Raw genomic sequence first — 63,577 nt, forward strand, 5'->3', positions numbered from 1 at the left:
AACAACAACAATAAAGAACATTCCCAGAAACCCTGTTCACCGTAGCACGAAGACTGGGAACAACCCAAATGTCTATCCACAGAGATCTATTAAATAAACTCGTATGACCATCAGTGGGTAAACATGGAGATGTTAAAAAGAATGAGGTGTAAAAATTTTTTAAAAGGTGGGGGGAACGCCGGTGGCTCAGTTGGTTGTGTGTCCAACTTTGGCTCAGGTCATGATCTTACAGTTCGTGGGTTCGAGCCCTGCGACAGGCTCTGTGCTGACAGCTTAGAGCCTGGAGCCTGCATCGGATCGGATTCTGTGTCTCCCTCTCTCTGCCACTCATATTCTGTCTCTCTCTCTCTCTCTCTCTCTCTCTAGAATTAACATTAAAAAAATTAAAAAGAATGATGTGTGTCTGCATTTGCAGAAACAGAGAAAGCTCTCTGTGATGTACTAAGTTTTTAAAAATTAAGTTGAGGAATGCCTGGGTGGCTCAGCTGGTTAAGCGTCCAACTCTTGGTTTCAGCTCAGGTCATGATCTCATGGTTCGTGGGACTGAGCCCTACATCGGGCTCCATGGTGACAGTGCAGAGCCTGCTTGGGATTCTCTCTCCCTCCCCCTCTGCCCTTCCCCTGCTGTCCAAATAAATAAATAAATAAATAAACTTAAAGAAAAAAAGGATTACTGCTAATATTGGTCTACCTCCAGCACTGACTGCTTGGGTTGCCTATTTAATAGTAAGAATATAATTAATCTCACACTTATATAGAGAGTCAGGCATGGCTGGTCTGATCATGTCCATTTTATACATAAGTACAATGAGGCACAAAGATGAAAAGGGCTTACAAAATTAGTGAAAAATTCAAGACAGGCAGAGTTTAGGGACGTACAGAATACGATTTTCAATCCCTGCTTTGCAGGCTATTTGCTTTGAGACTTTAGGCCAGTTAACCTCTCTGAGCTCGAGGGACAAGGCTTCAGACCTCACAGGGCTTCAGGGATTAAGAGCTGCTGGAAAAGAAAAAGGCCTCCTATAGTGCTTGGAGCATGGCAGCTGTCCAGGAAATAGCTGCTATTAGGGTAATTATTCTGTAAATGTTCTGAATGATTATAATATTTATGGACTGAGGCATCGCCTGTGTTAGGTGCTGAGGTCAGATGAGAAACCAGGTCTTTGCGGTCACTCTTTCCCTAATACCAGTTCCTCGCCCTCCCGAGCCCCACTGTGAATGAGGAGGAGAGGCCCTCAGTGATGCAAATGAATGTTGACTTTTCATTAACAAAACAATGAGCCCGCTGACACAGACGAGGGAAATGTTTAAAACTTTGAAAGGAGAAAAATCAGTTCGCAAGTGTGTGTTGATATACTCACACCCTGCTCTACTCCTCAATAAACATTTCCCAAGACCTGCTGAGACAACCCCAGGTTGGTCTCCGGTTGAGGTCTCTAAAATGCTCTATGAACTGGGGCCTCGCAGTGTCTCAGGCTAATGACGCTAACCCCTCAGGTTCGCTGGGCTGGTGGGGGGCTTTGAACTGTGTAGGAAGAGCCTGGGACCTCTTAGAAACAAAGCAATTTTTCTCGTCTAAGGAAATCAGTTTATTTTACCCCAAACCTCCCCATCCCACCGTTAATTTCAGGAGAAGCGACTGTAGAGTCCCTGGAGGATGCTGACCTCAACACCTGGGGGTCACAGAGCCGCTGTCAGTCTCCTGGGGAAGACATGGGGGAGGAACATGGGGAGGAACAAGGAATGAGGACACCTACAAGCCATAGTGCGGGGGCGCAGGCCAGGCTGGTTAGGTAAGCCACAGAGAGATACTAAAACAACCCCACAACAAACCAAATACTGTTTTTCATATACGTGAAGATATTCACTACAAGTGTATCCACTAAAGTATTGTTTCTAGAACCTAGAGAATGAAAACAATTCCACTGTCCAAAATGGGAGATTGATTAAACACATCATTTGACATTCACAGAATGAAAGGACCAATATGGCTTAAAATTTTTTTTTAATTTTTAAAATTTTATGTGAGAGACACAGAGAGACAGAGAGAGACAGAGACAGAGACAGAGACAGACCATGAACAGGAGACAGGGGCAGAGGTCGAGAGAGAGAGAACCTCAAGCAGGCTTCATGCTCAATGGGGAGCCTGACACGGGGCTCCATCCCACGACACTGGGATCACAACCTGAGCCAAAATCAAGTCAGACCCTCAACCGACTGAGCCACCCAGGCACCCCTGGCTTTTAAAAATGTAACATAGATCTGGGGCGCCTGGATGGTTCAGTCGCTTGAGCGTCCAGCTCTTGATTTCAGCTCAGGTTGTGATCCCAAAGTTGTGGGATTGAGCCCTGCATCAGGCTCCATACTGAGCTTGGAGCCTGCTTGGGATTCTCTCTCTGCCTCGCCACCCCCCCCATCCCTTTCTCCTGCTCATGTACTCTCTCTCTCTAATAAACAAACAAACAAACAAACAAACGAAGAAATAAAGAGTTTTAAATATATGGTAGATCCTAACATGAAGATCTGGACTAATCTTCAAGATTTATTATTTAGGAAGTGGAGATATCTTGTGTTCATGGAGAGGAAAACTCAGGATTGTAAAGATACCATTTTCTCCAAATTGATTTGTAAGAGTCAATACAATGCTACTAAACTTAAAACAGAATTTTTTTATGAAACTCAACAAGTCAGTTAAAAAATATATAGGCAGTGGGGTGCCTGGCTGGCTTAGAAGAGCATGCGACTCTTGATCTGTAGGTCATGAGTTCAAGTCCCATGCTGGGTATAGAGATTACTTTAAATAAATAAATAAATAAATAAGAGAGAGGGAGAGAGAGAGGAGTAAAGGGCTAAGAACAGGAAGATGTTTCTAAAGAAGAATAGAGAAGGCTTGTTCTCCCAGGATTGTTAAAAAGCTATAGTAATGAAGACAAGTTGGTGTTGGTAGCAATAGGAATTCACCAAAATCGACTAATGAATGTAAGAAGCTCTGATAAGTGATGGGGGGTGGCATAGCACATCAAAGAAGGGACTATTTGGGGCGCCTGGGTGGCTCAGTCAGTTGAGTGTCCGACTTCGGCTCAGGTCATGATCTCACGGTCTGTGAGTTCCAGCGCCGCATCAGGCTCTGTGCTGACAGCTCGGAGCCTGGAGCCTGGAACCTGCTTCCGATTCTGTGTCTCCCTCTCTCTCTCTCTGCCCCTCCCCTGTTCGTGCTCTGTCTCTCTCTGTCTCAAAAATAAACATTAAAAATTTTTTTTAAAAAGGAGGGATTGTTTGGTAAGTGGAATTTCTAAAGGGAATTTCTTTCCAGACTTGGGGTAACAAAGAATCTCTTAATTAAAACACAAAAGAGTAATCATAAAAGAAAATATTAATAAATAAAAATATATTAAAATTAAAAGAATTAAATTATAAGCTACAGATTTGAAGAAGATATGTGCAAACACATGTAATCACTCAAGGATACATATCGAGATACTCTGAACACCTTCTGCAAATCAATAAAGAGCATTAAGCCCGTGAAAAACAATGGGTAAAAAGCTTGAATATGCACGTGAGAGAAGAGGAAACATGGTTGAAAATCGCACGAAGAGATCCATGCTCAGCATCACTAGTAGTCAAGAAAATACAAGGCACAACAAGCTGCTTTACTGGTTTATATGCAGTCTATGGCACAAATTAAGAAGTCAAATAACACCAGGCGTTGGAGAAGAGAAATACGTCTTCTGTACATAGGTGGTGGGAATGTATATCCATTCAGCCATTTTGGAAAGGCAGTTTATCATTTTCTTGTCAAATTGAATACTTACATACTTGAAACCCAGCAATTCCACTCTTGGGCAAATATCCAGGGGCAAGTGTTGCACCTATGCTCCATGAGACATACATATGAATAATCATAACAGCAGCGAATAAATAGCAAAAAAAAAAACCCCAAAAAAACAACAACACACTACCAACAAAAGAAAGAATTCAACCGCCCTTCAACAGAAGAATGGATAAATACAGGGGTGCCTGGGTGGCTCAGTTGGTTAAGCGTCCCACTTCAGCTCAGGTCATGATCTCATGGTTCATGAGTTCAAGCCCCGCATCAGGCTCTGTGCTGACAGCTCAGAACCTGGAGTCTGCTTCAGATTCTGTGTCTCCCTCTCTCTCTGCTCATGCCCGGCTCACACTCTGTCTCTCAAAAAGTGAATAAACATTAAAAAATATTTAAAAATTAAAATAAAAACAAGTTTTTTAATTCAGCACAGCTGATGTTTTCCAGCAGATGTTTGTTTTAAGAGCTTGCTAATTAGTGGTATTGATGAGGGAGGGGCAAGCAGGCACCCTTCATACCCTGTTGGTGGCAGAAAAGTGCAGCTACTTTGGAGGACAATATTTAGTAGTGTCTATGGAAATCTTAGATGCACATATTCTGATCTGGCAAGTCTCTTCCACTTTAAGAATTTTCTTTATAGGGGCGCTTGACTGGCTCAGTCAGTAGAGCACGAGACTCTCAATCTCAGGGTCATGAGTTCAAGCGCTATGGTGGGCATAGAGATTACTTTAAAAAAAAAAGAATTTACAGATTCACTTGTGCAGCTCAAGATCAAGTGTACAAGGTTGCTCATCATAGCGCAGTACAAAGTTAGCTACACACATGGTGTATCCACCTATATTCAGCACCTATTTAAAAGTAAGAGATAAGTCTGTATGCATCAACCTGGAGAGACATTACACCTATTGAGTGTAAAAAGGCAAAATGTAGAACAATATATATAGTATGACATCATTTGCAGGCAGAAAGACACAGATACTCATGGAAAATTGCTAAGCAAATGCAAACAACTGTTAACACCGGTGCCTTCTGGGGAGTGGAATTGAAAAGGTGAAGGGAAGGACATACTTTCTGTTTTATATTTAATACTGGATTTTATTTTTTATGAAGAGCATACACTTATTACTGCTACAATAAAAAAAATTTAGGGGCGCCTGGGTGGCTCAGTTGGTTAAGCGTCCAACTCTTTGTTTCGGCTCAGGTCATGATCTCACAGTTCGTGAGTTCCAGCCCCGAGTCGGATTCTGTCCTGACAGTGTGGAGCCTGCTCCGGATTCTATCTCTCTCCCTCTCTCTGCCCCTCCCCTGCTCATGCGTACATGCTCCCTCTCTCTCTCTCTCTCTAAACAAATAAACTTAAAAAATCTAATTTAGAAGTTCAAAACAAAATATTATATGTCAATTATATCTCAGTAAAGCTGGGGCTAGTTCATAAATTATAAAGAAGCAATGTGGTACACCTGGCTGGCTCAGTCAGTGGAGCATGTGACTTGATCTTGGTCTTGGGGCTGTGAGTTCAAGCCCCATGTTGGGTGTAGAGATTACTTAAAATCTTTAAAGAAGAAGAAGAAGAAGAAGAAGAAGAAGAAGAAGAAGAAGAGTAAAGAGAAGCAATTGTTTTGTTAAGGAAAAAAAATTTTAAAGAAAATACAGAAGCATATGAGGAAGAAAAGATGAGTTTTTGCCTTCTTATCCTCAACAAGATGTCACATTTAACAGTTTGGGGTATAATCTTTTAAAATTTTTGTCTGCTTGTGTGTGTATTTATATCTACATATATATATGTATATATATTTTTTTTCAAAATGAATCATCTAGGGGATACCTGGGTGGCTCATTCAGTTGAGCATCGACTTTAGCTCAGGTCATTATCTCATGGTTTGTAAGTTTGAGCCCCCGCATCAGGCTCGCTGCTGTCAGTGCAGAGCCTGCTTCTGATCCTCTGTCTCTCTCTCTCTCTCTCTCTCTCTGCCCCTCCCCCACTCGAACCCTCTCTCTTAAAAATAAATAAAACATTTAAAAAAATGGAATCATCTATGTTGTTAGTTTTTTTTTACATTTTACCATGTCCACAGTTTACCTCTACAATATCATTTATTTCCAAAACCAGAAATAATTGTACATTTTTCTGATTAGACAAGTGTGATTCACAAAGAAAATATCTCTATAACTGTGTTGCTAAATAAGAAATGCAAGTTGTAGGACAATACGTACAGTATTATCTCATTTTTGTTTAAAAAAAGGAAGAAAACAGAACGTGTGTGTGTGTGTGTGTGTGTGTGTGTGTGTGTGTGTGTGAGGTCTGAAAAACCAGTCTATGAGGATAGCCATTAAACTCTGTTCAGAGTATTTAAGTGTGGGGGAGATTGCAATGAGGTGGCTTGGGATATTTATAGTGCATTGCTTTCATAATAATGATGCATGTATGTGATCACAATTGTTTTAAAACTTCAGACAAGCATACAAAAATCTGAAATTATCTCTAAATCCTACCACTCAGAGATACCCCCAGTCAATATACTAGTGCACATGCTTTCTTCTTTTCTTCTTTCCCTATAGAAACATATTCATCCTCTCAATTTATAAACTGGAATCCTACAAAATATACTACTCAGGAGGCTCCTGGGTGGCTCAGTGGGTTAGGTGTCTGACTTCAGCTCAGGTCATGATCTCACAGTTTGTGAGTTCGAGCCCTGTCCTGACAGCTCAGAGCCTGGAGCCTGCTTCAGATTCTGTGTCTCCTTCTCTCTCTGCCCCTCACCCCTTATGCTCTGTCTCTGTCTCTTTTTCTTTCTCTCAAAAATAAACATTAAAAAAAACCCCACACAACTCGGTGCCCTGCTGTTTTCAATATGTTCCATGTCAGTACCTCATTGTAATGACTACACATTATGCCATCATAACAACCATCCCATAATTTAATCATTCGATCCCTTGCTTTTGACGTTTTGTAAACTTTTTAATTGTAAAGTGTAACACACATTAGAAGAATGTATAAAATACATGTATTTTTAAAAAAGAGTAATAATTATAAAGCAAACATTTATGTTACCTCTTCACCAGAAAATCTATTTATTTATTTATTTATTTATTTGAGAGAGCTCGAGGGAGGGAGAGGGGCAGAGGGAGAGACAGAGAGAGAGAGAGAGAGAGAGAAAGAGTGAGGGAATCTTAAGCAGACTCCATGCTCATTGTGGCACCCGACTCAGGGTTCAATCTCACAACCATGAGATCACCAGCCAAACTCAAGAGTCAAATGCTTAAACGACTGTGCCACCCAGGTGCCTCTAGAAACATTTTAAAATTGTTTTTGGGGCACCTAGGTGGCTTGGTCTGTTGAGTGGTTGACTCTTGATTTCCACTCAGGTCATGATCTCACAGTTCATGGGATAGAGCCCTGTGTGGAGCTCTGTGCTGACAGCAGGAAACCTGCTTGGGATTCTCTCCGCCCTGCTCCTTCCCTGCTTGCGCGTGCTCTCTCTCTCTCTCTCTCTCTCTCAAAATAAATAAATAAATAAACATTTTTAAAAAATTAAAAAAAAATTTTTTTAACCTTTATTTATTTTTGAGACAGAGGGAGACAGAGCATGAATGGGGGAGGGTCAGAGAGAGGGAGACACAGAATCTGAAACAGGCTCCAGGCTCTGAGCTGTCAGCACAGAGCCCAACGCGGGGCTCGAACCCACGAACCGTGAGATCACGACCTGAGCCGAAGTCGGATGCTCAACCGACTGAGCCACCCAGGCGCCCCTAAAATTTTTTTTTAACTTAGAATGCAAAGTATTTTATTTTTAAACTTCTGGGGCGCCTGGGTGGCTCAGTTGGTTAAGCGTCTGACTTCGGCTTAGGTCATGATCTCACGGTTCGTGGGTTCGAGCCCCGCGTCGGGCTCTGTGCTGACAGCTCGGAGCCCGCTTCTGATTCTGATTCTGTGTCTCCGTCTCTCTCTGCCCCTCTCCTGCTCATGCTGTCTCTCTCTGTTTCTCAAAAATAAATAAATGTAGAAAAAAATTTAAAAAAAAACTTCTAAATTTGAAAACAAAACAGCCTCGGTTAAATAATAGTTTTTCCAAAGCTCAATGTGCTCATTTGGAGTTCCATTTTTCTGCTTGCTGCACAAAACAACTTCCTACAACTCCTAGGCAGGAACACTACTGGTTTTGATGATCTGTGATTGGATGAAGGGATCGATCTCAGTTGGTAATATACTTTTTCCCCCCTTGGTAAGGGCTTAAAAAATTTCCAGAACAGATGCATTTTTCTAGTCTTGCACACAGACACTCTGATTCCAAATGTCTCCTGAGAGGCGTATACCATATACAGAAACCCATGTTCGTTTCTCACCTTCACATACTTCAGAAATCGGCGTGGACACACTCACCGTGCTGTGTCCATTCACTAACAGGAAGAACGCCTGATGAGCGTTGAGCTATAAAAGCCTCCTAATGATCTTGAGGAGCTCACGTAGGTTGACGTGATCACGTACAAGGAACTTGGTTCTGTCCAGTACAGGAAGTTGCTTCTCACCCTTGAATCGGGTCTATTATCACCCGGATGTTCGTAGGATGCGGCTCTCGGGTAAGTCGAACGTGTACTCTTTGTTGGAAGGTGCTGCGCTGCTTGAAGGTCTTCTCCGACGGCACTGCGCGGGAGGTGAGGTGGAGGGTCCCGGCTCTTCCACGCGGCGGCGGTGGCGCAGACTCGAACTGTTAGAAATTGTTTTTAAGTTTAGGGGCGCCTGGGTGGTGCACTGCTCAGGGTGGAGGGATCGAGCCCTGCAACAGGTTCCGTGCTGAGTGTGGAGCCTGCTTAGGATTCTGTCTCTCCCTTTCTCTCTCTCTGCCTACCCCCACTGCTCGTGAGCTCTCTCTCTCTCTCAAAACAAACAAAAAAACTACAATATTTTTAAAGTTTATTTACTTTGAGAGAGAGAGTGCGAGAGAGTGCAACGGGGGAGGGGCAGGGGGGGAGAGAGAGAGAGAGAGAGAGAGAGAGAATCCCAAGCAGGCTCTGCACAGCCACCACAGTGCCCAATGCAGGGCTGGAGCCTACAGACCACAAGATCATGACCTGAGCTAAGATGGACTCTCAACTGACTGAGCCACCCAGCACCCCCCTCCCCAATTGTCTTTTTAAAACATTTTTAATGTTTTTTTTTTAATTTTTTTTAACGTTTATTTATTTTTGAGACAGAGAGAGACAGAGCATGAATGGGGGAGGGTCAGAGAGAGGGAGACACAGAATCTGGAACAGGCTCCAGGCTCTGAGCTGTCAGCACAGAGCCCGTCGCGGGGCTCGACCTCACGGACCGCGAGATCATGACCTGAGCCACCCAGGCGCCCCCCAAAATTTTTAATGTTTTTAATGTTTATTTTTGAGAGAAAGACAGACAGACAGTGAGTGGGGGAGGGGCAGAGAGAGAGGGAGACACAGAATCTGAAGCAGGCTCTAGGCTCCAGAGCTGTCAGCACAGGGCCGGCAGTGGGCTCCAACTCAGGAGCGTGAGATCATGACCTGAGCTGTAATTGGATGCTTAACCAACTGAGCCACCTAGGTGCTCAAAAATTAAGTTTAAAAAAATAAGAAAAGCACAATGAACACCTGTGTACTTTTCTCCTAGAATTAACAAACATGAATTCTGTTATTTTTTACTTCCTTTTTTTAAATTAACAAGACAACAAAATATAATGTATTTTATTCTTTTAAAAATTGAACAATTTGTTTTTATTTTTATAAGTAATCTCTACACCATATGTGGGACTTGAACTCACAACCAAGAGATCAAGAGCCACATGCTCCACTGACTTAGCCAGCCAGGCACCACAGAATTTATTTTATTCTAACACCTTTAAAATTTATTTTTATTTTTTATTTTACAGAGAGGGGAGGGGCAGAAGGAGAGAGAGAGAGAGAGAGAGAGAGAGAGAGAGAGAGAATCCTAAGGAGGCTCCACAGTCAGCTGTGTGTTGGGCTCAATCCCTTGACCCAGTATCACGACTGGAACAGAAATCAAGAGTGGGATGCTTAACCGACAGAGCCACCCAGGTGCCCCATTCTGACACCTTTTTTAGAATAAAGTACTTGATGTTCACTCTTTTGTGAATAGTTCAATGGACCAAGCCCAGTATTGACCTCAGCTCAATAGTCTCCTTTGGTCCTTTTAGTGAAGGGTCTTGTGTCTTTCCAAAAAGACTTCATTAATCTTTGAAAAATTCTTGCCTCCAGAAGATATTATAGACTCACCTTGTACCTTTCAGCGTTAGTCACAGACTCGGCCTTTTCTGCAACTAGCCCTTATTCCTTTTAGAGACTATAATCTGGATGCTAAGATGCATTGTTGAAGTGCAGAATTGTCAGAATAAATGCAACTTGACAGATACAGGCAAAGTTCTCTTTGCTCTGAGAAATTATTGTGATCACTTTTAGATTTCCCTGTTTATCATGAGGGTAACCGTCTTTTCGACATATTTACTGGCCACCTGAGTTTCCTTGCCTCCCAACTGCTGCTTCTTTGATCGTTTTTTCTGTTGTTAAACTTTTATGTCATGCCCAGGGGCGCCAGGCTGGGTTAGTAAACACAGCATACGACTCTTAATCTCAGGGTCGTGAGGTGAGTTCAAGCCCCTTGTTGGGCGTGGAGCCTAGTTAAAATAAAATTTGAAAAAGTCTCATGTCCTATCCATTTTTTTCCATTTCTAAATAATGCTGTGATGAACATCTTTGTACATGCATATTTGCTCATCTTACTGACTCATTCCCTAGAGTGAGTTTCTAACATGGAATTTCTGGGGCAAAAGATATATATTAAATTTACAATTCTTTTCTTTTTAAGAAACAATCTTTTAAAACTCAAAAAAAAAAAAAAAGATGCGTACATGTACACTCCCCCTGCAACAGCATGTGATCGCCTGTCTTCCCACACCCTTTCTAGAACTGAGTGCCACAATTTTAGTTTCCTTCTTTGAGGGTTGGGGATGTTTTCAGTTGGGGTGTTTGCTTAAGATTCAACATGTAAAGTCCCTGCACAGCGTTGGCTGTGTTCTCAAGAGGTCCCAGTCCTCTCAGAGAGAAGAGACGTGTTCTAGCAGCTCCCCACCCTCTCCTAGCCTCCTGGGACCTCAGCCACTTTACAGCTGCCTTCCGGAAGCTCCTCTCAGAGGTCCCCCCGGAAGAGCTGTTTGCTAAATCTGGCAACCCTACCCCCAGGTTCCCGTTCTACTCCCACCTAAACTGCAGCAGTCGCCTCCAGATCTCACCCCTACAGTCCATTCTCGACATGGCCTCTGCTCAAAGCCGTCCTGCTACACTCAGAATTCCATGTGAACTCCTTAGCTTGGCCTTCAAAGCCCCCGCCAAATGCAGGCCTGACCCTTCACTCAGACCTCACTGCCAACTGTTCCCCCGTCCCCTGCAGCCCCCTGGGCCTCCTGGTTGTTTCCTGTTAGGATAAGCTGGGCTGGCCTCGGAGTCTTTGTATTTATTTACCTCTGCTTAGAATGCTTTTTCCCCAAAGCATTCTCTGTTCAGATGTCACCACACCAGAGAGGGCCTTGCCAGACCACCTTGTCTAAAACAGCACCTCCCATGCCCCAAACCTGCTTTTTTTTTTTTTTTCATAACACACAGTACAGCTCATTATTTTATACTTTGACTTGCCTGATGTATTTGTTCTTTGCTTTCCCTCACCAGGAATGTAAGATTGATAAAAGCTGGAACTGAGAGCATTTTCCTGGTGTGTTTTTCCAGTATTATCTCCCTGGTGCCTAGGATGATGCCTGGCACTTCTCAGACCTGGATCTGACAGGCTGTCCTGCACAGCAGTTAAGGGGATACCCGTGAGTCACTCTCTCTGGGTTCAAGCCCCTGCTCTGTTTGCTGCTTCCCAGCTGTGTCACTTGGAACAAATGACTTAACCATCCTTTGTACCATCTGTAAAACAAGGATGATAATCTACTTTAGTTGGGTTATTGTGAGGGTGAGGGCAGGCCAAGCTCTGCCTTCTTTTTTTTCTTTTCTTTTCTTTTTTTAAAAGTAGCCTCCACATTCAATGAATGTGGGGCTTTCACTCACGTCCCTGAGATCAGGAGTCACATGCTCTACCGACTGAGCCAACCAGGGGCCCCAATTGGATCATTGTGAGAATTAAACTAGTTAAATCATGTAAGAACATAGGCTGGTGTTCAGTGTTTGTCACTATTGTAGTTTTTGAGTGGATTTAACACATATGGGTTATTGCTCTCATACACACATGCAAACATCAACCAATCTCTATCTATTGATATTTAGTATGTACCTGTCACTCCCCCAGACAATGGGTATAGGCTCATACACAGAAGTTAACAAGACATATGTGACCTCTCTCTTACCATGAGTCTCCGGGAACTCAAGTAATTGTTCCTAGTGTTAAAGTGTTGAGAGGCAACAAAGCACAGAATTTTTCAGGAGATACAACTTAGTCTGAGGGCCAGGAAGAGATTCTGGAGGCAGTGATGTTACTCTGTAAGTTCTGACTGGGTGGAGAGGAAAGAGAGAACCATGTGTGAGGAAGCCCAGAGTGGAGAAGAGCCTATATAGCAGGATGGCCAGTGTGGCTGGAGTGCAGGGGCTGGGAGAGAGGAAGCTGGAGGATCTGGCAGGGACTACCATGTGGGGTTTTGGTGGCCTCAGAAAGGGGTTTCATGGGAGCCATGAAAGGACTCAAAGTTGGAGAGTGACTGTCAGCTAAGCAGTTAGCACAGTTTCCCTGGCTGGTGCTGTTCAATGACCTCCAGAGATCACCTTGTCTAAAATGGCACATCTCCTGCTGCCCCCCCCCCCCATCTCTGTCTTTCTGCACCTGATTTATTACGTCATAAGCCCTGACATTCTCTCATACTGTCTTATGCTGGTTCTGGATTCACCCATACTGGAATGGAAACCCCCACAAAAGCTGGGACTTTGGGGAGGGGGAGAAACCGGCTGCAGGGAGACTGATTAGGAAGTTGGTGTAGATGGCCCCAGCTCTAGAACTTGTACTTGCTAGGAGGGTTAGGATCAGCCAGCCGTCTGGCTGGTAGAGAGCAGGAGGCTAGAGGACTTAACAGCTTGAAGCCTCATTTGCATAGCACTTTACAGAAGACTGAGAAAAAGGCAATTGTCCCTATCAAAGAATGGAGTGTGGAGGCAGTGGAGATAAGGGTAGTGAGGAAGGGGGACTAAAGTCCAGCAGTCTCAAGGTGCCTGTCTGGCTCAGTTGGTGGAGCATGTAATTCCACTTCTCAGGGTCATGAGTTCAAGCCCCACATTAGCTGCAGAGCTTACTTCAAAGAAAGTCCCAGCAGTCCCCAAAAGCCAGTTCTTGGTACTGTCCTTGCTTTTAAGTCATCCAGGGCTAAGGATCAGGTGTGGGGCCGGGGAGAACTAGAATAGAGAAATATTAAGATGTAACTGACACATCTGGTGGCTGGATGTGGGGCATGAGGGAAAGGGAAGGTGATGGCTGCGTTTCTAGTTTAAGTAACTGGACGGATACTGGTGCCATCGCTTCAGAGCAGATTTTGTGGTTCAACTCATGAGTTCAGTTATGGATGTATGAGTCTGAGGTGCCTGGGAGACCAGGAGGAATCCAGGAGTTAGATGGGAATGCAAGTTCTGAGCTAGGGAGAGTGCTTGGCTTAAGAGATGATAATTGGAATGCACAGTGAAATCATGACAAGATGCCTTTTTCTTATGAGATCTCTTTAGGCAAATTACCAGAAATGCTTACATGCAAATGCTTTCTGGTTGCAAGCTGGCTTCTCCACTTTACCTACACTGCTCTATAACCCCCAGATACTTCTAGCAATGGAGGGTACCTGTAAAGAAGGGGTCCAGAAGCTAAGCTTCCTTAGTTTCAGGGTATCTGTCTCTGCCCTTGTGGATGTGTTGGATGAAAGAAGGCAATTGGGGGGACAATCTTGAGGAATGCCTACAATTGATGGAGTGGTCCAGGAGAAGTGGCCTGTGAGGGAGACTGAGAGGGAGCATTCAGGGAGGTAGGAGGTAGAGGAGACTGGGGAAAGCTTCACAGAAGGCAAGAAGAATGGCTGTTTAAAGGATCGTTATCATCAGCAATCAACTGTCTGCCAAGTTCTACTAATTCTTCCTCTGCAGAGTCTCTCCCTCTATCTCCACTGCCACCTCCTGGCCAATAGTCCCCATTACAACTGGGTAATTCCTTTGGCTTCTCTATTTCCAGCCTCTAGTGGAGGCTGGATCATGCCAATCCCTCCTCAACAACTTTCAGTAGCTCCCTGTCACCTCCGAACTAATCCCCCGCTACCTAGCCTGGGATGCTGGGCCTTTGGCCACCTAGTTCCAGGTGACTTATCTGTCTCAGTCTGCTCCCTCATAAAAAAGAATAAGCTCACATATTCACTATCCCCCCAACCCTCAACCTTGTTGCGTCTATGTCATCTTCCTGAAGTGCCCACCCTGTATGCCTAAATTTTTCAAGGCTAGGCTCAAACGACATCTCATGTACCCACTGGATTTGACTTTACCTTTGACCACCTCCTTTTGTGGCATCAGAAACACTGCCCTAATTTTTACCAAGCTCACAGATCATCCCCCGATGAGACTAAATTCTTGAGAGTTGAGACTGTCATCTTCCCTCCTGTCTCTCCCATTTAACCTGGCACAGGGCCTGACACTCAGTGGGCAGAGAAAATGCTGGTCAGGAGAGCATACCCACTACCACTCGTGTGTAGAACAAGAGGTCTCAGATTCAACTGCCTCCGGGAACCAGACAGATAGGACAAATGCATGAAGTTGCTCAGTGCAAGACAATTGGGAATGGTGGGGCCTATGGCAAATAGGAGTCTTCATTTTTCTGCCTAACGTATTACTAACATTCAGAACATTATATAAATCTGAAAACTGAACTTGACCTGAAGATCATGAGTTTCAGACTCTGAAATATGGGTCCAAAATACACCCCTGCATTAAGGTGGTTCTTTAGAGCTTTCAAAGCAATTTTATATCAACAACTCCATCTCCACCTTATATGTGAGAAAAATGTGGCTCAGAGAAGTGAGGTGCTTAAGGAGATATAGCAAGGAATTAGTAGCACAAGGCGAGGTCCAACCCATTCAGACTCTGGCCTGGCCTACTGTCTTCTGGAGGTGTTGGGAAGAGGGTCTAAAAAGATGGGCTTCATTCACTTTTTAAAAATCAAGACTAATTTTTTAGGACAATATTACGTTCACAGCATTGAGGGGAAGGTACAGAGGTTTCCTATATACTCCCCATCCCAACACATGCACTTTTTCTCCATTGTCAACATCCTCCATGACGGTAGAACATTTGTTATAATTGATGAACCTACATTGACACACTATAATCACCCAAAGTCCGTGACTTACACTATAGTTCACTCTTGGTGTTGTACAGTTTATGGGTTTAGACAAATGGGCAATGACTTGTATCCACCATTATGGTATCATAGAGAGTATTTTCTGCCCTAAAACCCCTCTGTCCTCCTATTCATCCCTCCCTCACTGACCCCTGACAACCACCGATCTTGTTAGTCTCCGTAGTTTTGCCTTTTCCATAACGTCATACAGTTGGAATGATACAGTAGGTAGCCTTTTCATATTGGCTTCTTTCACTTAATAATATGCATTTAAGTTTCCTTCATGTTTCTTGATGGCTCAATAGCTCACTTCTTTTTAGTGCTGAATAATATTCCACTGTCTGGATGTATCACAGTTTGTTTATCCATTCACCTACTGAAGGCCACCTTGGTTGCTTCCAAGTTCTGGTATTTGGAATAAAACTGTATAAACATTTGTGTGCAGATTTTTCTGTGGACAGAAGTGTTTTGTTTTGTTTTTTCAACTCCTTTGGGAATAAAAAAAGGACCATGACTGCTGGTTTGTATGGGAAGACTATGTTTACTTTTGAACAGTTAAAATTTTTTTTTCTAATGTGTTTTTATTTTTGAGAGAGAGAGAGAGAGAGAGCGGGGGAGAGGCAGAGACAGAGACAGAATCAGAAACAGGCTCCAGGCTCTTGAGCTGTCAGCACAGGACTCGAACCCACAAGCCCTGAGATCATGACCTGAGCCAAAGTCGGACACTTAACCGACTGAGCCACCCAGGCACCTGAGTATGTTTACTTTTGTAAGAAACCAGCAAACCATCTTGCAAAGTGGCTGCACTGTTCCCGCCAGCAATGAATGAGAGTTCCCACTGCTCCACATCCTCCTCAGCATTTGCTGTTGTCAGCGTCCTGAATTTTGGTCATTCTAATAGACATGTAGTAATATCTCATGTGGAGCATCGTTTCATATGTTTATTTGCCATCTGTGTGTCTTCTTTGGTGAGGTGTTTGCTATCTTTGGCCCATTTTTTAATCAGGGTGTTTTCTTATTACTGTGTTTTAAGAATTCTTGGAATATTTTTGAATATTCTTTTACCAGATGTTTTTTATAAATATTCTCTCCCAGTCTGTGGCTTGTCTTCTTATTCTTTTGTCTTCTTGTCTTTCACAGATATGTTTTTAATTTTAATGAAATCCATATGATCAATTATTTCTTATATGGATCATGCTTTTGGTGTTGTATCTAAAAAGGCGTCAATACCATAGCCAAGGTCATCTAGGTTTTCTCCTTTGTTATCTTCTAGATTTTTTTAATGTTTATTTATTTTGGAGAGAGAGAGAGAGAGAGAGAGAGAGAGAAAGAGAGAGAGACAGAACATGAGTAGGGGAGGGACAGAGAGAGAGAGGGAGACACAGAATTCGAAGCAGGCTCCAGGCTCTGAGCTGTCAGCACAGAGCCCGATGCGGGGCTTGAACTCATGGACTGCGAGATCACGACCTGAGCTGATGTCGGACGCTCAACCAACTAAGCCACCCAGGCCCCCCACTCCTATGTTATCTTCTAAGAGTTTCACAGTTTTGCTCTTTACATTTAGAGCTGTGATTCATTTTGAGTTAATTTTTGTGAAGGGATGTAAGGTCTGTGTCCAGACTAACATTTTTGCTTGTGCATGTCCAGTTGTTCTAGCTCCATTTGTTGAAAAGAGTATTTAATTTTTTTTTAATTTGAGAGAGAGAGAGAGAGAGAGTGAAAGCAGGAGAGAGGGGCAGGGGGAGAGAGAGAATCCCAAGAAGGCTCCATGTTCAGCATGGAGCCTGATGTGGGACTTGATCCCAGGACCCCGGAATCGTGACCTGAGCTGAAATCAAGAGTTGGATGTTCAACCAACTGAGCCACCCGGGCACCCTGGACAGAGTATTTTTGCTCCATTGTATTCTTTGCTCCTTTGTCCAGATCAGTTGACATATCAATATGGGTCTATAACTGGGCTCTCTATTCTGTTCTAGTAATCTATTTGTCTATTCTTTTGCTAATATCACTCTATCTTGATTACTGCAGCTTTATAGTAAGTCTTGAAGTCAGGTAGTATCAGTCTTCCAACTTTGTTCTCCTTCAATAATATCTTGGCTATTCTGGGTCTTTTGCCTTCTGATATAAACTTTAGAATCAGTTTGTTGATATTCACAAAATAACTTGCTGGGATTTTGATTGGGATTGCACCAAATCTATAAATCAAGTTGGGAAGAACTGACATCTTGACAATATTGAGTCTTCATCGTTCACTTTTCATTCAACCAAGATTTCATTTGGCAAATGGAACAATCTCCTTTTCACAGGATTGTCTGAAATATTTTTCATCATTCAGTAATTTATCTAGAGTACTATAAACCTGTGACAATGCCCCTGCTCTCAGGGAGCTTACCTTTTGGGGGGAGGGGAAGACAATAAACAAGGATACAGATAAATCAGTAATTGCAAGTAAGTGTTGTAAAGAAAGCGTGTAATACGGAGTGACTGGCAGTCAAAGGGCTATTTAATGTCAGGAACTTCTCTGAGGAGGCAACATTTGAACTAAGACCGTCATGAAAAGGGAGAGCTAGCCATGAGAAAAAATGTCAGAGGGAACAATAAAGATGAAGGCTCTGGAAGCAGAAATTGTTGGATGTTTTGGAGCAGGGCATGATGGCTACAGTATAGCAAACAAGGGGTAAATGAGGTTTTTAAAAAAAAAGTAGGCAGGGGTCCTATCTTGTAGGGTTATTTATTTTTAAAATTTAAGTACAAAATACATGCTTTGAGGTATATAAAGTATACAAACTTTAAGCGCGCAGCTCAGTGAATGTTTACACCTGTATATATACCCATGGAAATGACCTCATCCACGTTAAGATGTGGAATAATGGTCAGCAGACTTTTTTTGTAAAGTACCAGATAGAAAATTGTTGACTTTGTGGGCCTGTGGCCTCTGTTGCAACTACTCAGCTCTGGTACTGTAGCAGGAAAGCAGCTATAGATGCCATGTAAATGAATGGGTATGGTGGGGTTCTGATAAACCCTTAGTTGTGGACACTGAAATTTGAATGATGTATATTTTCATGTGTCACAAAAGGAGTTTTCTTTTGGTTTTTCCTCAACCATTTTCAAATGTAAAAACCATTCTTAGACTTGTGATTTAGACTTGTTAGCATTCTTAGTTTGTGGGCTGTACAAAAACAAGCGCTAGACAGGACTTGCTCTTTGGACCATAGTTTACCAACTCAGGACACACATTTCTAGTATCCCCCTAGGGAGCTGTGGCTCTTCCCAATTAAAATCCGTCTCTCTCTCAATGGTTATATTTTATTTTTAGCAACATCAATTACTTTTGCCTGCTTGAACTTCATATAAATGGAATCGCATGTGTATACTCTTGTGCCTAGATTCTTCATAATGTCAGCCCTATGGAGATTTTGTCACGACACATAATTTGGGCTTTCATTTAAGTGAGCTAAGATGCCATTTGGGGATCTTAAGCGTGACAGCAATATGATCTGATTTATACATTACGGTCACTCTGGTTGCCATGCAGAGAATGAAGTAAAGGGAGACAGGAGTGGATGTGGGAAGCTCATGGGTAATCCAAGCAAGAGATGATGATGGCTGGCCCAGGATGATAGTCGTGGAAATAGAAGAGATTTGAGGTTTATTTTCAGTTTGTGCTCATGAATCCAATACCAGTTATTTTGTTTTTAATCAAGTATTATAATACAAGTAATTCACACTAATAAATTTCCTGAATAATCTTTCTGAGAGTGGCATAGTGAATTTACATGTATAAACCATGTTCCTATCCTCAAGGCGTTAATAATACTTTCTGGGGTGGCGTGGACAGACCATGAATCCAGATACAATGCAATCAGTTAGTACTCTATGAAACCCAGGAAGCTATGGGAGGAGTATTAAACCAGCCTAGGGGTGGTCAGAGCAGATCACCTGGGGCTTGTGGCCCTTGAGCTGAATTCTGGAGGAAGAATAGCTGGAAAAGGATGAGAACATTTATGGGAAGGCTCTTCCCATAAATCTCCTATGGGAAGAGATGTGAGAGCTCTTGGTAGCTCAGTGTGATTCTATGATGGGATCTCAGAAATTTGTAAACTTGGTGTGAAAAAAAAAAAAGACTTTGAACTGGACCTAAGTGGATGGACATTCATCCACTTTTTCAATCAAATTATCTGTCCTGGATGCTTCCATATGTCTTGAGACTTCAGCGTAGGCCAGAGTTGGTAAACTGGCAGCCTGTGGCTGAATTTGACTCTTAGATGTATTTTGGCCCCCATTTCTGCAGGGTGACTGGAACAGTCGTTTGAACAGCGGCTGTTCTCTCTGGACAGAGCATGTGGTCTCCAGTTCCTCATATTCCTCACCTGACCCTCTTCACTTTATTTACATGACTGTGCCGGCTCTTAAAGGTTTTTGAACTTTCTTTAAAAAAATTTTTTTTTATTGAAGTACAATTAACATAGAATGTTATGTTTGTTTCAGGTGTACAGGTTTTTGAGTTTTCAACCCCTGATCGTTGCTGTAAGAAAAATATGGGTCCAAATCAGTGACACAGATTCGATCAACTCTTTGAGTAAAATGGGTTAAGAGCTAAACTGGGTGGACGAAGAGGAGCTGAAGAACTTTTTCAGGGCTTCCTAACCTGACTCTTAGGGTGGGCTTTAGGTGGCAAATTGTGTGTGTGTGTCCTTGTGATTTAGGCTGTGTGGCTGTGAACCCTGGCTTTGGGCTCTGTCACTGGTTAATCTAGGAGCCTCAATTCATTTGTAAAATGGAGCATTGTTGGGATTAAAAGAGAATTAGTGCACAAAGTGGTCTCAACAGAAGGGAGCTGTTATTATTATTTCCTGGGGTGAGGGTATCTCAAAGGAGTTCTTAACCTAGAAAGTTGGCCAACAAATGGCATATAGTTGCTTGGGAGCTATTGGGGATACCACCCTTGCGCAAAACGAAGCAGCTCTCTATAAAGTGGACTGCCTTGGGAATCCAGAGGCCCAAGCTCTACTGCTAATTTGCTGAAAACACCTGACATATTGCTTCAGCTCTCTGGGTGATCTATTAAAAAACGGGAGACTGGTCCGAATTGGCAGCCGCAATGCAGCTCCACAGGCACGTTCTCCGGTGGAGGATAAAGACGCTGTGCCGCGGGGCAAGCGCGGATCCTCCAAGCGGACTACAACTCCCAGTATGCTTTGCGCCTCGGGCAGCGCCCTACGCTAGCACGCGAGCCTTCCCGTTCCCCAACGTCCAGTTACTGCCTCTCGCGAGAGGACGGGCCGCGCCGGCGGTAGCGATAGAGAGCTGTGGTGGTGGTGGTGGTGTTGGTGGTGGCGGCCGAGACGGCGGCGGCCATTTTGGTGGGGCCTCGGAAGCGGCGGCGGCGGTTCGCCGAGAGTAGCGTCTCCCATTTTTCCCACCCACCGTCCGCATCTCTGTGCCGTGAGAGGAGGCAGTGGAAGCAAGGCGGCGGCAGTAGCCGCGAGCCCCAGGGGAATTTAAAGGCCGCGAAGGCGGCGGCCAAGAGGGGGCCCTCCCCCCTCCTCGGCGGGAGGGGGGGTGGTGCGCACGCCCCCGAGGACGCAGGTAAGGAGAGGGAGACAAGATGGCGGACGCCCCACAGCTCCCCCTCCCCTGACGGGTGACTGCGCGCGCATCTTTCCGCCACCGCCTCTCCTCCCACCTTCCCGGGGTGCTGCGCGCGCACCTTCGGCCGGGGCCCCGGGGCCGGTGCGCGAGGCTGTCGGCGCGCGCCCATAGAGACAGGCTGAGGGGGGCCAGGCCGGCCAGCACTGGGCCCGGGCGCATCTCCTCTCCCCTCACGCCCGTCTGCGCACGCGTGCCTGAGCGAGCGAGCGAGCCCTGAGAGGACGGACCCAGGTGCGCTCCTGCCCGCCCACCAACCCCAGGCACCCCCCCCCCCAGGGGCGCGCGGGAAGAGGAAGGGGGGCGTGGGATGAGGAGTCGGGGCGCGCGCCCACCATATCCAGTCAGTAACCAGGACCTGGCGGCACGAACCCTCCCTTATGTCAGCCTTTCGCGATCTGGTGTTGGGGGGCTCCCTGACGGGTAGGGATGAGAGACTTCCAGCCTGCGACCCTTGCGTGCGTGGGTTTGGGCTCTGGCGGGAGCCCCCGGGCGGTGCGCGCAGCCGGCTCTCTCCACTTCCAGTCGCGCACGCGCGGGCCCCTCCCCCAGTCTGTCGCGCACGTTGGGTGGGGTGGGAGTCCGGGAGGGGGCGGGGCTATCTTAGGGTTAGTGGCGACTTGGGGCAGAGGTCAGGGGTCACGTCGGGTCAGTCTGTTGGAAGGAGTTGGGAGACAGCAGTGAAGCTGGGGGTCAAGAGTTCAAGCTTCTTGGATTCTGGTTAGTTCGGGTCCTGTGAATCTGTTGTGGAGGAAGGAGTGAATCGAAGGCTGCTCCGTGGTTAAGGAATTTCCTTAAACACTGGGGAAACACTTCCGGGCCTTTGGTGGGTTTACCCTGCCTGTTTCCGGGGCATGGTTCTTTGCTGAGCGGTCTTTCTCTCTTCTGATTTCTCCTCTAATGTCTCCTGCTGCAGTTCTTGTGTTTGGGGAAGTGTCTCATGGCGCAGGTATAGGAGTTACGGGGTTCTGCCCTGAGGAAGGGTGGATTCTGTGATTCTGTTCAACCCTCACTGGAAAGAGCAGGCTGCCAGGCAGCCAATGTCTTTTTGAGCTTCTGGATGTGACAGGTTTTTTGTTTGTTTTACTTTGTTATTTGCTCTTTTATTCAGTGGTTGTAGCCTTTTACACTTAAGCTTTTTAAACTTTTTTTTTTTTTTTTTTTTTGCTTCACTACAGTGCTCCTCCTCTAGCCAGAATCTTATGTCTCTAGGGAGTTCTGTTTTCGCAAACCGTGATTTTGCTTTTATTTTTCTGAAACATGAGCCTTTCTTACTACTGTTTAATTCTCTTGTTTTCAGCCTTCGATTCGGGTATGTTTAAATGCTTCAAAAGTTACTGTAAAGAAGGTTTTGATGGATGTTGTTGGTAAATGTGGATTCGTTTCTCACTCTGTTTTCCTTCCCTCTGTTTGTTTCAGGCGTGATTTCCCTCAGTACGGCGGCACCGTGGAAGTACAGACTTTCACAGGGGGTGTGGTCTCAGCTCACACAGGTGAGGGTTCATACACCATTTTTTTGTGTTGATGCTAATAGGAGAGATATTTGAGATGAGAGAAATTATAAGTCAGTATTTTTGGTTTGGTGATATTGGTGCAGCAACAAAAGTGGGAGTGTGGATAGAGAAAGGCCTGATCACCCTAGCCCTACCAAGGAGAGTAGCACATTTTCCTTGGTCTTGGCATCAGACTACCTCAGCTTAAGTCTTTCTGTTAGCTTATTACTGTGTGACCTTATGCAAGTTACTTGGGTCTCTTTGTGTGCTGACTTCCTAAATTATAAAAGAGGGAAAATGTTAGAATGCCTCAATTAGGTTAGGGATCTTTTCTGTATGCTTCTATTCTCAGTATATGGAAGGAACTAAATAAAGATTTATTAAGGTGTGAGAAGTGTTTAGGTCACAAGATAGTTGTGAGGATTATAGAACGTATCAAGTCAGTGCTTAAGAAAGTATGACACATAGTTGATGCTCAAGAAATGTAGACCATAATCATTGTTCATTTATAGATTCTTCAATGTGATTGTGGGGTTTTTTTTGTTTTTTTGTGGGTTTTTTTGGAGAGTCACTTGCATGTGTGTGTGAGTTGGGGGGAGGGGAGAGGGAGAGGGAGAAAGAGAATCTCAAGCAGTCTCCATGCTCAGTGTGGAGCTTGATGTGGGGATTGATCCCACAACCCTGGGATCATGACTTGAGCTGTAATCAAGAGTTGGACACGCAGGGCACCTGGGTGGCTCAGTTGGTTAAGCATCGGACTCTTGATTTCAGCTCAGGTCATGATCTCATGGTTGGTGAGGTTGAGCCCCATCTTGGCCTCTGTGCCGATAGGACAGAGCCTGCTTGGGATTCTCTCTTTCTGTCTCTGCTTCTCTTCTTCTTGCTCTCTCTCTCTCTGTCTCTACAAATAAGTAAACTTAAAAAAAAAAAAAATTTGGATACTCAAAGAACTGAACCACCCCAGCATCCTTTTTTTCCCAAGGATTTATTCATCTTTTTAAAACCCATTTCTACTCTTTTAACCCTACCTAAGGTGCTCCAGAGGCCGGTGGACCTGAGCGGAGGCTGGGACGCCCTAGTGGGCCCCGGGCCCTGGAAGGCGGGTCCCGGTGGCCGGTGGCCCAGAATGAGGCCAGCTCCCAGCATGCCCTGCAGCCGGACGCCAGCCCCTCGGCCAGCAGCAGTGGTGATAACGACCCAGTCATTCTTCAGGCGTCCAAAGAGGAGCCTGGGAGTGGGACCATGCAGAGCAGCCCCTCCCCTGCTCACCCTCAGCTCCCAGTCCTGCAGACACAGGTTTGAAAGTGGGGAGGGTTCCTTCTCTGCTTCTGCTTTTGTAAACTATTAGCTCGGATGCAGAAGAAATATGGCAAGTTTTAGCCACATTTCCATGATCCTAACTGTCTGTGTTTGGAAAATTTTTGGTGGTCAGCTTGACCATCAAGCCTGTTAGATATGTTCTATTTGACATTTAGTGTAATGTTGATTTCTGAGTTTGGAAACCTTTTGTTACCTGAAAAGGGTTGAATTAGGCCAGGTTGGATATGGAGGTTGAAACCACATGCTCCTAAGACTGTGAGCTTTGAGAATAGATAATTTTTTAGAAGTTGGAGCAACGTAAGCATTATGGATGGTGTGTGGTATTTGCTCTTTTCTCATACCAAGGAAGTGCAGGAGTAGAAGAAACATGGATTTTGAGAGCAGACATACCTAGATTTGCATAGAGTGGCTTTTGATGGGTATGGATTTAATACTTACAATTTTTCTGTGTACCTGGGAAATTTTGTGACATACAGTTGTTTGTCGTTTAACTGAGGTAGGAATTTCAGTGGCACCCTGTGAGGCTAATATGCTGGAGTGATTTTTATGAGTGTTCTCACTATCAGCATTTAAGTGAGACCATGTTCTCTACTTATTATTGTTTGTGCAGTACCTTGCAAAGTAATAGGTGGGTGTTTGAGAACAGTTACCAGCTCCTCTCTCCTTCCCTTCCCACCTTCCTGGTAAAGGAAACTCCCAAGATTGATGAGGAACCTAAAGAGGTTTAGGTGATCTTCGTTTTTGTTTTCTAAATGTTTATTCATTTTTGAGAGAGCGTGAGCAGAAGAGGGGCAGAGAGAGAGAGACAGAGACAGAGACAGGATCCAGAGTGGGCTCTGTGCTGACAGCAGCAAGCCTGATGTGGGGCTTGAACTCATACGAGATCATGACCTGAGCTGAAGTTGGACGCTCAACCAACTGAGCCACCCAGGTGCCCCTGTTGTTGCTTTTTGAACATGGTGGTAACTTAAATTTATTTTAATAGGTGAATCTGCCATACTTGCTGTGTAAATGAGGGAAGAATAGAGAGTTGTTTATGTGAGTGAAATCATTGAGGCTCTGAAAGGATCATTAGCATTTGAAGTTATATGCTATAATATTATTCTTGAATTTGGGAACTGTGTAAATGTCAGGCTCTAATTCCTCTCGCATGCCAAGTATCTGTGAACTTGGCTCTGTTATCTTTAACATTTTATGAAAAGATCGTCCCAAATATTTGTGTTTATAAAAATGAGGTTGATAATTTACTCCGTAGTTTTTTCTTGTGAAGATAGAATGAAATAATATGCTTAGAACTTCTGGCTCAGTGCTAAGCATTCATTTTATTTATGTTTTTCTAGATGGTGTCGGACGGCATGACAGGCAGCAATCCTGTGTCCCCTGCCTCATCCAGTTCCCCAGCCTCTAGTGGGGCAGGTGGCATCTCTCCCCAGCATATAGCTCAAGATTCCTCTCTGGATGGACCTCCAGGGCCCCCAGATGGTGCCACAGTGCCCTTGGAGGGACTCAGCTTACCCCAGGCTGCTGACCTTGCTAACAAAGGCCCAAAGTGGGAGAAGAGCCATGCTGAGATTGCAGAGCAGGCCAAGCATGTATGTACTGGAAATGCCTATGAGAGTTTTTGGGAGTCTTCCTTCTTTAACTTCTCTGTCCCATGGGCCCTTTACATTTCTTTCCTTGTGGATTTAGAGTATAGGCTTTGCCTTAACTTACATGATCTTGAGCAAGTTGTTTGATCTGAACCTCATTTCCTTTTCTGTAAAGTAAACATCGTGTAATAGTTCATGGACTTACGAGGTCTGTGTTAAAGGAGAAAATACACGTAGAAGTGCTATGTCAAATATAAAGCTCTGGACATTTGCTGGTTTCTGCTTCTCATTTCTGTCCTCTAGCCCCTATTATTTACCTAGCAATAAGTGTAGTCTCTGAACCAGCAGCATCAGCATCACTTGGGAAATTAGAGATGCAAGTTTCTTGGTACCTCTCTTCTACCTATCCATTTAAAGCTTGAGGGGTAGGCTCCAGCAATCTGACTTAAAAAGCACTCCAGATGATTTTGATGCATGCTTAAATTTGAGAGCCATTGGTCTAATACCCAGGTCTTTCTTAATGTTTCCTTCACTGTCAGGCCATTTAGTTCCCTGTCTCGTTTCTGGCTGTAATTTCCTCTGATTTAGTTTTTGTCAGGAGAGGCCAAGCATAATAAAGGCAATTGTCTTGAGTTTTTTAAGTCACTTCTGTTAAATAAAAAAAGTTTCAAGTGCTTTCATCGTATTGCTTATGAAATTTGACCATTATAGAAAGTTAATTTTTTTTATCACAAAAACTGTTGTTAATCTTTTAGTATTTTCACAAAAAAGTGTACATTGTTATAAAAGTGTTTTTCAAAAACAAACAGGATTGTGTATGTGGGGCTTTGTAACCTATTTCTAAGCATGAACATACTCTTGGGCAAGCAGATTTCTACAGTGATGAAGATCCTTTCTATCTAGTCTGTAAGGAAGCATATACTCCTTGCTTCTCTGGAGGCTCCCCATGGATTTCATTTTTCTAAGTCTTTCCAATATTCAATTTTTTTTTTTTTTTTTTTTTTTAACGTTCAGTTTTATTTTTGAGAGTGAGCGGGGCAGGGGCAGAGAGAGAGGGAGACAGAATCAGAAGCAGGCTTCAGATTCCCAGCTGTCAGCACAGAGCCTGATGGGGGGCTCGAATTCACAAACCACGAGATCATGACCTGGGCTGAAGTTGGACGCTTAACCGACGGAGTCACCCAGGTGCCCCATGTCTTTCCTATATTCATGGGGTGTGGAGATTGAGTGAAATAATGGAAAGAATATGAATTCTGGTGTCTAGACTCATTAGATGTATTTTGAATTCCCAGCTCTTACCACTTTCTGGTTGTGTGATCTCAAGTAAATTGCTTAATCTCTTTGATTTTTTTTTTTTAATTCATCTGTGAAGATTGTAATACCTACCTTGTAGTATTGGTATGTGGACTTAAGACAGACATAAAACACTCAGTTCAGACAGTGCTTGTATGTAATCAGTGCCCAGGAATTCACCTATGTTCCTGAGGTGGACTTTATGTCCAGTAACTTGATTGACCTAGCTCTTCCTCATTAGGAGGCTGAGATTGAGACTCGGATTGCTGAGCTGCGGAAGGAGGGTTTCTGGTCACTGAAGAGGCTGCCTAAAGTGCCCGAGCCTCCCCGCCCCAAAGGCCACTGGGACTATCTATGTGAGGAGATGCAATGGCTCTCTGCTGACTTTGCTCAGGAGCGTCGTTGGAAACGGGGTGTGGCCCGTAAGGTATGTCCTCAACTGAGCCTACCTTCCATATTTTTTTTCTAGGTTTCCTTTTCCTTTATACGTGGGTTTGTTGGAAGGCAACCAAACAGAACAGTGTAGGGTGCATATTAATGTCCATAGTCTCAAGAGGCAAGCTCTGACTTCCCAAATGTCTTGGACTTGATTTTTGTTTTCGTTCTTGACGTGAGGAAGGGATAGGAGACTGGCCTTGGAGTTTTCACTCTGGTTCCTCATTCCCACAGGTTGTGCGCATGGTCATCCGGCACCACGAGGAGCAGCGGCAGAAAGAAGAGCGGGCTCGGAGGGAAGAGCAGGCCAAGCTACGCCGAATCGCCTCCACCATGGCCAAGGACGTCAGGCAGTTCTGGAGTAATGTGGAGAAGGTCGGCAGCAGGGATTGGGAAAGGGAAATGCCTTAGGTGTCCTAGGTGGGTAGCATGGTAGCAGGAATGGTCGAAACGTCTCCTTGAGAGAGTGAATATTCTAATTTCAAACAACTCTAATGACATTTCTGTTTTGTATTGGATGTCTCTAGTGTTGAGTGCCAAGAAGAAAGACAGTGGAAAAATATGGCCCTGCCTTTGGGGAATATTAATAGGACTTTTTGATCCCTCTAGGCCATCTGTCCTTTGCAGGGCATTCAGCATGCTTTTTCTAAACCTCTACTACTTACCTGCTTAAATATTTACATCAAAGTTCTCAAATTGTTCTTACATATTGTTTGTTGTTTCTCAAGTACTACCAGGTTTCTTTCTGTATTTTAGTTTTGTCTCCTGCCAGCTCCTTAACTTCTCTTTTCCACTTCATTGTTCTTTTGTACATTTCTGGTAATTTACCTATGGTCTTTTTGCTGCCAAGCAATGCCTTTCTTTTCATTTCCACTTAGGGAACACGTACTTAGTCTTTAAGATTCAGCTCCAGATACACTTGTAAATCTTCCCTGCTGCCTGAAGTTAAACTGGTTCTTCTCTTTCTTGTGCTCCCTTTGTGCTTTCATCAAAAGCACCTTTAGGGTCATTTAGCTCTTCCCTCTTGGAAAGCCAGCTCAGGGCCTAGCGTAGAGGAGGCTTCCCTAAATATTGGATAAAAGAATACATGAATATTTTAGTGACCGTCCATTTCATGCTGTGGCAGGTGGTGCAATTCAAGCAACAGTCCCGGTTGGAGGAAAAGCGTAAAAAAGCTCTGGACCTGCACCTGGACTTCATTGTGGGGCAAACTGAAAAGTACTCAGACCTTTTGTCTCAGAGCCTCAACCAGCCACTAGCATCCAGCAAAGCTGGCTCTTCCCCTTGCCTTGGCTCTTCCTCAGCTGCCTCTAGTCCTCCACCCCCGGTTTCCAGGCTGGATGATGAAGGTGTGTGTCCTCTTTGGCTCTGTTACTCTTCCTCATGTACCCTTTCCAGAGCTGAAAACCCACCCTGTGGCTTGCAGGGCCCCGTGGACTTTGTGACCTTGTTCTCCTGCTATAGATGGGGACTTCCAACCCCAAGAGGAGGAGGAAGAGGATGATGAGGAGACGATTGAGGTTGAAGAACAACAGGAAGGCAATGATGCAGAGACCCAGAGGCGTGAGATTGAGCTGCTTCGACGTGAGGGAGAATTGCCATTGGAAGAGCTGCTCCGTTCCCTTCCCCCTCAGCTGCTAGGAGGGCCTTCCAGCCCCTCGAGAACCCCCTCATCTCGTGACAGTGACACTCGAGATGGGCCTGAAGAAGGTGGTGAAGAAGAAGAGCCCTCTCAAGTGTTAAAGGTATAGGGAGAATGGGTAGAGGAAGGGCTCAGAGTGGGAGCAGAGGTAGAGGTTCAAGGACTGAGTTCTGGTCTGTAAGATCATTTGTGGTTTTCAGGAGTCCTCCCTGGTTAAGGGTGATTGGCTGTCATTTGGGGATGGATATGGAAGAGCCTGGGTTTGGGGCAAGTTGTATTTTGAGATGGGCATTTCCTAATGCTGTAATGGAAGAGTATACTGTACTCTTTAATTGCCTCACGGTCTTGAAAAGATAACTCTGGTTCTTGCCACTTCTGTGAAATGGTCCTAATACTCCCTATTGGTTTGTAGGTTTGGACCTGGGATGATAATCTTGAAGTCTTTTCTGGACCTAAGCTCTCTCTTTCTCCATATGTGTGAGCGCATGGGGATGGTGTTGGGGGCCTTATCTAGCACTTTCACAGGTCCTCCCCCAGGCAGTGGGGCCAGGATTTGGTAGCTGGTGCTGAAAGAAAACCCTTGATTGCATCTTTGCCCTGGGACTGTGCCAGTGGCAGCTGTCACTCAGTGGGACAGAGAGACTGTTCTGTGATATCATGTTCAACATTGTACCTTTCTCCTGCTGCTCTAACCTTAGGTCTTCTCCCTTTTTATCTTTTGCCATACAGGTGAAGCCCTCACCCTCTGTCACACAGCGCAACAAACAGCCCTGGCATCCAGATGAGGATGACGAAGAGTTTACTGCCAATGAGGATGAAGGTCAGGCTTGTTCTCTTTGTCCTGTTGCCCTTTACTCTTTGAATCGTCTGGACCTACCATTTCATGTTTTCTCTTGTCTTCCACTGGGATTGTGTTCTATGATTCTGTTGCCATTGATTTTGCTTTATTTTCTTTCCTAGCGGAGGATGAAGAGGATACTATAGCAGCTGAGGAGCAGTTGGAAGGGGAGGTGGATCATGCCATGGAACTGAGCGAGTTGGCTCGAGAAGGTGACATTTCAGCAGACGTTTACTGAACATCCATTTGGTGTCTCCTCTGTGCAGAGTGCCAGGGATACAGAGATGAATAAGACACTTTTTATCCCCCTTGGAGGAACTCCAGGTCTAATGACAGAGACAGATGTCAACAAATAATTATAAATAGAATTTGAGGACTGGGTGTGATGTAAGTTTGAACAAAGTGATGTGACAGCTTAGTGGAACTAATGTAAGAAGCTTATTTGACTTGAACCTCAAAGAGAGGTTTAGTTTGATACTATCTTTCACAGCGGGAGGCAGCAGCATCCATGGTTCCAGCCCAGGCTGTGGGGCTTGGCTTTAGTAGCTGGTGCTGAAAGTAAACTGTTTCACCTCCCTTCAGACCTGGGCCTAGTAGTGTCTATAGAAACTTAGGTAAAATGATCTGGCACCACTCAGACCTCCCTTTCTCCTTTGCCCCCTTTCCCTTGAAGTTCCCAAAAGCTTATCCTTCGTTTCTTCTCCAGGTGAGCTGTCTATGGAGGAGCTGCTGCAGCAGTATGCAGGAGCCTATGCTTCTGATGCCTCTGCCCCAGGCTCTGGGAGTAGTGAAGAGGAAGATGAAGATGAGGTTGAGGCTAACAGCTCTGACTGTGAACCAGAGGGGGCTACAGAAGCTGAAGAGGTTCCTCAAGAGGATAGTAGCGGTCAATCAGGTGGATGTGTGGTCATGGGCACATCGGAGGGGAGACACTGGAGGAGTAGGTGTTGTGAGCACTTAGCCTTCGTTTTGTGTTTTAGAATCTGCTGAGGAGCAGAGCGAGGAAGAGGAAGATGAGCATTCAGAAGAGGAAGAAACAAGCGGGAGTTCAGAATCAGAGGAATCTGAGTCTGAGGAATCTGAGGAGTCTCGATCACAGAGCCAAGCAGATGAGGAAGAGGAGGAAGATGATGACTTCGGGGTGGAGTACTTGCTTGCCCGGGATGAAGAGCAGAGCGAGGCAGATGGGGGCAGTGGGCCTCCCACCCCAGGGCCTGCCACTACTCTAGGCCCTAAGAAGGAAATTACTGACATCGCTGCAGCAGCTGAAAGTCTTCAGCCCAAGGGTTATACCTTGGCCACTACGCAGGTATTCCCAGGCCCCAGCTTCTGTTTTCTCTTACCTTGACTTTGCTGTTTCTCAGCGACTGATACCTCATTTCTACCCTGATGCCTCTCTTCCTCCTACCAGGTGAAGACCCCCATTCCCTTGCTCCTGCGGGGCCAGCTCCGAGAGTACCAACACATTGGGCTGGACTGGCTGGTTACTATGTATGAGAAGAAGCTTAATGGTATTCTTGCTGATGAGATGGGGCTAGGCAAGACAATCCAGACCATCTCCCTACTTGCCCACTTGGCCTGTGAAAAAGGTAACAAGGCAGGGCCTTTCATCTTGGGCTGCTTGGCCAGCTCCCTGCAAAGCTTGTTTAATGGTGACCCTAGCTGCAGGATGGTAAAACACTCACTGTTTTGCTGCTGTTTTAGTAGCTTCATTGACTCTGGTTAGTAACTATAAAGATGTTAGCTTAAGTGCTAGGATTCTTAGGAAGGACCATCAGGACAGAATGGTCAGGGTTATACCTCAGGAACCAGAACAGAACCCCAAAGTTTGGGGCACCTGGGTGGCTTAGTTGGTTGAGCGTCTGACTTAGACTCAGGTTATGGTCTCGTGGCTTGTGAGCTTGAGCCCCATGTCAGGCTGACAGCTCAGAGCCTGGAGCCTGCTTCGGATTCTGTGTCTCCCTCTCTCTCTCTCTGTTCCTCCCTGCTCATGCTCTGTCTCTCTTTCAAAAGTAAACAAACATTAAAAAAAACCCAAGAACTCCCAAAGTTATATTTCCTTACCATCTCTCATTCATTTTTTTTTTTTTTCTTTTCCTGCTTAAAATCTTTCTAAGTTTATTTTGTTTTTTTAACTGGAGGTGTAATTGACGTACAACATTATGTTTCGGGTATACAACATGATGTTTTGATACTAGTGTGCATTGTGAAGTGATTAGTACAGTAAGTCTCATTAACATCCACCACCACATGTAGTTAACAAAAATTTTTTTGTGTGTGATGAGAACTTTAAGATTTACCCTCTTAGCAACTTTGAAATATGCGATCCAGTATTATTAACTATAGTCATCATGCTGTACATCTCTCATTCTTTTGCTAAACAGGTAACTGGGGTCCCCATTTGATCATTGTCCCCACCAGTGTGATGCTGAACTGGGAGATGGAGCTGAAACGGTGGTGCCCCAGCTTTAAAATCCTCACTTATTATGGAGCCCAGAAGGAGAGGAAGCTCAAGCGGCAGGTTTGCCCCTCCATGTGATCACTTCCCCCCAAATGATTGCTCTTTTACTCTTAGGCCCTTTCCTCGGAGGGGCTTCTCCCCCTACCCTTTCTGTTGCTCCCTTCTGCTTCTGGGACTTTGTCTTTCTCCCAGTCTGATTTATGTTCCTTGAGGACCTTAGCATATCTTCCCTTTCTCCTTTCTTTTCTTTTCACCCCACTATCTGGTGCTTTCTCCTAATACCTTAGGGCTGGACCAAGCCCAATGCCTTCCATGTGTGTATCACGTCTTATAAGCTGGTGCTGCAGGACCACCAAGCCTTCCGCCGCAAGAACTGGCGCTATCTCATTCTGGATGAGGCTCAGAACATCAAGAACTTCAAGTCGCAGCGTTGGCAGTCATTGCTCAACTTCAACAGGTAGAGATGGAAATGGGGGTTTGTAGGAGGGTTGACTTGACCTGAAGGGTGAGATGCTTGGAAGGTTGGGACCTTGCTGACCATCTTCCCTCTAATTTCCTCTGTTTCTTTGCAGCCAGAGACGCCTACTCCTCACAGGAACTCCCTTGCAGAACAGCCTCATGGAGCTGTGGTCTTTGATGCACTTTTTGATGCCCCATGTCTTCCAGTCTCATCGCGAGTTTAAAGAATGGTTCTCTAACCCCCTAACTGGCATGATTGAGGGCAGCCAAGAGTACAATGAAGGTCTAGTCAAACGTCTCCACAAGGTAGGGCCTATAACAGTTTGTCAGGGGTATCGGGAATAATGAATGAAGGGCAATACCTAGAAAACCTTTATGGAGAGAAAGTCCGTGCTGGGCTAAATTCGCTGTTGTCAAGTAGCAGCGTTCTAGTGACTAACCCAATGCCAAATTGAGTGACCTCATTTTAGTCATCATTTTACCTTTTTTTTCCTTATGGTGACATTTCTGTCTTTATTCTCTGAGTAGAATGACACTGCTGATCAGTCATTGCTTAGATTTTTTCCTTGCTGGGCTTTCTTCAGCTTTCATCAGGATCTCTTTTTTCTTTGTTTTTGTTTGTTTTCTTTTTTTCTTTTGTCTTCTCTGGCTCCTCTTCCTTTGTCCAGCTTTTAATATTCTCAATATTGTCTCAATAACGTCTCAATATTCTTATTTTTATTTTTTTCTCAATTGACATATCTTAAGGCCTAAAGATCCTCTGTGTATTTTTATTCTCATGACTCTCTATACCAGTCAACTTGTATTTAAATTTGACTTGATTTCTTTATTTTTTTTTATTTCTTTCTTTCTTTTTTTTTTTTAATTTTTTTTAACTTTTTTTATTTTTGAGACAGAGAGAGACAGAGCATGAGTGGGGGGGGAGGGTCAGAGAGAGGGAGACACAGAATCTGAAACAGGCTCCAGGCTCTGAGCTGTCAGCACAGAGCCCGACGCGGGGCTCGAACCCACAGACTGCGAGATCATGACCTGAGCCGAAGTCGGACGCTTAACCGACTGAGCCACCCAGGCACCCCTGACTTGATTTCTTTAATTGGAAGTTTCTCCTGAACTCATTCTGTTCTAAGTCAAACAACTCAAGTCTTAGAGCCTACTGTATCTACTCCATGTTGTTCAATCATACCATCATTTTCGTAAATTAAACTAGAAACCAAAAGGTTTTTAGTTATATCTCTTTCCTTCATTTTATTCCTATTTTTCATTTCTTCCATGGCAATTTAAAGACTATGTCCTGGGGCTCCTGGTGGCTCAGTTGGTTGGGTGTCCGACTTTGGCTCAGGTCATGGTCTTGTGGTTCATGGATTTAAGCCCCACATCGGGCTTCATGCTGGTGATGCAGAGCCTGCTTGGGATTCTCTCTCTCTCTCCCCCTCTCTCTGCACCTTCTCCACACTCCCTTTTTTGAAAATAAATAAATGAACATTAAAAAAATTAAAAAAAAAAAAGAATAAATGCACATAAAGACAATGTCCTCTCCGGTTTTACCTCTTGGGATTTTCAGATTTGCCTTTTGTTTTGTATGGTGTAGTCACTGCCACAGTTTTTGTTTTCAGCTTGTCTCCTGGATTTACTTTCATAATATTTGCAGATTTATAGTTACTCCTTGAAGTGTAATTTGAGCCATCCTTCTTGCAGAGTTAGTTGCTCTGCCCTCATTGTTTTTGTAATAATTTTTTTAAGGTTAGTGTCGTCCTCATCATCGTTATGCATATCTCCTTCAACAGGTAGTAAAGTCCTGGGAAGAGGGCTTACTTTTGACTCATCTTTGTGTGATTGGTTCCTGGCATGCTTCATGGCTTCATGACTTCATGAGTGTTTACTGAAGGGTTAAGCCAGTGCTCTGCTGGTCATCAGGCCAAGACCCAGCTAGAGGGGCTAGGTTAGGGCTCAGTGCCCATTTTTCTCCTGTCAGCCACCTGCTTATTTGCTTTTAGGTTTTGCGGCCTTTTTTGCTGCGCCGAGTTAAGGTGGATGTTGAGAAGCAGATGCCTAAAAAATATGAGCATGTTATCCGCTGCCGGCTCTCCAAGCGCCAACGATGTCTCTATGATGACTTCATGGCACAGACCACGTAAGGGAGGACAGAGGGTGGGCCCTGTGATGCTGTGTTAGAACAGATGTGACTGTCAGGGTGCTCCATGTATTTTTTTCCTCTCTCCCAGAACTAAGGAGACTCTAGCCACAGGCCATTTCATGAGTGTCATCAACATTTTGATGCAGCTGCGAAAAGTCTGCAATCATCCAAACCTGTTTGACCCTCGACCTGTTACCTCCCCTTTCATCACCCCAGGAATCTGCTTCAGCACCGCCTCTCTGGTGCTAAGGGCCACTGATGTCCATCCCCTCCAGGTAAGTAGTTGCTCCCAAGATAATTGGCCCTATTCCAATCCTGCATCTTTTTCTTTAGGCTGCCGTCCGATCTTTTGCATCCTTACCTCCCTGTAATCTCAGCACTATTCCCTCAGTTTCATTGTTTTCTAGCTGTGTGATTTTTGGGCAAGCTAATTATTAATCTCTAACCCTAAGTTTGCTTGCCCTTGAAAGTACTGATTACAAGGTCTATTATCTGTGGTATGTTTGTGAAAATTGTGTTAATGTTTTTGGAAGTGCCTAGCATATTAGTAATACTTACAATGTTTTGTTTTCCTGTTCCTTTCCCTCTTTTTGGTTGCTTTTCCCCCCCAAACATTTGGTTTTGTTACGATAAAATACACAACAGGTTTTACCATTTTACCCATTTTTAAGCATATGATTAGTGGCATGAGTACATTCACATTATTATGCAACTACTGCCACCATCCAACTTCAACACTTTTTTCATCTTTCCAGATTGAAACACCATACACACTAATAGTAACTCTGTATTCTCCCCTTTCCTCCAGCCCTTGGCAGCCACCATTGTACTTTGTAGAAGTTTGACTATTAAATAGAATCATATAGTATTTGTTCTTTTGTGACTGGCTTATTTCTCTTAGCAAAATGTCTTTCAGGTCCATCCATGTTGTAGTATGTGTCAGAATTTGCTTCTTTGTTTAAGTTGGATAATTCTGTTCTGTATCTTTGTGTATCTATGTGTAGTCACACATATGTGTGTGTATATATATTGCATTTTGTTTATTTGTTTATTCATCAAGGGACAGCTGGGTTATTTTCATCTTCTCATTATTACAAATAATGTTACTGTGAACGTGGGTGTACAAATATCAGTGTGAGTCCCTACTTTCAGTTCTTTTGGGTACATACCCAGACATTGAATTGCTGGATCATATGGTAGTTTTATTTTTAATGTTTTGAGGAATTTCCATAGTGTTTTCCATAGCGCTTTCTCCATTTCACATTCCTACCAGCAGTACACAAAGGTTCTAATTTATCAACATCATTGCCAGCACCTTTTATTTTCTGTTTTATTATAATAGCTATCTTTTTAATGGGTGTGAGGTGGGGGTACCTCCTTGTGGTTTTGATTTGCATTTCCCAATGATTAGTGATGTTGAGCATCTTTTCATGTACTTACTGTATAGATTTCCTTTGGAGAAAGGTCTACTCAAGATATTTGCCAATTTTTTAATTGGGCAATTTTTAAATTACACTTAGTTGAGTTGTAGGAGTTCTTTATATGTTCTGGATATTAACCCCTTATGAGGTACATGATTTGCAAATATTTTGTCCCATGCTATGGCTCGTGTTTTCACTCTGTCAATAGGATCCTTTGATGCAGTGCAGTTTATCAGTTTTTTTTTTTCTTTTGTTGCCTGTGCTATTGGTGTCATATCCAAGAAATCATTGCCATATTGGTCCCTTTGACACCATGCTTTTGTGTTCCTTCTTGTACCAGCGGATAGACATGGGTCGGTTTGATCTTATTGGCCTGGAGGGTCGTGTCTCTAGATATGAGGCTGACACATTTCTACCCCGGCACCGCCTCTCCCGCCGGGTACTGCTAGAGGTGGCTACTGCTCCTGACCCCCCACCCCGGCCCAAACCAGTCAAGATGAAGGTCAACAGGTACCAGGGCTGAGGGATAAAGGGATGGGTTCCTAGAAAAAGTGGCTAAAGCTAGCTGGGGGCAGAAATTGGGGTGGAAAGGAGAGAGTTGGAGGCTAGGCTGGAATGTTTATGTGGGATTGATGCAAAATACTGTGAAGGATTTGGGGGAGAGAAAAACTAGAAGAGGGAACTGGGAGGGGCCCTCATGTTTGTCACTGATCTTTCTCCATTTCTTTGCTTGGTGCTTTTCAGTCATCTCAAGTTCCTTTCCCTTTTTTCCTTTGTGTCCTTTCCCTTTACCCCCTTTGCTTTTGTTACCTTGTCATATACTTCTGCCTCATTTTCCTTGTTCCTTTTTTTTCCCCCTATACCTTATTCTCCTTCTCTCCCTACCAACCTTCTTCTTTTTGTCCTCATAGGATGCTGCAGCCAGTGCCCAAGCAAGAAGGCCGGACAGTGGTGGTGGTCAATAGCCCACGGACGCCCCTGGGCCCTGTCCCGGTCCGACCCCCTCCAGGCCCTGAGCTCTCCACCCAGCCCCCACCTGGCCCAACCCCCCCCAGTGCTGCCAGCACCACTGATGGTGTCAGCCTCGCCTGTTGGGCCCCCACTTATTCCAACATCACGGCCTCCTGGCCCCGTTGTGTTGCCTCCACTGCAGCCAAACAGTGGGCCTCTGCCCCAGGGTGAGTTACCAGGGGGCTAAGATGCTGGGGAGTACCTCATGTATATTATTCAGATTGGGGAAGAAATAATGAAATTGGGAGTGATGAGGAAGCTGGATTGGAGATAGGTGTGCTGTTTGATGGGTTGGCAGCGTGCATGGAGGCTTTTGGGAGCAGGCTAAGGCTCTAGTTAGGGTATATCTGACAGGTGTTTGCTTTGTGTCTACAGTGTTGCCATCCCCCCTGGGGGTCCTGAGTGGGACCTCAAGGCCTCCTACACCAACCCTGTCCCTAAAGCCAGCCCCACCTGCTCCTGTTCGCCTAAGCCCTGCCCCACCTCCAGGCTCATCCAGCCTGTTGAAGCCTCTGACAGTGCCACCGGGCTACACTTTCCCTTCTGCCGCCACCACCACCTCTACCGCCACAGCCGCTGCTCCCACCACGGCAGTGCCGACTACTACTCCTGCGCCACAGCGCCTCATCCTGTCTCCTGATATGCAAGCTCGCCTGCCCTGTAAGTTCTCAGGAGTCTGTGAGTGAAAGACTTGAGCTGGCAGAAAGGTTTATGTGCCACAGGGTTGGAGAAAAGCCAGGAAATGTGAAAGTAGTAGGTAGCTAATGTACATAAAGCATTTTGCCATGTGCTGGAAATTCATAATCAAGTAAGAGCTGTCGAGTCCTGAGGCTGGTAAGGGAGATGACACAGAGATGTGTAAATTGTGATAAACCTAGCAGCAGAAAGTTATTTGAGGTAAAAGAGCAGCACAGAGTTGGGAGTGGTGATAAACTCAGCATGGTGGCAGACCATTAGAGAACGTAAAGGAGATTGCTAGGCAAACAAATGGGATTGGAAGGAGTAGCACATCAAAAGCTGAGTTTGTTGGAACCTGATAAATTGAGGGGGAGGATTGGAGGAATTGGAGGCTTGTGCCTCATCAGGTGAAGGGGCATTAGGATGACCCTTGTTTACATTAGACTCTTTCTTTGTTCCTAGCAGGCGAAGTGGTCAGCATCGGGCAGTTGGCCTCACTGGCACAGCGTCCAGTGGCTAGTGCAGGGGGAAGCAAACCTCTCACCTTCCAGATCCAGGGCAACAAGCTGACTTTGACTGGTGCGCAGGTGCGCCAGCTTGCTGTGGGGCAGCCCCGCCCGCTGCAAAGTAGGTAAAACCCACCCCCTGTCCTGCCTTTTTTCTCCACTTCCTTGTCTCTGTTTTTGTTGCTCTTTTCAAACGTCAGCCTTTATGTTTCTTTCCCTAGCTTTTGGTGGGTGGGGCCCAGGGGAATGTTTGGAAGGGGTCTTTTGAAAAAGGGATGAGGTCATTCTAGAGAAGTTATCCCCTCTCTGTTTTTTCCTTTTCCTCTTGCCCTTGCCTCTACTCTCCTCCGGCTGATAGCTGCTTCTCTTTCTTTCTCTCTTCCCTTAACCCAGGGAATGTGGTGCACCTGGTGTCAGCAGGGGGGCAGCACCACCTCATCAGCCAGCCTGCCCATGTGGCTCTCATCCAGGCCGTGGCCCCGACCCCTGGCCCCACCCCTGTCTCTGTGCTGCCTTCTTCGACCCCCAGCACCACCCTTGCCCCCACTGGCCTCAGCCTTCCGCTTGCTGCTAACCAGGGTGAGGCGCCTGGCCTTCCTATTTACTTAGCCCTTGCTGGCCTTGGTCTTTTCAGGCATGCCCTGGGCTACTGTCTGTCCAGCCTTCCCTCAGTGTTGTTTTCCCTTGTCAGTATCTCCAGTATCTGTCTGCTGCCCTCTCCTGCCCCTGGACTTCTTCCATCCTTTGGGTCTCTTGTTTCTTTTCTACCTTCCCCTCAATGTAGCTTCCTCTTGCAGTGCCACCAACCATGGTGAATAATACAGGCGTGGTGAAGATTGTAGTGAGACAGGCCCCTCGGGATGGACTGACTCCTGTTCCTCCGTTGGCCCCAGCACCCCGGCCTCCAAGCTCTGGGCTTCCAGCTGTGTTGACTCCACGCCCCACGTTAACCCCTGGCCGGCTACCCACACCTACTCTGGGTACTGCTCGAGCCCCCATTCCCACGTCCACTCTGGTGAGGCCCCTTCTCAAGCTGGTCCACAGTCCTTCGCCTGAAGTCAGTGGTGAGTCCAGGTGGCTTAAGAGCAGATGTTTTTGCCAGGAATGGAGATAGGGTGGCCCCGAGGGGTTTCTTAGTCACAACAGATTCCTTGTTTAACAGCATACTGACTTGCTTTGTAGTAGGCCCCAGAACTAGGCTGCCAAGCCCTTGCCTCATTTTAGAATTTACTTCTTAGAACATTGGAGGGAAAGGAAATGTTAAATTGTCAGATTCCTTGAATCTTTGACTTCATGGTGTGGGAGTGAATGTTTTCTGGGAAACACGTGAAGTGTGGGGGTAAGGGAAAGGATAATAGGGCAAGAAAAGAATTCTGGGGCTAACTCATGCTCTGTCTCCACAGCTTCAGCACCCGGAGCTGCTCCCTTGACCATCTCTTCTCCTCTCCCCGTGCAGTCCCCACTCCCTGGGCCAGCTTCTCCAATGCCGGTTCCCAATTCCTCTCCCCTTGCTAGTCCTGTGTCCTCTACAGTCTCCATCCCAGTGTCATCTTCACTTCCCATCTCTGTCTCTACCACGCCTCCTGCCCCGGCCTCAGCTCCACTCACCATCCCCATTTCGGCCTCCTTGCCTGTTTCGGCCTCTGGCCCGGCTCTGTTGACCAATGTGACTCCAACACTGGCACCTGTTGTCTCAGCGACTCCTGGACCTCCCTCTTTGGCACCAGCTGGGGCTTCCCCATCAGCGTCAGCTTTGACTCTGGGTTTGGCCACAACTCCATCCCTGTCTTCATCTCAGGCAACTGGTCACCCTCTGTTGTTGGCTCCAGCCTCTTCACATGTTCCAGGGTTGAACTCAGCCATGGCCCCAGCATGTTCACCTGTATTGGTACCAGCTTCTGCTCTGGCCAGCCCTTTTCCGGCAGCACCAAATCCAGCTCCAGCTCAGGCTTCCCTTCTGGCTCCAGCACCTTCTGCATCTCAGGCTCTAGCCACCTCTCTGGCTCCCATGGTGGCTCCACAGACAGCAATCCTGGCTCCTTCTCCAGCTCCTTCTCTGGCTCCTCTTCCAGTCCTGGCCCCATCGCCAGGTCCTGCTCCTGTCCTGGCTCCATCGCAGACTCCGGTTCCAGTTCTAGCTTCTTCATCTACTCCAGGAACTCCTTTAGCTTCAGCTTCTTCACTGGTGCCAGCCCCAGCTCCTGTGTTGGCTCCATCATCAACTCAGACTATGGTACCAGCCCCTGTTCCGTCACCTCTCCCAAGCCCGGCTTCTACACAGACACTGGCCTTAGCCCCAACTTTAGCATCCACCCTTGGGGGCTCATCTCCATCTCAGACCCTCTCTTTGGGAATGGGGAACCCTCAGGGGCCTTTTCCAGCTCAGACATTGTCATTGACTCCAGCGTCATCCCTAGTACCAACTCCAGCCCAGACACTGTCTTTGGCACCAGGACCACCACTGGGTCCATCTCAGACGCTGTCTCTGGCTCCCCCTTTGACGCCAGTTTCTCCAGTGGGCTCAGCCCCAGCTCACACGCTGACTTTGGCTCCGGTATCGTCATCTGCTTCACTCCTAACCCCAGCTTCAGTGCAAACATTGACCTTGAGCCCTGCCCCAGTTCCGGTGCCCACCTTGGGTCCAGCTGCAGCCCAGACTCTGGCGCTGGCCCCAGTCTCAACACAGGCCCCAGCTTCCCAGGCACCTTCCCTTGTGGTTTCGGCATCTGGCGCTGCTCCCTTGCCTGTCACCATGGTATCCCGGCTGCCTGTTCCCAAGGATGAGCCTGAGACACTGACGTTGCGCCCAGGTCCCCCCAGCCCTCCTTCCACTGCTACCTCGTTCAGTGGTCCCCGGCCTCGACGCCAACCCCCACCACCACCTCGTTCCCCTTTCTATCTGGTAAGTTTTATTGCCTCAAAGGAGAGGGAAGGCAGTTGGGTTTCTTTGGAGTGTTGGTAGAGTGGATGGAATAGAATAATGTCATTTTTATCTTGGTAAATTACAAAGCCTAGTTTTGTAAACCTGATGCTTGAGTGTGCGGTTGGACAAGTCCCTGGGCCTGTACTCTTATCTGTATAATGGGAATAGTAATCCATATTCTGGCATGGTGGCTCAGTTGGTTAAGCGTCTGACTTTGGTTCAGGTCATGATCTCACCATTTGTGGAGTCAGGCCCCACATTGGGCTCTGTGCTGACAGCTCAGAGCCTGGAGCCTGCTTCGGGTTCTGTGTCTCCCTCCGCCCCTCCCCTGCTCGCACTCTTGTCTCTCTCTCAAAAATAAACATTTAAAAAATAATAATCCATATTCTGTCTTTCTCAGAGGGGTACCTGAGGACCTAATGTGCCTTTATTTATTTATTTTAAATATTTTTAAAATTTGTATTTATTTTGAGAGAGAGAGATAGCATGTGCACAAGGGAGGCAGAGAGAGAGGGAGAGAGAGAATCCCAAGCAGGCTCCATGCTGTCAGTACAAAGCCTGATGTGGGGCCTGAACTCAAAAACCATGAGATCATGACCTGAGCCAAAATCAAGAGTCAGATCCCCAACCAACTGAGCCACCCAGGTGCCTCCCTAATGTGCTTTTACAACTATGAATTACTGATATGTTCAAGGCTGTCTTGTTATTGGTCTTTTTGGTACTTGCTCACTGTTGAGTTAGTGTTGGCATCTAATTGCCCCATCTTATAGATGAAGAAACTAGCCCACTATATGATGTTATAAATTATAAAGGTTACATGAGTTGTGAGAACTCAGATGTGCTGACTCTGTTGCTTTCTCCTTTCCACACAGGAGGCATTCCACAGAGATAGACTTTTTTTGGTTGCTAGAACCATTGCGTTTATTAAGTATTTGAATTTCTGAGGGAAGTCATGGAATACAGTTCCCTAAAGATGATCCTCTGAGTGATGGTCATGTTTTTTGTTTTTTTTTTTTTTAAACCTTCACGGTGATTAAGTGGGCAATAAAAGAACTCTGTTCCCTGTCCTTTCATGAGCTTTGTGATAGCTGCTTTTTTTCCTGTCATATGTATGGTTCTGTATATGTTTGGTTAAGTTCAGCTTACAGTTCAAATGAGAGTAAATAACACAGGAACTAACAGGAAGAAAGATCTAAAAAATCGTTCCAGGCCTTCTTGGTCTTTTTCTTCTTTTCTTCCCCTTTTTTTTTTGTTTTCTTTTTTTAAGTTTATTTATTTTGAGAGAGATGGAGTAGGGAGGGACAGAGGGAGGGATAGAGAGAGAATCGCAAGCAGGTTCTGCTCTGTCAATGCAGAGCCCGCTGGAGGGCTCGAACTCACAAATTGTGAGATGATGACCTGAGCTGAAATCAAGAGTCAGAGGCTTAACCAACTCAGCCACCCAGGTGCCCCTCCCTTTATTTTCAGAGCTGCTTCTTATTCTTTGCCTTAGCCCCAGTCGCCCACTCCATCAGTGCCACTGACTCCACCTTTCATCTTTTTCTAATGCTGTCAGGTTGGTCTGGCTTGTTCAAAGTAGAAGAGAACTAGATTCTTGCCCAAGGGTGGTAACCCTATGGTCTATGTTAAATTTTGTTTGCTCTGCAAGTAGGTAGAAGCTTCTTAACGCTTTTTTTCTTTAAGCAGCTTGAGATAAAGATTACATACCATCCAACTAATCCACGTGAAGTGTACAGTCTAGTGGCTTTTAGTATATTCACATACGTGCAACCATCATTGCAGTCAACTATAAAACATTTGCATGTTCCTAAAAAGAAACCCCACACCCTTAGCCATCATCTTCCAGCCATTCCATCTCTCCTAACCTTTGGCAACCATTACTTTCTGTCTCTTTAGATTTGCCTATGGAGTCGTATGGTGTGTGGTCTTTTGTGACTAGCTTTTTTCATTTAGCTTAGGGTTTTTGGGGTTCATCCACATTGTAGCATACGTTGGTACTTCCTTTTTTTGTTGTTGAATAATATTCCATTGTGTGGATATACATTTAATATGTCTGTTCATCAATTGATGGGGTCACTTGGATTATTTTTACATTTTGGCTCTTATGAATAATACTGCTATGAACATTCATGTGTAAGATTTTGTGTCTTTCTTATGCTTTCACTTCTATTGGATGTATGCCAGGAACAGAATTGCTGGGTCAGATAGTAACTGTGTTTAACTGTTTGAAGACTACCAAACTGTTTTTGAAAGCAGCTGTACCACTTTACATTCCCACTGGCAGGATATAAGGGTTTCAAGTTCCCCACATTTTTGCCAACATAGCTATCCTAGTGGATGTGAAGTGGTATCTTGTGGTTTTGATTTGTGTTTTCTTTCTTTAAAAAAAAAAAAAATTTTTTTTTTTTAACATTTATTTATTTTTGAGAGACAGAGACAGCATGAGCAGGAGAGGAGCAGAGAGAGAGGGAGACAGAATCTGAAGCAGGCTTCAGGCTCCAAGCTGTCAGCACAGAGCCCGACATGGGGCTCAAACTCACAAATTGCAAGATCATGGCCTAGGCTGAAGTTGGATGCTTAACCAACTGAGCCATCCAGGCACCCCTTTGATTTGTGTTTTCTTAATTGCTATCGCTAATGATGTTGAGCATCTTTTCAGTCGTTGGCCCTTGTGTATCTTCTTTGAAGAAATGTTAGATATTCAGATCCTTTGCATTATTTTTAATTTTTTTTAATGTTTATTTTTGAGGGAGAGAGTGCAAACAAGAAAGAGGCAGAGAGAGGGGAAGACACAATTTGAAGCAGTCTCCAGGCTCTGAGCTGTCAGCATAGAGCCTGATGCAGGGCTCGAACTTGTGAACTGCGAGATCATGACTGAGCCAAAGTTAAGCCAAAGAATGCTTAACCAACTGAGCCACCCAGGCACCCCTGATTTTTATTTTTTAAATTTTTATAATTTTTTTGAATACTTTTTTTTAAGTAATCTCTATACTCAGTGTGGTTTTGAACTCAAGACCCTGAGACCAAGTGTCACATGCTCTACTGACTGAGCCAGCCAGGCACCCCTGCCCTTTTTAATTGGGTTATTTTATTTTATTTTATTTGAAAGAATTCTTTATATATTCTGAATACAAATAGCTTCTCAGAAATATGATTTGCAAATGTTTTCTTCTTTGCTACTACTCTTGAGACCCTGGCCTGTTCTGCTAGGATGCTTTCCTTTTTCACTTTGATCGCTAGGAGCCAAGAGGTCAAGTTTAAAGGGAATAGTCAAGAAGGGAAATTTGGGACACTACTTTTATTCAGGACTGTCTGCTAGGATCCAGCCTCCTTCATCTGTTCATTCTAATAACAACTATTTATTGACAGCCTACTAGGTGCCAGATAACAGCTAGATAGTGGGTGAGAATAGCAGAATCAAATATGTTTTGTGTTAATATGGGGCTACAGTTTCGTGGATAGAAAACATTAATCAAAGAATCATACAAATGTGGTAAGTGCTGCAGAAAAGAGTTTTGTCACAACCTGTGGAACCGAAAACGCTAGTGATGGGGAAGAACTGGATCAAAGTTCTATAGATTTCCTATCTGCCAGGGCGCTCCCCTTTTCTCTCTTAGGGTGATGATACCTAGATGTCTGATTAGATGTTGCCATCCTACCCCATTCCAGTCTGGCCCTTGGCAGAAACCTGCCATGGATTTGATTAGCCCCTCTGTGTCCTGGTCAGGAATTTGAGGAAGGCTTTTAATAATTGTTTTGGATCCACTTCAAGGAAGTAAATTAACTTGAGTGTTGCAGAGTTATTTAAGAAAATTCCCAGAAATCCTCTATTTTATAAGCTTGTTGGATATGCAGGTCTTAATTTTAAATATTCAGGCATTCTGCTTTGGTAGCATACAAGGGAAGATCAGTTTTTTCTTGCAGAGAAGTTACTTCATTTAACCTTATGAGAGGTATAATGTGCATTATTGACAACTTGGAAAACCACTAAAAACATAACGTAATTTTGAGTCTTACAGTTTACATCAGTTATGGTTAATTCGGGGAGGAATGGTCAGGTTTTCTGTGAGGATACTGATTACTTTTTCTGTGTGTGTGTGTGTGTGTGTGTGTGTGTGTGTGTGTGTATGTGTGTATTTTTCCTCACCCCAGGACTCTCTGGAGGAAAAGCGGAAGCAGCAGCGGTCTGAACGCCTGGAACGGATTTTCCAACTTAGTGAGGCTCATGGGGCCCTGGCACCTGTGTATGGGACTGAAGTCCTGGATTTCTGTACCCTGCCCCAACCTGTTGCCAGCCCCATCGGCCCTCGTTCTCCTGGCCCCAGCCACCCCACCTTTTGGACTTATACCGAGGCTGCCCGCCAGGCTGTACTGTTTCCCCAGCAACGACTAGACCAGCTGTCAGAAATCATTGAGAGGTTGGCAGGGCTAAGTGTTAATGGGAAGCGGGTCTTGGGGCCTCTGAGTGGATGTAGTGGTTAGGGCTGGTGAAGGTGCACTTCTGGGGCCTTTCAGAATTCCACCTTTTATACTGCTTGCCTTCTTTCTTCACAGGTTCATCTTTGTCATGCCTCCTGTGGAGGCACCTCCCCCTTCCCTGCATGCCTGCCACCCACCTCCTTGGCTGGCCCCACGTCAGGCAGCCTTCCAGGAGCAGTTGGCCTGTGAGCTCTGGCCCCGGGCTCGCCCCTTGCACCGTATTGTGTGTAACATGCGCACCCAGTTCCCTGACTTGAGGCTCATCCAGTATGATTGTGGTAAGTTCATTGTCCAGTGAGGATCCCTTGACCTCTTCCCCTCTTTTAGTAGCGATACTGCTACTTCAGAGAGCTGCTGTACATGAGGTCTTTGTGAATTTCATTAAACATTAGACAGTTGTTCAGGTTATGCTTATAGGCAAGACAGAGAAATGTAGGCCTTTATGGTACATTCTTGGCATTTGTGAATTTGATGAAAGTTGAAAATGTGTGCTAACTCATTTATTCATTGATTCAGTGATTATTTTGTGAATATCTGTTGTATTTTGCTAACCATTTGGGATACAGTGACAGATAAGATAGTACAACAGAGTTTTCAGATTCTTGGGGAAAGGTGTGTGGTACACGACGGCATGGTAACTAGTTTTTCTTTTGGGAAAACACAAGGAACTTTTTTCTTGGTTTTGGTTAGGATACATTTGACTGCAAATAAGAGAAAACCGACCAATAGTGGCTTAAACCACAAGAACATTTAGTGTTTACTTAATGAGAATTTCTGAGAATAGTGGTATATGACTGGCTCAGCTTACTGGTGTTTTCATGGATCCAGGAACCTTCTGGTCTTTCTCCATTGCTTATCATCCTTAGCTTTTATCTTTGTAGTCTCATGTTTATTTCTTAATGGTCTTACCATGGCTGCCATAACTCCAGGGAGCACAGCAATGCTTTGAGCAAGAAGCAGGGGTTGAGACAAAGACTCTAAGCAAGTTTCTCTTTTTTGGGGGGGTGGAGGGCCGAGTTCTCCCCGCTGACTGTGCTTCACGACTCATTGGCTTAAATTGGGCCATTTGCCCATCCCTAGATTAATCACTAAAAAAAGGGAAATGGCAAAGAGGAACTGTGGCTCATTTAGACCAATCATAATTTATCTTTTAGGATTGGTTGGGGCTCTCTGGGATCAAGGGCTCTCTGCCAGGTGTCCACAGTGTTAAATCAGGTTCTGTTAAGCAAGAATGTCTTTTGGACACAGGAGTGAATTGTTTCTGCCACAACGCTGCAGAGATATTTCTTTCTTTTAAAAAAAAAATGTTTATTGGGGCGCCCGGGTGGTTCAGTTGGTTAAGCGTCTGACTTCAGCTCAGGTCATGATCTCATGGTTTGTGAGTTCGAGCCCTGCTTTGGGCTCTGTGCTGACAGCTTGGATCTTGGAGCCTGCTTCAGATTCTGTGTCTCCCTCTCTGCCTCCCCCCTGCTCATTCTCTCCCTCCCCCTCCCCCTCCCCCTCCCTCCCTCTCTCCCTCTCTCCCTCTATCTCTCTCTCTCAAAAATGAATAAAAGTGTTTATTCACTTTTGAGAGCGAGAGCACAAGCAGGGGGAGAGAGAGAGAGAAGAGAAAGAGAATCCCCAGCAGACTCCTCGCTGTCAGTGCAGAGCTCCACAAAATGTGAGATCACAACCTGAGCCAAATGAAGAGTTGGACGCTTAACAGACTTGAGCCACCCAGGCGCCCCTTAATATTTCTGTAGTAACGTTTTTTGGGAATTTCTTAAATGCTTTAGAACATCAGACAACAAAATTTTATCAGTGTGTACTCAAACATTTTATTTTTTTAATATTAAAAAATTATTATTTTTTTTTTTTTAAATTTTTTTTTTCAACGTTTTTTATTTATTTTTGGGACAGAGAGAGACAGAGCATGAACGGGGGAGGGGCAGTGAGAGAGGGAGACACAGAATCGGAAACAGGCTCCAGGCTCCGAGCCATCAGCCCAGAGCCCGACGCGGGGCTCGAACTCACGGACCGCGAGATCGTGACCTGGCTGAAGTCGGACGCTCAACCGACTGCGCCACCCAGGCGCCCCTAAAAAATTATTTTTAATGTGTATTTTTGAGAGCGGGAGAGACAGAGCATGAGTGGGGGAGGGACAGAGAGAGAGAGGGAGACACAGACTTGGAAGCAGGTTCCAGGCTCCGAGCTGTCATCACAGAGCCTGACGTGGGGCTCAAACTCACAGACTGTGAGATCATGACCTGAACTTAAGTCGGGTGCTTAACTGACTGAGCCACCCAGGCGCCCTTCGATAAATATTTTAGTAAAAAAAATAATTTTGTAACGTATGAACCCATTTAGAGTAGATCAGTTGAAAGTCTATTAAAAGCATTCAAAACGATTAATCAGAAATGTTATAGAAGTTAACTTTTATGTTTGATGGGAGGTTTAACTAGATAACCTCATAAGATCCTCTCTCCCTGGTTCTGATCTCAGTGCTCTTCAATCCCTGTATGTTAGCCATGACTGCCAGCTGGTGTTGTTGACATTTGTCCTATAAATCTATCTGTTTCAGCGGGCATAATTCATTGTAGTACCTAAGGATTGTAGTACCACCATTGAGGATTCCTTTTTTTCCCCCATGGGTCTGTATGTTATCCTACCTCTGGTTAGACCCAGAGAAATTAGATCCAAGAAAGGAGCAGACTAAAGAGGGGAGAGTCCTTAAGGGAAGAAAATAAAGTTAAATTTTTGATTTCCTAGGCTAATTGAAACCCTGGCCTAAAGCTTTTATTATCTTTCAACTACAACCTTTCAGTACTAAGTGTTCTCCCTATTCCAGCTTAGAGCAAATTCCCTGTACCCGTTCATATTTCTTTAGGGAAGTTGCAAACATTGGCAGTGCTGTTGCGACAGCTCAAGGCAGAGGGCCACCGGGTGCTCATATTCACCCAGATGACTCGAATGCTGGATGTATTGGAACAGTTTCTTACCTACCACGGCCACCTCTACTTGCGTCTGGATGGGTCTACTAGAGTTGAACAGAGACAGGTAACCCAGGCATCTGTAGCCCTCAAAGGCTTACTTCAGCTACTGTCTCCCAGAAGGGGCCCCACTAAGCCTTGGGTCTGTTTTTGAGCCTCTGTCTCCTAATACTACCTTTTTTTTTTCTCTCTAGGCTTTGATGGAACGATTCAATGCAGACAAACGCATATTCTGCTTTATCCTTTCAACTCGGAGTGGGGGCGTGGGTGTAAACCTTACAGGAGCAGACACTGTTGTTTTTTATGACAGCGACTGGAATCCCACCATGGATGCTCAGGCCCAGGATCGCTGTCACCGGATTGGCCAGACCCGAGATGTCCACATCTACAGGTATTGCCTAGTCTTCCCTCATGTTGTATCCTCTTTACTGATAGGGTTTTATTAATGTATTTGGCTATTTACACATGCCTTCATCACTCCCTAGACTCATCAGTGAACGGACAGTGGAGGAGAACATCCTAAAAAAGGCAAATCAAAAGAGAATGTTGGGAGACATGGCCATTGAGGGAGGCAACTTCACCACAGCCTATTTTAAACAGGTACTAAGATCTTCCAGCCTATGGAGGAGAGAATTACTTCTGCTTATTAAAGAGGATGCTTTGGCCTCAACCTGCCTTTTCAACTAGTGGCACTTCTATTTCTAAGAGCTGTCATCTCATAGTTGTAGACCGGGGCCCAGCATTCTATTGGCTGACACTTCTTCCTCTGTTCTCTCCAAAGCAGACCATCCGAGAGCTGTTTGATATGCCCCTGGAAGAGCCACCTGGCTCATCTGTACCCTCTGCCCCTGAAGAGGAGGAAGAGACTGTGGCCAGCAAGCAGACCCATATCCTAGAGCAGGTGAAAAAAGAGTGGGCAATCTATAGAGCAGAGCTAATAGTTATGATGTCTATGGTTTCTCAGCCCATTGAGCTTTTGTAGGGGGAAAGGACATTTTTGCTGCTTCCCAGATTACTGTTGACCTTTTCTTTCTTTTTTTCTTTTTCATGTTTATTCATTTTTATTTTTGAGAAGAGAGAGAACATGGGCAAACAGGAGGGGTAGGTAGAGAGAGGGAGAGAGAGAATCCCAAGCAGGCTCCTTGCTGTCAGCACAGAGCCCGATGCAAGGCTTGATCTCACAAACCATGAGATCATGATCTGAGCTGAAAGCAAGAGTCGTAAGCTTAACCAACTTAGCCACTCAGGCACACCCCTACTGTTGGCCTTTGATGGTTGGGAGTAGATTGTTTATTGGTTCACAAGATTTCATAGAAAAAAGGCTTTGGACTCCTCAGTTACAGATTTGAATTCTAACAGTACTTCTTAATAATTGTTTGTTAAGTCAAGTGTGTTTAATCTTATGAGTCTCACTTTCCACTTTTTGAAAGCTAATGAGAAGGAAGTAACTGAGGTTTAAATGGCATAATGGAAGTAAGAAGTGCTTTCTATGTGGTGTAACCTCTTATTTTTCAAACACCAGTGCATAGTAGAATCACTTGGAAAGTTTTTTGGTTTTTAATTTTTTTAAAATAGGCTCTACACCCAACATAGGGCTTGAACTCATGACCCTGAGATCAAGAATCACACATTACACCAATTGAACCAGCCAAGTGCCCTGAAAAACTATTTTATTTTATTTACTTTTTTTTTAAATAATTTATTTATTTTATTTATTTTTTTTTTTTCAACGTTTATTGATTTTTGGGACAGAGAGAGAGCATGAACGGGGGAGGGACAGAGAGAGAGGGAGACACAGAATCGGAAACAGGCTCCAGGCTCTGAGCCATCAGCCCAGAGCCTGACGCGGGGCTCGAACTCACGGACCATGAGATCGTGACCTGGCTGAAGTCGGACGCTTAACCGACTGCGCCACCCAGGCGCCCCTTAAATAATTTATTTTTAAGTAGCCTCCATGCCCACTTGAATGTGGGGCTTGAGTTCATGATCTTGACATTAAGAGTCTCATGCTCTGCTGACAGAACCAGGCAGGTGCCCCTGCAGAGCTTTTCATTTAAAACTGTTTTTATTATTATTTTTTAAATATTAAAAAAATGTTTTTAATGTTCATTTATTTACTTCTGAAAGAGAGCGTGCTCCTGTGCAAGCAAGGGAGGGACAGACAGAATCCCAAACAGGTTCTGTGCTGTCCACACAGAGCCTGACATGGGGCACAATCTCACAAACCATGAGAACATGACCTGAGCCAAAGTCAGGAGTCAGACACCTAAGCCACTGCGCCACCCAGGTGCCCCTTAATATGTTATTTTTTTTTAATGTTTATTTTTGTGAGAAAGACACAGCGTGTGCGTGGGGGAGGGGCAGAGAGAGTGGGAGACACAGAATCTGAAGCAGGCTCCAGGCTCCAAGCTGTCAGCACAGAGCCTGATGTGGGGCTCCAGCGCATGAACTGTGAGATCATGACTTGAGCCAAAGTCGGACGCTTAACTGACTGAGCCACCCAGGTGCCCCAGTATGTTCTTTTTTAATGTTTGTTTTTTTTTGAGAGAGTGCATGCATACAAGTAGAGGAGTGGGAGAGGGGCAGAGAGAGAGGAAGACAGAGGATTAGAAGCAGGCTCTGTGCTGACAGCAGAGAGCCCAATGTTGGGCTTGAACTCACGAATCATGAGATTATGACCTGAGCCAAAGTCGGACACTCAACTGACTGAGCCACCCAGGGATTCCCCCCTCGGCTCCCTGAGAGGTTTTTAAAGGATTGATTCCTGGGACCCCATCTCAGAATATACTAAGTTGTGATTTTGGGGGGCAAGGGCTGGGCATTTGTATTTTTTCAGAAGTAGTAGAGACCATGGAGATGTTTTTTCCCTACCAAGTGCCTTGCCCTCATTGCTGAGCACACTCTAGGTTGCATCTCTTGGTGACTTTGGTATGAGCTTCCTGGATATTCATTTCAAGGAAAAGACAAGATGTGGTAGTGTGTTGTCAAGATGGATCTTGAGGCAAAGAAGAATTGGGGATTTTTGCGTAAAGCTTTCTGGGGGCACCTGGGTGGCTCAGTGGGTTAAGCGTCTAACTTCGGCTCACGTCATGATCTCACAGTTCACAACTTCAAGTCCCGCATCAGGCTCTGTGCTGACAGCTCAGAGCCTGGCACTTGCTTTCGATTCTGTGTCTCCCTCTCTCTGCCCCTCCCCCACTCATGCTCGCTCGCTCCTCTCTCTCTCTCTCTCTCTCTCTGAGAAATAAACATTAAAAAAATAAAAACTAAAGCTTTCTGGGACTTTTTTTTTTTTTTAAGGTTTACTTACTTTGAGAGAGTGAGAGATCACCATTGGGGGAGGGGCAGAGAGAGAATTCTAACACATCCTACACAATCAGCACAGAGCCCGATGTGGGGCTCGAACTCACAAACTGTGAGATAATGCATGACCTGAGCCATAATCACTTAACTGACTGAGCCACCCAGGCGCTCCTCTGGGACTGCTCTTTAAAATTATTTTTATTCTTATTATTCACGTATTTATCTTGAGTGAGAGTGCACATGCACAAGCAAGGGAGGGGCAGACTTAAGCAGGCTCCGCGCCCAGCGTGGAGTCCAGCTTGGGGTTCAGTCTCAAAACCATGAGATCACAACCTGAGCCAAAATCAAGTTGGACCCTTAACCACTGAGCTGCCCAGGCCGCCCTGGGACTTTTTTTTTTTCTCTAGATGTTTATTTTTGAGAGGGAGAGACAGAGGGCAAGTGGGGAAGGGGCAGAGAGGGACACAGAATCCAAAGCAGGCTCCAGTCTCCAAGCTGTTGGCATAGAGCCTGACGTAGGGCTTGAACTCATGGACCATGAGATCATGACCTGAACTGAAGTCGCCACTTAACTGACTGAGCTGCCCAGGCAGCCTAGGATTGTTTTTTTTTTTTTTTTTTTTTTTTTTTAAAGGAGATCTAAGGCTGACTTGAATGGAAAAGGAAGCAGAGCTAGAGATTTCTAAAAACAGTTCGTCACTGGTGGGCCGCCAAGTCAAATCTGTTTCATCCTATGTGGAAATACTGCATTGCTTTGGTAACTCTGAGGGCCCAGAAGAGAGTTGAGTTCTGTTGTAAACCTGGTTTGGTGTAAACTTGGCTTCTTGCCAGAATCGAACTACAAGATGTAAAGTTCTTTAATTTTTGTGGTTTTTTGCTTCCCCACATCCTTGCAGGCACTGTGTCGGGCAGAGGATGAAGAGGATATCCGTGCAGCCACCCAGGCCAAAGCTGAACAGGTGGCTGAGCTTGCAGAATTCAATGAGAATGATGGATTTCCTGCTGGTGATGGAGAGGAGGCCGGCCGGCCTGGGGCTGAGGATGAAGAGATGTCCCGGGCTGAGCAGGAAATCGCTGCCCTTGTAGAACAGGTCAGTGTCGGACCCACTAGTTCTTAACCTCACCCTTCTCAGCTTCTTCCTCTGGACCTTGTGATCCTCCTCCTATCTTCCCTGGTGAAAATAATCAAGGGTGATGGGCCCTGGTTGCCAAGTCCCTATGTTCATCACTGCTTCTTCTTCCCACAGCTGACCCCCATTGAGCGTTATGCCATGAAATTCCTGGAAGCCTCACTGGAGGAGGTGAGCCGAGAGGAGCTCAAGCAGGCAGAAGTGAGTATTTCTAGGGGGTGAGGATAGAAGTGGGAAGTTGCTTCTTTCTAACCAGTCCCAGTCTGCTTGCCTCCCTCTGACCACCCACTGTTTGGGCTCTGTTGTTGGTAGGAGCAAGTGGAAGCTGCCCGCAAGGACCTGGACCAAGCCAAGGAGGAGGTGTTCCGCCTACCCCAAGAGGAGGAGGAGGGGCCAGGGGCTGGGGATGAGGTTTCCTGTGGGACTGGTGGAGGCAGTCACCGGCGCAGTAAGAAGGCCAAGGCCCCTGAAAGGCCAGGGACTCGCGTCAGTGAACGTCTTCGTGGAGCCCGGGCTGAGACTCAAGGGGCAAACCACACTCCTGTCACATCCACCCATCATACCCGCAGCACTTCCACACCCCCACGCTGCAGCCCTGCCAGGGAGAGAGTTCCCCGGCCAGCACCTAGGCCTCGACCCACTCCAGCTTCAGCTCCTGCTGTAATTCCTGCCCCAATCCCTGTTCCAATCCCTGCCCCGATCCCCATTTCAGCCCCAAATCCAATAACCATGCTTCCTGTTCATATCTTGCCTTCTCCTCCACTTCCCCCTTCACAGATTCCTCCCTCTTGTTCTTCTGCCTGTACCCCTCCTCCTGCCTGTACACCTCCGCCAGCTCATACTCCACCTCCAGCCCATTGCTCTCACTCAGACAGGAGGGCACCTCCTCACCATCAGGCAGCACTGTGAGGATGGTCCCCTCAGCAGGCTCTGGCACTTCCTGCTCTTGACCGTTGGGGACGCTGTCAGCCTCCAGGGTTGGGCTAGGTGCAGAAGAGGCGAGAGAAAGGTTCTTCTCTGATATAGGCAGGATCTCAACAGCAACTGGCAACAGATCCTTAGGGGGCACAAGAGTAAGTGGGGAAGTCTCGGAACTGGCCATATCAGCCAGCTCCGGGGACTCGGTGGATGCCAATGCTTGTGCACACAGTTCTGTCTCAGGCCCCAAGCCCAAGGGGAGGTTGGTGACTGGGGGGGAGACGGGCACAGAAGGTAGACCAAGCAGGAGAGGGGAAGAAGGAGTTGAGAGAGAGGTTTGGGCTGGAGCTCCCACCTTCAGCAGCATCTGATGAGCTACTTCAGGAGCCGTTGGAGGCTGACAAGAGCTCAGAAGAGCTGGTGGAGGCCCAGACCCCAACCTCCAGCCCAGAGAAGCCACAGGAACTTGTTCCAGCAGAGGTCGCAGCCCCATCAACCTCATCTTCGGCCACCTCCTCACCTGAGAGTCCTTCACCTGCCCGGCCCCCTCGGCGTCGCACCAGTGCTGATGTAGAAATTAGGGGTCAGGGGGCTGGTCGGCCAGGGCAGCCTCCAGGCCCCAAAGTGCTTCGCAAGCTGCCGGGACGGCTAGTGACTGTGGTAGAGGAAAAGGAACTGGTGAGGCGACGGCGACAGCAGCGGGGAACTGCCAGCACCCTAGTGCCTGGGGTCTCTGAGACTGGTACCAGCCCGGGAAGCCCATCTGCCCGCAGCATGTCGGGGCCAGAATCCTCACCTCCCACCGGTGGGCCCTGTGAAGCTGCTCCCCCATCCACACTGCCCACCCCAACCCAGCAACCCTTCATAGCTCGTCGTCGCATTGAGCTGGGGGTGACTGGTGGGGGCAGCCCAGAGAACGGAGAAGGGGCACTTCTTGCCATCACCCCTCCTGCTGTGAAACGTCGGAGGGGGAGGCCCCCCAAGAAGAACAGGTCTCCAGCAGATGCTGGGCGAGGGGTGGATGAGGTACCTTCATCCACCTCTAAGGGAAAAACCAATGGGGCTGACCCAGTCCCTGGGGCTGAGACCCTTATTGTTGCGGAGCCTGTCCTGGGACCCCAGCCTAGTCCTGGGTCCCAGCCTCTTGGACCCCAGCCAATTCACAGACCCGAGCCCATCATCCTATCACCTGTGGAGAAAAGAAGGCGTGGGCGGCCCCCTAAGGCACGAGATTTGCCCATTCCTGGGACCATTTCCTCTCCAGGGGATGGCAACTTAGAGAGCCGGACACAGCCACTCCCGCTACCACCTCCCCTGCCACCACTCCCACCACTCCTAGCCTGTCCCACTGCTACTGTCGCCAACACTGTCACCAATCTCACCATTTCAACATCCCCACCCAAGCGGAAACGGGGTCGACCTCCCAAGAATCCACCATCACCTCGGCCCAGCCAGCTCCCTGTCTTGGACCGTGACAGCTCTTCTGTCCTCGAGAGCTGTGGATTGGGGAGGCGGCGGCAACCCCAGGGCCAGGGGGAGAGTGAGGGTAGTTCCTCTGATGAGGACGGAAGCCGCCCCCTCACCCGCCTGGCCCGCTTGCGGCTTGAAGCAGAGGGAATGCGGGGGCGAAAGAGTGAAGGGTCCATGGTGGTGGCTGTAATTCAGGATGACCTGGATTTAGCAGATAGTGGGCCAGGCGGGTTAGAATTGACACCTCCTGTGGTCTCGTTAGCTCCAAAACTGCGCTCTACCCGGCTGCGTCCAGGGTCTCTAGTTCCCCCACTAGAGACTGAGAAGGTGCCTCGCAAACGGGCAGGGGCCCCAGTTGGCGGGGGCCCTGGGCTGGCAAAGCGGGGCCGCCTACAGCCCCCGAGTCCCTTGGGACCTGAGGGTTCTGTAGAGGAGTCTGAGGCTGAAGCCTCAGGTGAGGAAGAGGAAGGGGATGGGACCCTACGTCGCCGGCCTGGCCCCCGTCGACTTGGTGGGGCCACCAACCAAGGGGACCAGCGTATCCTGCGCAGCAGTGCCCCCTCCCACCTGGCTGGCCCTACCGTTAGTCACAGAGGCCGCAAGGCCAAGACGTGAGTGGGCTGCCCCTCCACCTGGGCTTTCCGCCACGGCCCCTCTCCCTCCACAACCAGGCCTGACTCTGTTAACCACTACTTGAAGTCTTTTGAGGGGGAAAGCCTCCAGGGAGACATAGGGGCCTTCTCCCTTCTTTCCACCAAAGTAGGGGGTAGGCAACTGGTTGTCATGGAAACGGGGCTCTTCATATACCCCCTTCCCTTCCACCCCACAAGGCTGGGCAGTGTTAAGGGTGGCAAGATAGTCTCTGTCCCCACCCCCTTGTACTTGATTCCCCAGCTATCTTTCACAGCCCCCACCTTTAGGGGAAGGGGGAGGGGCTTCTTCTCTACCATGAGTTTTTTTTTTTTTTTTTTCTTTTTTTTTTAAGAAGAAAAAATAATAAACTTAGTTTCTGTATGAGCATCCGCGTAAGGAGGCTTCTGATTTTCTGGTCTGGTGGAGGGTTGGGTGGGAACTTGGGCATCGTTTTCCTCCTCTCTCTTGTTCTTGCCAAAACCCTAGTACCTGATCTCTAACCCAGAATTATGTGTCTTTGAGGTAGAAATCACCCAAGAGGAGGGAAGATTGGCAAATCTGATCTGGTAGGGTGTCTTTCCCTAAAGTTCCAGTTTTAAGTCACTCCAACTCATACTTTCTCTCTCCTCCTATTCCCTTAGTTCTGGACTTTCCCTCAGAGCTCTCTGATGCCTCAGATTTTCCCCTGCTTTTACTCCTCTTGCTCAGGTGCTTTCACTCCTTTTCCAGAAGGCAGGCATCCTACCTCCAGTTGCTCCATCCCCCTTTTGCTTCCCTCCATCTAGCCAAACTAGTTTGAGTCAGCCACACCCCATTCCGAGCTCCTGGGGCTTTTCAGGAGGTGGCTGGCCACCCAACCCCACCCCTGGGCTTGGCTTGGAGACCTGAGTCAGCTCCTTCTCCACCCAAGCCAAATCAAACCTGAGGCAGGAGCCGAAACTCACAGTCCCTCAAGGCCTATAGCCAGGTAAGAGCCCCTGTTCATTTTTACGTTTCCTTTGATCACTTCTGGACCCTCTCTTTGCATTCCCCCCCAATGACTACATCTGTGTTTACCTCAGCAGTTCTTTTCCCATACCCACTCTTCAGCCTTGTGGTAGAGATTCTTTGCACTCTTCTTATCTTGCCTTTCCTCTTTCCATCTATCCTTTGTTACTTGTGTTCAGAGAACTGCAAATGGTTCTGTTTTGTGTAGGATGTAGGGGGATGGTTGGAGATGAGGGTGGAAAGGTGGTTTGATGCCAGAGCTCAGAGGACTTGAGAAGTTAGGGGAATGAGAAGTGATTAAGCAAGGCATCATTATGTAGGTTTCTGTGTGGGTTATGAGGTCAGACTGGTCCTGGGTTAAAATAGGAGAGGTAGCAGGGAGTCAGCATAGCAAAAGAGGCCCTGATTTACGCAGGTAAGGATTTTCTGGTGTTCAGTGTCCTCAGCTATAAAGAGAGCTTGAATGGATAATTTTCCCCTTCCTTTCCCCCATCCCTGTGTTGTCATCCACCGTGTTTTCACATGAAATGATTGCTTTGCTTAAAGTGGGGTATAGGGCTTAGGGTGCTATTTTGTGACCCCTCAATATTCAGGGGCAGCCTCTGAGGAACTTCAGGAAATTTTAAGCCCTTTGAAATACAGTTTAAAGTCACTGACTTATATAGTCTGATTCCTAGCAGCTTTTGAGATGGTTTTTCTCCTGCTTGTCAGTGTGCTCCTGTCATTTTCCTTTTCCCTACATGTCAAAACAGCAAAACAGATAATGCGATATTCACACCAGCTTGCCTTTAAAGGCTCCGAATCTTAGGCTGAGAAAAAAGGATTCCGGCCACACATTTCCTCTCTTGGTCTATGAGTCACTGGAGGAATTCCGCATAAGGCAGCTTACCTGACAGTTGGGCTAGGTCACGAGGACAGATTAGAGAGAGGGGTGGAGTCTGAGCATGCCAGGCCAATGGCTCAGTTGTTGGGCTTACAAGTACCTTGACTGTATCGCCCACAGGTGATGGAGGACGAGGAGAAGGCAGTGGACACCTTGGTGAGCAACATGGAAGCTGCTCATTCTCCATCCCCCATCCGCTGCTGCTGGCTCCGCCTCCGCTACCTGGCAGCTACTAGCATTATCTGTGGCTGCTCTTGCCTGGGAGTCGTGGCCCTTGTGTTTGCCATCAAGGTGAGGAATGCAATTCCTATGGGAGCAGGGGGGTGGGTGTAGTTAGGCAATGGTTTGGTGTATCTGATCTATATCTACAGTGATCACACAGTTACTAAGTACTTGTCAGAGCTTGGCTCTGGGCCTGCTGTCAAAGGGCTCACCGTCTAATGAAAGAGAGAACTGCGAAAATGGATAATTATGGCTGGAATGCAGGTCATCAGTACTGTGACAGAGGAAATACAAGGCATTTGGGGAGCTAGGGAGTGTACGTACGTGTGATTACATACATGTGTATAGTAGAGTAGGTGACAGGAAAATAACCTTAGGGGATGAGTGACTAAAGGTGAAAGGGCGTTCCAGGTAAAGGGAACAGTGTGTACCTGGACTATTAGTTCTGCGTGACTGGACCACTGAGGAATAGTGACAGATGAAGCCAGAGGGCCCAGATTCCCAAGGGCTTCCAATGCTGTGCTTGGAGTTTAAACTTTATCTTCAGAGTACTGAGGAGTACTTTCTTTTTTTTTTTTTAATTTTTTTAACGTTTATTTTTGAGACAGAGAGAGACAGAGCATGAACGGGGGAGGGTCAGAGAGAAAGGGAGACACAGAATCTGAAACAGGCTCCAGGCTCTAAGCGGTCAGCACAGAGCCCGATGCGGGGCTCGAACTCACGAACCGTGAGATCATGACCTGAGCCGAAGTCGGCCGCTTAACCGACTGAGCCACCCTGGTGCCCCCTGAGGAGTACTTTCAAGAGTTTTTGGAGAGGAGAGTGACATGGTCAGGTTTGTGTTTCAGTGAGATCTGCTCTCAAGGCCTGCATGGAAGATGGATTGGAAGGGGCAGAACTCGAGGCAGTTGAGCAGTGATTAGAGTGATCTGTAGCAGTTGGGAAGAAGCTGTGGAGTTTTGGAGAGGGCTTCACCATTTCCAAACACCTAACCAAAACTGCACATGGACCTTTTGAAAGGCCACATGGGATAACTTAAACATCATGCTGGAATTTTCTCAATCCTAGTTGGATTTTAACTATCAAACTGTATTCTTATCATCATGAGAATTTCTGGGCTTCATTAGGTCAAAATCATAAACAGAATCCTTAATAATGAGAGAGTTGAGACTCATGGGGCTAATAAGAATGGAGTGTTGTTTGACTGGACGTGGAGGTGGGGGGGGCGGGGCTAAATACTCCCAAGATAGCTCGTTGTTTCTTGCCGAGGATTCCAGATTCTGAATGAACCTGGGATGAGTAGAAAAAGATAGGGAATAAAAGGATTGAAAAGTACTTTCCCATATGTGATCTTGTGAGCTGACAATGGCTACTTGGAGAAGTACACAGAGCAGAGTGGGTACTTGCTTTGCAGATGAGGCTTGAGAGATAGACATTGGAAAGGGAGGTTAGGGGTTTGGGTGTCAGGTTTTGAGCCATGACAAGGATGGAGGATTGGTGTGGGACAATGGGTACTTTGGGTCAGAAGCAGGGGGAGAACCTAACCAAAAACCTGCCCCCACAGGCGGAAGAGCGGCATAAGGCAGGCCGGTCCGAGGAGGCAGTGCACTGGGGGGCCCGGGCCCGGAACTTCATCTTGGCCAGCTTTGCCGTCTGGCTTGCTGTCCTCATTCTGGGCCCTCTGCTTCTGTGGGTGCTCTCCTACGCCATCGCCCAGGCTGAGTAACCCTGGGTGGCCTCTGCTGAGAATCAGCGAGACCTCCTGGATCCTGCAGTGCGGCATTGCTAGGGTCTGGGGCGAGCAGTGGTCCTTCCTGGCTGGAAGGATGGTGCCTCTCTCAAAGGGCTTTGGAAGAGCTCTTCTAGACCTTTCTAAAAAGAGGCAGCAGCTGAGACTGATGAGGGGAGGCCAGCCTGCTCTGTTCTTTCAGTGCCCACCACCCCCTAATTCCCCCAGCCCATCACATCCTAGGGGCCTCAACCCAGAGGTGGGGTTGAAAACCAGGCCTGATTTTATTAGAATTTGTTTTGTAATAAAAAGCTTTTTTAGTGGTGAAATGCTCCTGTCTAATTGTTGTTCCCCTACTTTCCCCGGGTTCTTGGCGAGAGCCAGACTGGACATGTGACCGATGGCAAAATCTGCATTTCCCTTTACCTAGGCACTCCAAGAGAAAGAAAGGATTTTTTTTTTTCTTTCTCTCCACCCCCTCCCTTCTGCTGGTGGTTTCCCTTCTTGGAAACACCCCAGCTTCTCCTGTGCACATCAACAGAGACCCTGTGGCCAGATAGGAAGAGTAGTAGCAGCAACCACTATTTACTGAGTGCTTACTATGTTCCAGGCTGTGTTCTAAGCACTTTATATTTCTTAACTCCTTCAGTCCTCACAGTTAATCGATAGCAGGTACCATTATTTACATTTTATAGCTGAGGAAACAAGCACCCAATGTCACCCAGCTAGTGAGAGGCAGAGCTGGGATTGAACCCAGATAGCTTGCTTCCAGAGTCAAAAGAGGAATGGAAGGGTTGGATAGCAGTCACAGGTAAGTCTCTGCCCTGTGTGTGAAGCTTTGTAGGATTATAATGAATTTTCATATCTTGGGCCTCATGGTAATCTTAAACATATTTTATTTCAAATTTCGAAGTATACATGCAGGAAAATATCCCAAACAAATACAGAGTTTATAAACTAACGCAAAGCAAACATCTGAAAATCACCATTCAATCAAGAAATTGAATATTGCCTTTACTCCAAAACCTCCTTTATATCCCTCCCAATACCACTCCCTTCCTTTTTTCCCACAAGTAACTACCATTCTGATAAGGTTTTTTTTTTTTTTTTTTTTTTTAAGTTTATTATTTTGAGAGAGAGAGGGCATGAATGGGGGGAATGGCAGAGAGAGGGAGAGAGAGGATCCCAAGCAGGCTCTGCACTGTCAGGGCAGAGCCCAATGTGGGGGTCAGACTCATGAAACGGAGATTATGACTTGAGCTGAAATCAAGAGACAGACGCTTAATCGACTGAGCCACCTAGGCACCCTCCATTCTGATTTCTAACAATGGAATTTAGTCTTGCCTGCATTTAAGCATTGTATAAATGGAATCATATGTATTGTTTTCATATCTGGCTTCTTTAACATTATTGCTGAGATTCATTAATATTTGATTCAGCTATAGTTTTCATTACTGTATGGTATTCCATTATATGAATATATTACATTTTATCCATTTCCTGTTGGTGGACTTTTGGGATGATTACAGTTTCGTGATATTATGAATCATGCTGCTGTGGACATCCTTGTACATGTCTCTTGGAGTACATGTGCTCTGGGAATTGAATTTTTGGATTATTTCACCATAATTTAGAGACCAGCAGAGCATGTAAATGAATTAGAGATATTTGTTGCACACTGAAGAGAGAAGATTAAAGAGAAGAAGAGGCACATGATGGTGGTCTTCAGCGTTCTGAAGTGCTCCAGGAAATAAAAGTGAAGAGACTCTATTGTTGGTCCCAGAGGTTAGAGTTACAGCAATGAATAGAAGCCATACCTAGGGCACTGGTGGTCAATCTTGTCTTCACAATAGAACTGCCTGGGGAGCCTTAAAAAGTACTTAATGCCTGGGCTTTTGCCCCTAGGGATTCTGATTTAATTGGTGTAAGCTGCTGCCTGCACATCAGTATAACACATTTTAGATTTCATACAGAAACTTTTTTAAAGGTAATATTTCATTAATCATTTTCAGTTTCTAGAGGAAACTATCCCATTCCCCCAAACTGATTAAATGAGGTCTTGCTATTTTTAAAAAAAATTTTTTTTTTTTTGATGTTTATTTTTGAGAGAGACAGAGACAGAATGCGAGTGGGTTGGGGCAGAGAGAGAGGGAGGCACAGAATCCGAAGCAGGCTCCAGGCTCCAAGCTGTCAGCACAGAACCCGACACGGGGCTCGAACTCATGAGCTGAGAGACCCAAACCAAAGTCGGGCGCTCAACCGACTGAGCCACCAGGGGCCCCAAGGTCTTGCTACTTTTAAACTCAATTTTGAAAAATTTCAAGCCTACTGAACAAAAGAATAGTACAATGAACTCATGTGCTCTTCACCTAGATTTATACTTTTTTAACATTTCACATTTGTTTTAGATCTTTCTAAATGCACAAACTGTTACTGTGGAACCATTTGAGAGTAAGTTGAAGGCCCTTCTTTCCTAAATACTTACAATTTAAAAAAATGCTTATTTATTTTGAAAAAGAGAAAGCAAGAGTGGGGGAGAGGCAGAGAGACAGAGAGAATCCCAGGCAGTTTCCTTGCTGTCAGTTTAGAGCCCAATTTCTTGAACTGTGGGATTATGACCTGAGCTGAAATCAAGAGTTGCTTACCTGGCTGATCCACTCAGGAGCCAGTGTCAGTTTTAGTGTAAGTATGGTCCCAGATTGTTTTTTAGTTCAATTTGTTAGATTCATTACTGTCATCCTTAAAATGTTTGGTTGAGGTGTAATTTATATGAAGTAAAGTACACAGATCTTAAGTGTGCAGCTTGGTGAACACCTCATATGAAGACCTCTATATAATCACCACCTAGGTGAGTAGAACATTTCTAGCACATCAGAAGGCTCCCCCATGTTCCTCTCAGCCTCATTAATCTTTGTGTTCCTGGTTTTGACCAGTGGAAATTCCTTCAACTTGGTTCTTGTGTCCTGCTATGTCTCCACATTTCTTCACTTACTTTCTGGCCCAAGCCTGGAATTGGCCATTTCTCCCAAGGAGTCCTGGTTCCTTGAACTGAGGACTATTACTTTAAAATGACTAGAGTAGAAGTGCCTGGGTGGCTCAATCGGTTAAGTGTCTGACTTTGGCTCAGGTCGTGATCTCACGGTTTGTGAGTTGGAGCCCTATGTGAGGTTCTGTGCTGACACCTCAGAGCCTGGAGAGTGCTTCAGGTTCTGCATCTCCCTCTCTCTGTGCCCTTCACCCACTCACGCTCTCTCTCTCTCTCTCTCAAAAATAAACATTTAAAAAAATTAAAACGACTTAGAGTAGCTGTACTCATTCTTCTGGGATGTTATTGCTTTTAGGCCCTTTTAGAGATTAGAGCTAGAACACATCTAATTTTATCTGTTTTAAATCTGTTTTTTAAGTCATACGATTTTAATCAGTCATAAGGTTCTTTCTCCCCTTTCCCCATCCCAAATTCCATATTCCCACAGGAAGAAACTTGGCTGCCAACTACATCAACATGTTTATTCATTTGCCCAATTTCTGAATAATTATCCCATTATGCTACCAAACAGCCTACTAAAGTTAAGTTCAAGGTTTCTTTGCGATTTTGTTCAGATTGATGGTATAAAGTCAAAGTACTCAGTTAAAAAGTTACTTGGATTCGTTTTTCTCTTCTATGGTTGTGATCCTAAAGTGACATTTCTAAGATAGTTGCTAAAGATTAAATGAATTCATTCTGTGCCTTTTTTTTGCTGGAACATAACCTCCACAAGGGTGAGGACTCCCCCCCCCCCCCCCCCCCCCCCCCCCCCCCCCC

At 45.8% G+C, this 63,577-nt stretch overlaps 2 protein-coding genes and 1 non-coding gene across 3 annotated transcripts; all 3 read left to right on the forward strand.

Annotated features, from left to right (window-relative positions):
• The first annotated feature begins 21,363 nt into the window (after positions 1 to 21,363).
• On the forward strand, positions 21,364 to 56,341 carry SRCAP (Snf2 related CREBBP activator protein). Its single transcript, XM_049638652.1, is given in 34 exon segments — positions 21,364 to 22,339; positions 23,373 to 23,635; positions 25,000 to 25,251; positions 26,783 to 26,968; positions 27,211 to 27,351; positions 28,103 to 28,325; positions 28,441 to 28,721; positions 29,348 to 29,438; positions 29,579 to 29,668; positions 30,163 to 30,351; positions 30,437 to 30,765; positions 30,868 to 31,045; positions 31,841 to 31,977; positions 32,205 to 32,374; positions 32,490 to 32,682; positions 34,371 to 34,507; positions 34,599 to 34,785; positions 36,272 to 36,441; positions 36,843 to 36,978; positions 36,980 to 37,109; positions 37,318 to 37,602; positions 38,083 to 38,247; positions 38,520 to 38,705; positions 38,924 to 39,190; positions 39,530 to 41,028; positions 45,202 to 45,467; positions 45,604 to 45,806; positions 48,398 to 48,567; positions 48,695 to 48,891; positions 48,986 to 49,100; positions 49,282 to 49,401; positions 52,700 to 52,894; positions 53,051 to 53,134; positions 53,246 to 56,341. Coding segments are annotated over 34 exon segments (7,971 nt in total). The 5' UTR covers positions 21,364 to 22,200; the 3' UTR covers positions 53,843 to 56,341.
• On the forward strand, positions 29,129 to 29,257 carry LOC125928691 (small nucleolar RNA SNORA30/SNORA37 family). Its single transcript, XR_007459745.1, has one exon. It is a non-coding gene; the product is annotated as a small nucleolar RNA SNORA30/SNORA37 family (small nucleolar RNA).
• A 92-nt stretch (positions 56,342 to 56,433) lies between the features above and the next one.
• Positions 56,434 to 60,104, forward strand: TMEM265 (transmembrane protein 265). Its single transcript, XM_049638665.1, has 3 exons — positions 56,434 to 56,921; positions 57,945 to 58,115; positions 59,611 to 60,104. The coding sequence occupies exons 2-3, from the start codon at positions 57,948 to 57,950 to the stop codon at positions 59,770 to 59,772; spliced, it is 330 nt and encodes a 109-aa protein (XP_049494622.1). The 5' UTR covers positions 56,434 to 56,921; positions 57,945 to 57,947; the 3' UTR covers positions 59,773 to 60,104.
• Positions 60,105 to 63,577: the final 3,473 nt, after the last annotated feature.

Source organism: Panthera uncia, chromosome E3 (assembly GCF_023721935.1).
Source record: "Panthera uncia isolate 11264 chromosome E3, Puncia_PCG_1.0, whole genome shotgun sequence".
Lineage (NCBI taxonomy): Eukaryota > Metazoa > Chordata > Mammalia > Carnivora > Felidae > Panthera > Panthera uncia.

Coding starts and splice junctions, on each gene's coding strand:
- TMEM265 (XM_049638665.1), top strand. CDS start 57,948: ATGGAGGACGAGGAGAAGGCAGTGGACACCTTGGTGAGCAACATGGAA. Junction 58,116..59,610: donor CCCTTGTGTTTGCCATCAAG/GTGAGGAATGCA, acceptor CTGCCCCCACAG/GCGGAAGAGCGGCATAAGGC.